This window comes from Coregonus lavaretus (genome assembly GCF_964263955.1).
Source record: "Coregonus lavaretus genome assembly, chromosome: 14".
NCBI classification, from domain to species: Eukaryota; Metazoa; Chordata; class Actinopteri; order Salmoniformes; family Salmonidae; genus Coregonus; species Coregonus lavaretus.
The window spans coordinates 21,345,215-21,417,303 of record NC_140001.1 but is presented as its reverse complement, the minus strand read 5'-3'; the positions used below and the strand labels follow the sequence as shown (position 1 = coordinate 21,417,303).

The 72,089-nt window shown below is 43.4% G+C and overlaps 1 protein-coding gene and 1 pseudogene across 2 annotated transcripts; one reads left to right on the top strand and one right to left on the bottom strand.

The window, feature by feature from the left end:
* Positions 1–21,463: 21,463 nt before the first annotated feature.
* Positions 21,464–64,018, bottom strand: LOC311141227 (rasGAP-activating-like protein 1; the record flags this gene model as incomplete). Its single annotated transcript, XM_084176488.1, has 21 exons — positions 21,464–21,612; positions 21,763–21,833; positions 22,153–22,273; positions 22,489–22,624; positions 22,819–22,956; positions 24,058–24,233; positions 27,430–27,574; positions 28,121–28,258; positions 28,418–28,610; positions 29,229–29,341; positions 29,617–29,681; positions 37,053–37,206; positions 37,525–37,642; positions 39,781–39,872; positions 41,629–41,769; positions 41,893–41,974; positions 54,270–54,399; positions 61,414–61,475; positions 61,961–62,074; positions 63,591–63,647; positions 63,954–64,018. The coding sequence occupies 21 exons, from the start codon at positions 64,016–64,018 to the stop codon at positions 21,464–21,466; spliced, it is 2,460 nt and encodes an 819-aa protein (XP_084032614.1).
* A 1,327-nt stretch (positions 64,019–65,345) lies between these two features.
* LOC311140945 (protein DGCR6-like) lies at positions 65,346–70,300 on the top strand (annotated as a pseudogene). Its single transcript has 5 exons — positions 65,346–65,355; positions 65,435–65,464; positions 65,864–66,024; positions 66,168–66,430; positions 70,220–70,300. The product of its transcript is annotated as a protein DGCR6-like (transcript).
* The last annotated feature ends 1,789 nt before the right edge of the window (positions 70,301–72,089 follow it).

The window sequence follows — 72,089 nt, the reverse complement described above, 5'->3', positions numbered from 1 at the left end:
AGAGGATCTGAGGATTCAGCTGTCTCACAGTAAATGTCTATTCTAATGGTGTGCCAACCAGAGAGGATGCCTTTGGAAGTGAAACCTGATATAGGTTCATACACAAGCATCTTACCAACCAGTTAGATGCTTGTTAAAAATGTATGCTCCTGTAAGTTAAGAACTGAGGCAGTCGAGCACACCTCGCTCCACTCCAAGGTTAGCCTCGTTTGTTTTGTTGACATATTGATGACGCTGACCTCTGTGAATAAGCCTGCCTTATTATTCTCCCTGCAGAGGAGGTCCAGTCATTGGCATGAGCTATCACACTCGCAGCACATGTGTGTGCCTACTTGCATGTGTGTTTGAGTGTGTGCTGTGGCATTAAGAAGTTCTCTGGCCGTCTAGTCCTTGAACAGAGGAGCAGAACATGCTTCTCAGGGAGCGATGTCCACCTCAGAGAATGACTCTCCTCTTCTAGGATATCCATCATACAGTAGAGTAGGCAGAGCTGCCCTCACACATGCACACACACACACAACCTGTGATGTACAAGCCTGGTGTTCCTCTCTGCTCTGCAGTGCTGGGTTGGTTGCATGATGAGCCTCTGCTGTTCCCCGGTGCTGTAGCCAACAGACCCCCACCCCACCACCAACCAACACTGTCTGATGGCTCTGATACTTAGGTCTGATACTGCTGTATGATACTTAGGTCTGATACTGCTGTATGATACTTAGGTCTGATACTGCTGTATGATACTTAGGTCTGATACTGCTGTATGATACTAAGGTCTGATACTGCTGTGTTTCCCCTTTCCTCAGCAGCTAGATGAGCTCATTCTACAGTAGGATCACTCAGAATGTTGTTCTATAAAGTACAGTATGTGAAGCTGATGTTGCACTGGGAATATCCCCTCCCTTTGTTCCCTCCTCCCTTCCATCCCCACAGATTCTATGCCCATAAGCTAAATAGTTCTTGAAGGTTTTAGGGCTAGATTCATTCCATTGATATGTAAAAGCAATGTTTCCATGTTTGTGGAGACTGCTTTCACTGTAAATGCTGTATATGTCGGCTCAATTGGGAATTACCTTTACATTTCAATCGTGCTATAGCACTGAACTTCCGCGATACAGATTGAATCGAGCCCTAAGTCTGATGATGAAATCTTGTGATGTTTCTTTTACCTAAAATGACAGTTATCCTTTAGGTTGCATAATTCTCTCCTTGAGTAGGATCTGAACAATTTTAATGAGTGGAGATGTTGGTATAATCCAGAAGAGATTCGTGTTGAGGTTTTATGGTATGCCACCCACTTCACAGGGTTTGATCCTTTAAATGCTTTTGAATATTTTGGACTGAATCATAGTCTTCCGTAGCACTTTGAAGCAGCAGTTTTCTTTAATTGATCCTTTCATTTTTGGAAGATGTCTTTAAATATATTCGCTACAATATCTGCTGTTCTTTATTTTCATGTTTATAAACTTGTCTTGTATTGCTTCAAATATATATACAGTATATATCTATACATTTGCAGACGTGATCTACCTTTAAATGTACATGTATGCTCAATTTGAGTCATATGGTGTAAGTTTAATTTATTTTTATACTCTTCTATATAAGAATATATACATTCACATCTGCCCACCCACATATCTATACACACAGAAACATATTAACATGAATACATAAAATCTGGCATATATTTATTTGCCAGTATGTCAGGGACTGTTGAAATGTATATGCCAGGTTATGAGCGTCTTATACTGTATTAGCAGTAGTTTTAGCGTTTGCTGCTGTTGTTAATGTAGATTCTGTGTAGTGGAGCCCCTGAGGGATTCAGTAAGTACAGTAAGTCCTCTTTATTATTTGTCATTTACCTTGTATAACCTAATAGAACCAATAGGTGGATACTGTCAGTACCCCCAAACTGGTGAGAGTGAAAAACAAGTCATTTTGTCTTTTCATTTCTTCTTTATCCTTTTGCAAGTTTACACATTTTAAGCTTTTTGTCACCCTCGTAATGGGGAAAAACAGGAAATAAATGCTTTCAGTCTTATCAGGGAATTTTCCATTTTAAGTGAGACTCATTGAGTTGTACAGGGAAAATGGTTTCAGTTAATATTTCAAGATCAGATCATGCTCACATTTCCAGTTTCCAAATGCTTACATATGTAAATGTAATATTAATCAAATATTTAATGGTCTAGGCCTCCTCAGCTTTTCAGGTGTGTACATTCAGTGGTCTGTACATGGGGGAGCTTTATTGTGAGCATACATTTTATTGTCTAGTTTTGGACAGAGGAATAGAGTTTATGCAATTATATATGCGACCAATTTGTACCTTATGCGTAGCAGGAGGGATCAGGTGTTGGGGACATGAGAATGGATGTTCAACATTCTGTAAGGCATGTCCATTTGTGACCAAGGGAGACAGTGATCCAAGGGTATAGCTGAAATGCTCCATAAAGGAGAACACATATATTTTGTATGTATTTTTTAAAAGATTGATTGTCTTCAATTGAGCATTCATAGTGTGCAACATTGTTATATTACAGTAATTAAAGATACATTCCATACAATTTCCATAGCATATATTGATTAGGTGTGGGATCCTTTCTCATGAGGAGTTTACCTCACAATCATATTGATAACCTCCACAGCATATTGCACTTATCTGTGTAAACAGATATGCCTGCAACAATTTGGTGTGTATCTGTGTAGGCGTGAGAGAGAGTGTGTGTGAGTGAGTGTGTGTGTGTGTGCATGCGTGTGCGTGTGTGCGTGTGTGTGTGTGTGTGTGTGTGTGTGAAAATGCTTGGTTTAAGCTCCTAAAATGTTGAAACAGTAGACGTTTGGGGGTTGAACTAAAAAAAGATCATAAATGCATGTTACTCAAGATGTAAACAAGTCGGCTGACAAAGCAAACATTTAGTATGTGAAAAATGTTATGGAATCATTAGAGATGTCATTGAGCTGTGTCCTCTGTGGAGTGGCATGGTGGACTGCTCCATACTCCACTGTTTATCTGTGTTTTGACCTCTGAAGAGGGTTTGATGGAGAGAGATGAGCATGAAATAGCACTTTGGTGCTCCTCTCTCTCTCTTCCTGTTTCACATAAAAGGTAATCAATCATATGTATTAGGTAATTGTCTGCATTTTCAATGCCCATTTTTTACTGACAAAATGTCAGAGCCATGTGGCTATGGTTCAATATTCACATTTCATTTCTCATCAGAAGCAACATATTACATATAAAAATAAAAAAAACACACAAAGAGAAAATGAGATTTAAAGTGTATAATAAAATGAATGACAAAAAATAAAGGCAAGATTAGAGATATTGATAAAACATTAAAGGGCTTCTTAATCTTAATCAGTCTTTATTGGATTGTGATGACTTTGTTGCATGTTTGTGTGTTTCATGTGGAAAATAAATGTGCCCTCAATGGGGTAGTTTGTTTGACCTTCTCGCTCCTCTCGTTCTTTACTGTCTTTCGCTACCACCACGGCCTCCTCTTCCTTTAGCTCTTCCGTTCCCCTCTTCTCCGGGATGCCCTGTGCTCTGAGCATCGTTATGAAGAGATAAACTAGCTTTGCTCGAGCTGTGGAGTAACAGTTTTCACCGGCAGTAAATTTTGCTTTATGGTCATTTTCTGTCACTGGCTGCTGAATGTTGGTGACGTGTGAGAGAGATGGGGGCTGGGTATGCATGCAGGCACTGTGGTGAATACTAAAGCAGATACACCCCAGTCCTCCCACTTCCCCTCCAGACCTGGAGGAAAAGCTTGTGGGGCTGTCATGGGAGGTCTCCCTGGTAATCCTGAGGACAACCTATGGTGTCTGTCACGGGGCGCATCTACCCTTTCCCAGTCCTAGCCGTGACACAGCAGCTCAAATGGTCTGTAACGTCCGGGTCTAACACCACAGACCCCCTCCCTCCAAGCTGAGCCCCTCTCCTCTCATCACTCACCTCCATCACCAATGAGGGTGTTAACCCATTCAGTCCCGGAACCCCAGCAAAAAACGTATTTTCATTTATCTGACTTTCATTTATCTGCATTTACCAGCCCTTACATTTAGCTTCACAATGAAGTGTTTCACCATTTTCTTTTCAGGACAACCAGAGCTACAAGTAGAACACACATTTTTTTGACATAAACAGTTGCATTAGTGCTGAGCGAATAGTGCTATTTCAGGTTGTTCGGTTTTGGTTTGATTATTAAAAAATAATCACGGTTTTCAATCACAGTTTTTTATTTTTTTAAACATGAAATGTATTATGAAATAATGATGTTACAATGATTTTAGAGCTTTTTAATGGAAATTCCAAAGCCAAAAATAGTGAACATTCAATTGCCAAAACATTGAAAATATTCCATTGTCTTTGTCAGGTCCACGTTGGGTAGACATCAATAGAAAAATAGGAAATTACTATGAAATAATACAACATTTCAGTTGTGTATACTACTTTTGATGTTTTTATTTGATGACTTATTTTTTATTACTTAAATTAATAATCTCATCTCTGCTCAGGCAGTAGCAGTCAGCCAGCCAGTACATCTATAGTTACAGTGGGGGAAAAAAGTATTTAGTCAGCCACCAATTGTGCAAGTTCTCCCACTTAAAAAGATGAGAGAGGCCTGTAATTTTCATCATAGGTACACGTCAACTATGACAGACAAAATGAGGAAAAAAAATCCAGTAAATCACATTGTAGGATTTTTAATGAATTTATTTGCAAATTATGGTGGAAAATAAGTATTTGGTCAATAACAAAAGTTTCTCAATACTTTGTTATATACCCTTTGTTGGCAATGACACAGGTCAAACGTTTTCTGTAAGTCTTCACAAGGTTTTCACACACTGTTGCTGGTATTTTGGCCCATTCCTCCATGCAGATCTCCTCTAGAGCAGTGATGTTTTGGGGCTGTCGCTGGGCAACACGGACTTTCAACTCCCTCCAAAGCTTTTCTATGGGGTTGAGATCTGGAGACTGGCTAGGCCACTCCAGGACCTTGAAATGCTTCTTACGAAGCCACTCCTTCGTTGCCCTGGCGGTGTGTTTGGGATCATTGTCATGCTGAAAGACCCAGCCACGTTTCATCTTCAATGCCCTTGCTGATGGAAGGAGGTTTTCACTCAAAATCTCACGATACATGGCCCTATTCATTCTTTCCTTTACACGGATCAGTCGTCCTGGTCCCTTTGCAGAAAAACAGCCCCAAAGCATGATGTTTCCACCCCCATGCTTCACAGTAGGTATGGTGTTCTTTGGATGCAACTCAGCATTCTTTGTCCTCCAAACACGACGAGTTGAGTTTTTACCAAAAAGTTATATTTTGGTTTCATCTGACCATATGACATTCTCCCAATCCTCTTCTGGATCATCCAAATGCACTCTAGCAAACCTCAGACGGGCCTGGACATGTGTTGGCTTAAGCAGGGGGACACGTCTGGCACTGCAGGATTTGAGTCCCTGGCGGCGTAGTGTGTTACTGATGGTAGGCTTTGTTACTTTGGTCCCAGCTCTCTGCAGGTCATTCACTAGGTCCCACCGTGTGGTTCTGGGATTTTTGCTCACCGTTCTTGTGATCATTTTGACCCCACGGGGTGAGATCTTGCGTGGAGCCCCAGATCGAGGGAGATTATCAGTGGTCTTGTATGTCTTCCATTTCCTAATAATTGCTCCCACAGTTGATTTCTTCAAACCAAGCTGCTTACCTATTGCAGAGTCAGTCTTCCCAGCCTGGTGCAGGTCTACAATTTTGTTTCTGGTGTCCTTTGACAGCTCTTTGGTCTTGGCCATAGTGGAGTTTGGAGTGTGACTGTTTGAGGTTGTGGACAGGTGTCTTTTATAATGATAACAAGTTCAAACAGGTGCCATTAATACAGGTAACGAGTGGAGGACAGAGGAGCCTCTTCAAGAAGAAGTTACAGGTGTTAAGCTATGGTTAAACCCAGCACTCAGAGAAACAAAACACGACTAAGGGAGTGGAAGAAACAAAAATTATTTTAATAAAAGTTCAATTTGTCTTAGTCCAAAAAACTACTGAAGAAAAGGAACAGAGTGGGCTAGTCGGCTCCGGAGGAAGGAGAGGCTGAGGCAGGCAGGCAGGCAGGCAGGCTGGAAGGCAGGCAGGCAGGTTGGGAGGTATGTCTGAACTGAAGACAAAACAAACGACAGGTTAAGGAGAGTAAAGAGCCAGGCTGAAGACAAAGACAATTTACTCTACTGGTGAGCCAAGTTACCGCTCTAGTAAGAACAACGATCTGGCGCCGGTGGAGAGCCATGCCCAGGAATTAGTAGTGCAGGTTGATGAGAGAATAGGATGCAGCTGCGCAGGCAGGAATCACTGGAAACAACCCGCAGCTGCACAGGAGAGGCAGATCCTGAGCACGCCCCCCGATCCACTCCAGACACACCCACATAATGGGGACAAACACACATACAGATACAACAGACAAAGAGGGGACAAAACAAGGAGGAAGGGAAACAGAAAAGGGAGAGACAAGCTGCCCACATAACAACAGGTCTGTGAGAGCCAGAAATCTTGCTTGTTTGTAGGTGACCAAATACTTATTTTCCACCATAATTTGCAAATAAATTCATTAAAAATCCTACAATGTGATTTTATGGAGAAAAAAAATCTCAATTTGTCTGTCATAGTTGACGTGTACCTATGATGAAAATTACAGGCCTCTCTCATCTTTTTAAGTGGGAGAACTTGCACAATTGGTGGCTGACTAAATACTTTTTTCCCCCACTGAATGTGCTCCCCATACTGTACTGTCTTTAGTCATCCTATTTAGCTAGCCTGCCTAGGTGCTGCAGAGCTGTCTGATGAGTTTTACTAGTTCTTCAAAGTACATAAGGTATACTTTCACGAACTGTCTCTGTCCCTCTTCTGGTTTTGTTGTGTACATTCCTCTCTCATGCGGCCTATGCAGTCTGTGTGCATCTAACCTAACGTAGCATGGGTAAAAGTGTATCCATCTAGAGCAGGGGTGTCAAACTCATTTTAGCTCAGGGGCCACATGGAGGAAAATCTATTCCCAAGTGGGCCGGACCGGAAAAATCATCGTATATATAACTTTTTTTTAAAAACTTCAGATTGTTTTCTTTGTTTTAATACGATCAACATACAACATAAAGCTGGAGCCTGAGGACAGTGTGTCCAAAATAGTACAAGCACAACATCACTATTAATCATAAAACACGTCAAGTTTATTTGAAAATTCTAAAGAAAAAGAACACACAAACACACAATGCCTCAGTGATTAACAGAACTGTTTCACAGATCACAGAACTATATCAGGGTGTCATTTCTCAGGCAGAAATTTAGATAAAAAATAATGAAATCCTGTTCCCCAAACAAGTGCAAGAACCACAGAGTCAAGAATAGGTTAAATATACAAATAAAATAAAATCAATTAAAAACAATAGCACATCAACATAAAAACATATAAACATAAAGCTGGAGCCTGAGGACAGTGTCCAAAAGCACAACATCACTATTAATCATAAAACACCTCAAGTTATTTGAAAGTTCTGAGGACAAAGAACACACAAACACACAATGCCTCAGTGATTCACAGAAGTATATCACAGAACTATATCAGGGTGTCATTTCTCAGGCAGAAATGTAGATAAAAATAATGAAATCCTGTTCCCCAAACAAGTGCAAGAACCACAGAGTCAAGAATAGGTTAAATATACAAATAAAATAAAATCAATTAAAAACAATAGCACATCAACATAAAAACATATAAACATAAATCTGAAAGCGTTGCTCAAACTCCCGTAACAGTCCCGTTATTTTATCTTTGAACCGCTTCATGTCTGCCACATGTTGGGTCGCGCACACATTTTTCAGACAGGGGAAGTGAGCTGCATCACCACCGGCAAGTTGCGTCTCCCACAATGACAGCTTCAACTTGAAAGAACGTATGCTGTCATAATACTGCGTGACAACTTTTTTGCGCCCTTGCAGCTGTTTGTTCAAGTTATTCAGGTGCTCTGTAACATCCACCATAAATGCAAGGTCCTGCATCCATTCTGCGGAATGAAATTCTAACACTGGTTTGCCCTTTTCTTCCATGAACTGTTCAATTTCTTCTCGTAAATCAAAGAAACGCCTCAGCACAGCACCTCGGCTTAACCATCTTACCTCAGTGTGGTATGGCAGGCCATAGATGTGGTCTTTCTCTCTGAGAAGGCTGTCAAACTGACGGTGATTCAGGCTTCTGGATCGGATGAAATTAACAGTTTGGATGACCACCTTCATGACGTTATCCATCTTTAATGACTTGCAACACAAAGCCTCCTGGTGCAAAATACAGTGAAAAGTCAAAAAATCACGTCCTCCATTTGCAGATTGCACTTTCTCTCTGAACTTTGTCACAACGCCTGCTTTTTTCCCGATCATTGAGGGCGCACCATCTGTAGCCAGGCTGACAGTGCGGGACCAGTCCACTCCGACCCTGTCCAGCGCGCCGACGAGTGCGGTAAAAATATTTATTTATTTTTTTTTTTTTATATCAGCTGCTGTCGTTGTATCTGTCATCGGCACCAACTCCACGAACTCCTCGGTGACGGTCAATGTGTCATCAACTCCGCGGATGAAAATGGCCAGTTGTGCAACATCTGTAATGTCCGTGCTTTCATCAATTGCAACCGAAAACGCAATAAATGACTTTACTTTTTGCTTCAACTGGCTGTCCAAATCCACTGAAAGATCGGAAATCCTGTCTGCAACTGTGTTTCTTGTCAGGCTGATATTTGCAAAAGCCTGCCGCTTTTCAGGGCACACAATCTCCGCTGCCTTCATCATGCATGTTTTTACAAATTCACCCTCACTAAATGGTTTTGAAGCCACTGCGATTTCATTAGCAATGAGGTAGCTAGCTTTCACTGCAGCGTCACTGATGTCTCGGCTGTGAGTAAACACGGACTGCTGTTTCTTCAGACCCGCCAACAGTTCATTCACCTTCTCTCATCTCCGCTGTCCTTGAAAGTTGTCATATTTGTCGGCATGAAGACTCACATAGTGGCGACGAAGGTTATATTCTTTCAGCATAAATAGGATGACCATTTTTCTTGAAACACTCTGCACTCTGCGTCCACTTTTCTCTTTTTTGACAGAGACATATTGGGGCAATGAGGGTGCCAAAGCACATAATGTTAAAAGTAGAAGCCGTAATAAATATCGCGGGCAAAACAAAGTAGCTCATTGGCTGCACGTGCTTGACCTACTTGCTCTGCCCCGGTATAAACAGTTTGCTTGCTTAACACAATTGCTAATCCGCCATCCAGTGGACGCAATTGGAACAGCAGTTTATTTTATTGAAAAATTGCAGCGCATTTTTATACTTTACAAAATTATTATTATTATTATTATTATAATTTATTATTATATATTTTTTTTTTTATCATCTCGCGGGCCGGATTAAACCCGTTTGCGGGCCTGATCCGGCCCACAGGGCCGGACGTTTGACACCCCTGATCTAGAGAGCTGCATACAATGATGAGATGCTCATGTCTATGTCCAAACAATGGGAGTCCTTGTCCCAAAGGCGGGAAGGCCAACGAAGGCAGGCGACAAGCTTAGGTCCAAAATAAGCTCATAGAAACGCATTGGGCTTATTTTGGACAGATTTAGTGAGAGTGAAACCTCTCGCTTCGACTCTTGCTCTCTGATAAGTCTCTGAGCCGGAAAAAAAAAACTTGCGCAAAGGATGATGGTCATTGTAGTTAATTACCACGTTTCTGCATTGAACTAGGTTGAAAATGTGCTTATCAAAAACTACAACTCCCTTCAGCCCAGCGTCCCACATAGTTCTTGACTTGATTTCTCCGATTTCCCTCGTGAATGATTTGATTTCTATCTAGAGAAATTGCGTGTTGGGCTCACAAAAAAACCGAACGAAATGTAATTCAAGTAATTGAACTGACCTCGGTCAATTAGTTGATTAATAACCGAAAAAAATAAGAAATGTCAGTTAATTGCTCAGCACTAAGTTGTATTCATGAGTTTTACTGATATCAATTTAAAAATAAGGTCGCCAAAGCAAAAACCTGATAAAAATGAATTTATATGAATGCTGTAAGTACACAAATCGTTTGCTCACTGGGAAATGAATATCCAACAGTCAGTGACAACTGTGTGGAGTTTGGAGTTTGTGACAGCAACTATACGTGAATTTATTACAGCATTATATACACTATGTCCTGGGATTTCATATGATCTATGTAGAAGAAACCCTTACATATTAAAGACACTTGTGTAGCTTGTGAGCGTCATAGACGTTACATTTTCTACTGCTTGAGCTCCAGTTCCTCTTATAGGGCCCGATTCCGACCCCCTTTTATGTACTTTTCTTTCTATACTATTCTGACCTTGAACTTAACCATGAGAATAGCATGCTATTCACCTGCTATTTGTTTTGGGTGGAGGTTGAATAAATGAAGGTGTGCAGTGGTGCAAAAAGTACCCAATAGTCATACTTGAGTAAAAGGAAAGATACCTTAATAGAAAATGACTCAAGTAAAAGTTAAAGCCACCCAGTAAAATACTACTTCAGTAAAAGTCAAAAAGTATTTTGTTTTAAATATAAGTATCAAAAGTCAATGTAATTGCTAAAATATACTTAAGTATCAAATCATTTCAAATTCCTTATATTAAGCAAGCCAGACTGCACAATTTTCTTGTTTTTTAAATTTAGGGATAGCCAGGGGCACACGCCAACACTCAGACATAATTTACAAATGAAGCATTTATGTTTAGTGAGCCCGCCAGATCAGAGGCAGTAGGGATTACCAGGGATGTCCTCTTGATAAATTCGTGAATTGGACCATTTTCCTTTCCTGCTAAGTATTCAAAATGTAACGAGTACTTATGGGTGTCAGGAAAAATGTATGGTGTAAAAAGTACATTATTTTCTGTAGGAATGTAGTGAAGTAAAAGTAAAAGTTGTCAAAAATATGAATAGTAAAGTACAGATACCCCAAAAAACTACTTAAGTAGTACTTTAAAGTATTTTTACTTAAGTATTTTACACCACTGAAGGTGTGGCAGAGGCGTGTCTGCAGATAAGCCGTATTCTGACCTTGACTTAATTCCCTAATAACTCCACCACCTTTACGCGTGAGGACACCATGAATAAGGTCTAGCGAAAGTGAAAAAAGCATCTACTTAATTTTTTCAGATAGAGATAACACCATTCATGCGCGTAATTTACAGCTTGATAAGCGCTATTGATAAGAGCTTGGTAAATGAGTAATCTGATTGGATAAAGTAATTGTAAATATAAACCACTTGTTTTAGATATACACTGCTCAAAAAAATAAAGGGAACACTTAAACAACACATCCTAGATCTGAATGAATGAAATAATCTTATTAAATACTTTTTTCTTTACATAGTTGAATGTGCTGACAACAAAATCACACAAAAATTATCAATGGAAATCAAATTTATCAACCCATGGAGGTCTGGATTTGGAGTCACCCTCAAAATTAAAGTGGAAAACCACACTACAGGCTGATCCAACTTTGATGTCATGTCCTTAAAACAAGTCAAAATGAGGCTCAGTAGTGTGTGTGGCCTCCACGTGCCTGTATGACCTCCCTACAACGCCTGGGCATGCTCCTGATGAGGTGGCGGATGATCTCTTGAGGGATCTCCTCCCAGACCTGGACTAAAGCATCCGCCAACTCCTGGACAGTCTGTGGTGCAACGTGGCGTTGGTGGATGGAGCGAGACATGATGTCCCAGATGTGCTCAATTGGATTCAGGTCTGGGGAACGGGCAGGCCAGTCCATAGCATCAATGCCTTCCTCTTGCAGGAACTGCTGACACACTCCAGCCACATGAGGTCTAGCATTGTCTTGCATTAGGAGGAACCCAGGGCCAATCGCACCAGCATATGGTCTCACAAGGGGTCTGAGGATCTCATCTCGGTACCTAATGGCAGTCAGGCTACCTCTGGCGAGCACATGGAGGGCTGTGCGGCCCCCCAAAGAAATGCCACCCCACACCATGACTGACCCACCGCCAAACCGGTCATGCTGGAGGATGTTGCAGGCAGCAGAACGTTCTCCACGGCGTCTCCAGACTCTGTCACGTCTGTCACATGTGAACAGTGTGAACCTGCTTTCATCTGTGAAGAGCACAGGGCGCCAGTGGCGAATTTGCCAATCTTGGTGTTCTCTGGCAAATGCCAAACGTCCTGCACGGTGTTGGGCTGTAAGCACAACCCCCACCTGTGGACGTCGGGCCCTCATACCACCCTCATGGAGTCTGTTTCTGACCGTTTGAGCAGACACATGCACATTTGTGGCCTGCTGGAGGTCATTTTGCAGGGCTCTGGCAGTGCTCCTCCTGCTCCTCCTTGCACAAAGGCGGAGGTAGCGGTCCTGCTGCTGGGTTGTTGCCCTCCTACGGTCTCCTCCACGTCTCCTGATGTACTGGCCTGTCTCCTGGTAGCGCCTCCATGCTCTGGACACTACGCTGACAGACACAGCAAACCTTCTTGCCACAGCTCGCATTGATGTGCCATCCTGGATGAGCTGCACTACCTGAGCCACTTGTGTGGGTTGTAGACTCTGTCTCATGCTACCACTAGAGTGAAAGCACCGCCAGCATTCAAAAGTGACCAAAACATCAGCCAGGAAGCATAGGAACTGAGAAGTGGTCTGTGGTCACCACCTGCATAACCACTTCTTTATTGGGGGTGTCTTGCTAATTGCCTATAATTTCCACCTGTTGTCTATTCCATTTGCACAACAGCATGTGAAATTTATAGTCAATCAGTGTTGCTTCCTAAGTGTACAGTTTGATTTCACAGAAGTGTGATTGACTTGGAGTTACATTGTGTTGTTTAAGTGTTCCCTTTATTTTTTTGAGCAGTGTATTTTACCTTATAATCACAGGAGACAAATGTGAAACCAGTCATATGGCAGCATACTGCGGTTTCTACTGACAATTGAGATGTACAAACTATGGCATAAGGGAACGACGAGCGGATAAGAGGCAATCCGTAATTTCGAATAAGACATTAATGAGCGAGCTAGGACGGACTCAATCAATATAACTATTTGTTCAGCACTTTTGAAATGTACAGTGACAGAATTCAGAACATGGGCCGTTCTTACAATATTCTCCCTGTACACCAAGTCAGAACCATAGGATAAATAAAGGGGGCATATAAGCAGACAATAAAAGCTCTTACAATATTCGATGATTACTTTTCTCTAAAACAGGCTTTAGGCTATATGTGCACTACCAAGTCAGAACAGTAGGCTAAGTTATGAGGGGGAAAGGGACCAAATTATTAGGGTGAGGCACATGGGCTACTAACAGCTTACTACACAACATACAATTAGTATTGCTTTCTTAGCTACAGTATACATACAGTGAGGGAAAAAAGTATTTGATCCCCTGCTGATTTTGTACGTTTGCCCACTGACAAATAAATGATCAGTCTATAATTTTAATGGTAGGTTTATTTGAACAGTGAGAGACAGAATAACAACAAAAAAATCCAGAAAAACGCATGTCAAAAATGTTATAAATTGATTTGCATTGTAATGAGGGAAATAAGTATTTGACCCCTCTGACTTAGTACTTGGTGGCAAAACCCTTGTTGGCAATCACAGAGGTCAGACGTTTCTTGTAGTTGGCCACCAGGTTTGCACACATCTCAGGAGGGATTTTGTCCCACTCCTCTTTGCAGATCTTCTCCAAGTCATTAAGGTTTCGAGGCTGACGTTTGGCAACTCGAACCTTCAGCTCCCTCCACAGATTTTCTATGGGATTAAGGTCTGGAGACTGGCTAGGCCACTCCAGGACCTTAATGTGCTTCTTCTTGAGCCACTCCTTTGTTGCCTTGGCCATGTGTTTTGGGTCATTGTCATGCTGGAATACCCATCCACGACCCATTTTCAATGCCCTGGCTGAGGGAAGGAGGTTCTCACCCAAGATTTGACGGTACATGGCCCCGTCCATCGTCCCTTTGATGCGGTGAAGTTGTCCTGTCCCCTTAGCAGAAAAACACCCCCAAAGCATAACGTCTCCACCTCCATTTTTGACTGTGAGGGTGGTGTTCTTGGGGTCATAGGCAGCATTCCTCCTCCTCCAAACATGGCGAGTTGAGTTGATGCCAATGAGCTCGATTTTGGTCTCATCTGACCACAACACTTTCACCCAGTTCCCTCTGAATCATTCAGATGTTCATTGGCAAACTTCAGACGGGCCTGTAAATGTGCTTTCTTGAGCAGGGGGACCTTGCGGGCGCTGCAGGATTTCAGTCCTTCACGGCGTAGTGTGTTACCAATTGTTTTCTTAGTGACTATGGTCCCAGCTGCCTTGAGATCATTGACAAGATCCTCCCGTGTAGTTCTGGGCTTCGTTCTCATGATCATTGCAACTCCACGAGGTGAGATCTTGCATGGAGCCCCAGGCCGAGGGAGATTGACAGTTATTTTGTGTTTCTTCCATTTGCGAATAATCGCACCAACTGTTGTCACCTTCTCACCAAGCTGCTTGGCGATGGTCTTGTAGCCCATTCCAGCCTTGTGTAGGTCTACAATCTTGTCCCTGACATCCTTGGAGAGCTCTTTGGTCTTGGCCATGGTGGAGAGTTTGGAATCTGATTTATTGATTGCTTCTGTGGACAGGTGTCTTTTATACAGGTAACAAACTGAGATTAGGAGCACTCCCTTTAAGAGTGTGCTCCTAATCTCAGCTTGTTACCTGTATAAAAGACACCTGGGAGCCAGACATCTTTCTGATTGAGAGGGGGTCAAATACTTATTTCCCTCATTAAACCCAGACCCTTAAACCCAGACTTGTATAAAAGACACCTGGGAGCCAGAAATCTTTCTGATTGAGAGGGGGTCAAATACTTATTTCCCTCATTGAAATGCAAATCAATTTATAACATTTTTGACATGCGTTTTTCTGGATTTTTGTTGTTGTTTTTCTGTCTCTCACTGTTCAAATAAACCTACCATTAAAATTATAGACTGATCATTTATTTGTCAGTGGGCAAACGTACAAAATCAACAGGGGATCAAATACTTTTTTCCCTCAATGTATCTCCCTGGCATATTACATCATTATGCAGCTGCATACAAGACATTTTTGGACTCACCTTGTTGTTCTGTGCTCACTTGAACTGGAAGGTGGCGTGGCGGTCCTTCTTGTGGGCAAATCTTGTCATAAAACATTGTCATCAAAGTCTGGCATTCTCTGGATTTGTGGTGCTTTCAAGACAACTGGAACTCGGGAAAAACAAGGTTGAATCTTGACATCAGTGATCTTCAGTTCGGAGCTCTTGAAAGAGGCCAGAGTTTCCGACTTGGAATTCGGAGTTGGAGCTCCCAGTCGGAGCTTGTTTTTTTCAGAGTTCCCAGTTGTCTTGAGCTCAATGAAGTCTGAGATTTCCCAGTTCCGAGTTTCCAGTTGTTTTGAACGCGGCAGAAGTCATGCTGGATTGACAGCATGGCCAATGTATTCAAACTTTTCTGGCCCATGGTGTTGTATGTGAATGTTTATCCTTTTAAGCTTGGAGAAGAGACCCTCAAACCCAGACTTGGACCACACACACTCCACTGAATAGCAGGCTAGTGATTGCTTTCCAACTCTTGCAGTTAGCCACTGATTCCTTCCAAAACACTCATTGTTGAATTTGCGATTTACAACTTGTTGTGTAATGTTTATGTCTAATGGCTGATGAGCACCTATACGTTTTATTTATAATTTCTCTTCATATGACAAGGATTGAAAAGGATTTGCCAGTAGATTGTCGACTTGATTCATGATGATGACTGCTTGTCTAGCTTGCTAGCTAAGATTTTGAAAGTATGATGTTGGCATGATCAGTCCAATCAAAGCTACGGTAGCGTGATTTGATGTAATGTTATCTGTGGCCAATGCCTTGAGCCTTCTTGGATGGGCATTTCTAATGTAAATCTATGGCAGCACCCAAGCGGCTTCAAATTTCGAGCTCTCCCCGTAGATTTTGAGGTGAGGTAGTGTCCCCATGAGTGACAGAACACTGAGACAATCACGGCGCAACTAGAGAACATTACCAACCCCTATGCTCCGTATTCTCCGCTGGCTGCCCCATCACCACAGAAGGCACTGAGCTAGGCTGAAACACCTGCATTTTGGAGCTGCCTTACTCAAGAAAGCAAAAAAGAGACCATGTTTGTATGCGGCTTTATTAACTCAATGTTGTTGTTTCTACCTTGTTTGCAAACATATGTGACACATATTAATGCCAAAATAACATGAAAACAGGCAACACATTTATTTGTATATATATACACAGCTCTGGAAAAAATTAAGAGACCACTGCAAATTTTTCTTAAATCAGCATCTCTACATGCATGACAACCATTCCATTCCAGTGTCTGTTGAATTCCAACACAGGCACACCTCATTCTACTGAATTAGGTACTGATTAGGTGATCACCTGAACCAAATCTTATTTAACGAGGAAAAGTATAAAAAACACTGCTGTGGTCATCACTATCCTCTTGCAATAGGACCAGCTGGATGGCAAAAACAGTGCTAATAGTACCTCAAAAGTAATATTAATCAAAAAATAACTATTGACCATGCCAAAAGAGTTGAAAAAGAAAGTTTTGAGTTTAGGAAAAGAAGGGTTCAATTCTGGCTTTACTGGCAGAGGGATACAGTGAGCGTCAGGTTGCTTCCATCCTTAAAATTTCAAAGACGGCGGTTCATAAGAACAAGGTCAAGCAGCGGACATTGGGGACAACAATGCTACAGACCGGCAGAGGGCGAAAACGACTCTACTGACCGGGATGACCGCCAACTCATTCGAATGTCACTCAACAACCATAGGATGACATCAAGTGACCTACAAAAAGAATGGCAAACGGCAGCTGGGGTGAAGTGCACGGCGAGGACAGTTCGAAACAGGCTCCTAGGGGCAGGGCTGAAGTCGTGCAAAGCTAGAAAAAAGCCCTTAATCAATGAGAAGCAAAGAAGAGCCAGGCTGAGGTTTTCAAAAGACCATAAGGATTGGACCATAGAGGACTGGAGTAAGGTCATCTTCTCTGATGAGTCCAATTTTCAGCTTTGCCCAACACCTGGTCGTCTAATGGTTAGACGGAGACCTGGAGAGGCCTACTAGCCACAGTGTCTCTCACCCACTGTGAAATTTGGTGGAGTATCGGTGTTGATCTGGGGGTGCTTCAGCAAGGCTGGAATTGGGCATGAATCAAGCCACGTACAAGGTTGTCCTGGAAGAAAACGTGCTTCCTTTTGCTCTGACATTGTTCCCCAACTCTGAGGATTGGTTTTTCCAGCAGGACAATGCGCCAGGTCAATCAAGGTGTGGATGGAGGACCACCAGATCAAGACCCTGTCATGGCCAGCCCAATCTCCAGACCTGAACCCCATTGAAACCTTCTGGAATGTGATCAAGAAGAAGATGGATGGTCACAAGCCATCAAACAAAGCCGAACTGCTTGAATTTTTGTGCCAGGAGTGGCATAAAGTCACCCAACATCAATGTGAAAGACTGGTGGAGAGCATGCCAAGACGCATGAAAGCTGTGATTGAAAATCAGGGTTATTCCACCAAATATTGATTTCTGAACTCTTCCTAAGTTAAAACATTAGTATTGTGTTGTTTAAAAATGAACATGAACTTATTTTCTTTGCATTATTCAAGGTCTGACAACACTGCATATTTTTTGTTATTTTGAGCAGTTGTCATTTTCTGCAAATAAATGCTCTAAATGACAATCTTTTGGGGGGGAATTTGGGAGAAATGTTGTCAGTAGTTTATAGAATAAAACAAAAATGTTAATTTCACCCAAACACATACCTATACATAGTAAAACCAGAGAAACTTATATTTTTGCAGTGGTCTCTTAATTATTTCCAGATCTGTATATATAACTTTTTTTTTTGCTAAACAGGTGGGGCTCAAAACAGGTGGGGCTCTGCCCCGCCTGCCCTGAATGACGGGTCGCCAATGAGGCTAATTAAATAGTTATGGAGAGGGGAGCGTAGACCAAGCCGTAACAGTTTGAACCAGATTCATGGTGCAATACTTGGCTGTGTCATCACACAGTTCCATGGTTAGTGCAGGCAATAGACTAGGGTATAGTCTACTATAGCCTACTTTTGTACACTATTCTCCCTTTATAATTATATATACAGTAATCTTCCAACATTACCATGGGTTAAAGAACTGAATGTGGAAATTTTCAGAATGAATCATACCACCGTTTTCTTTCTTTTCGAGTGTAAAAGTTTGCCAAACCTGTTTTTCTTATGATTTATAAGTACTTTCCTTACCCTAAATAAGATCAGAGTATTTGTAAATCTTCCAATTGGTGTTGAAACGGAGACAAATAAGCATATACAGTATTCTATTGAGTCTGTTGACAAAATTCAAACTAAGAGGCACACCATATTTAAAGGGATGGCTTAAGATAAATGTACTGAAAACCCTATTGAATTAAAACTAATCTGTTGGCCAGCAAGTGGGAGGGTTTTCAGCAGTTGAATTACATTTACTCAGCGTGAACAAGGAAACCACGCCTGCAAAGCCCATTAAGCATCTTCAAAAGGTAAGTCTGAATACCAACTACTGAGAAGTGTGTAGGAAAGGCACCAGTAAGAAAGGCATAATTTCCTAAGTCAGAATCGGGCCCATAGAATATTGGCTAAAAAGTATTGTGGAGCTCTGCACCTTATAAACAGTACTGGCACCCAACATGAGTACCAGCACCTATTTCAGTCTAAGTCAAGCACTGAGTATCTCCAGACCATCCAACGCCTCTTACAAAAACACGACTGATTGTAAGTTCAAAAGATTTTTCAGTGTGTGCATGAACACAGATTCAAACTAAGTAGTAGCGGTAACATTACATTTTACTCAATATTTTCAACAGTTCACAGTAATACAGCTGATGTTACCACCCATCTGTAACCATCCACTTTGTACATGCAGTCATTTTGTGTCAGCAATATAAAATGTAAGCTCATTTTCTAAATTGCAGCCCTCTTTCAGCAAATAACAAGTCAACGAGCAACAATCAATATTTGTCCAGATTTGAACTTGAGAGACTGCTTAATGAAATTCAGTGGAATTCAACAGTGGTCTATAATAACCTTCCAAATATAGCCAGCCAAGGTAAATACAATTTGGAATGTAGATAATACAATTTACAAAACAGATTACAATAATAGGTAAATCTATTCGGATAACAGTAACATAATTTGATAACAGTGTAATTGTAACATTCCAATAAGTTTCACTTTTCTTTCTTGAATTGACAAGACTGATCAAAAAAAAAATCTTCCTTGTTACAAATTAAAGAAAGTACTACTAAAATAAAGACAGCACACAATTTGTCATGGCATCAAATGCAGTTTGGCATTTGAAACATCTTCCACACCTCCACAGAAAGCATTTTCAATGGTGCACGCCATTCCACGCAACTCAACTCACACACTTGGAGTTTGACAACTCATCAATGTGCAAGAACACACATCTCTACTCCTCTGAGCTTAGCTCAAAACCAGCAAACTGAATTTGGTCAATATTGTAGGGAATACATACATGTATACAAAATATAAGGTACAGTATATAAAATATAATGTAGAGTACATTAATGATGAAATGGCTAAGACAGGATACGCTCAAACATCATAAGCTCTCTACAGAGGGTGATGGGATCCCAACTAGAGTAGAACAGAAATGATCTACATATGTTCAATTCCATTAAGTACAAAGGAATGACAGTTACTGTATGACACTTCACTCAAAATCAGCTGTCTTAAAATGACTTCAAATACAATGACCTGAGGAGAAGAGCAAACATGTCACTTGATCCACTGTATAATATTGTCAGTAGTACTGCTTCAAAGACATGTTTTTAACAATTAACCAATCAACTGTGGACCATGTAAAATATGTTTTTCATATCAAAGCCACAAATTTGAGTTTGAGTTACTTCCCATAAATCCACGGAGCAACAGCACCAAACACAAGCTTCACTATGGCAACAGTGAAAACAATATACTAATAGCAAACAAGTGACTGTTCAGGCAATTATGGCGTGTGTGTTATTGTATTAAAAACATTTACTTAGGCATCTCACAGGGCATTACCCTCAGTAATATGAACACCAGCACAATCTTACTGCTACATTGTGGTTGTTCTCAATTGAAATATATAAATGAGAGAGTACAAAACATCAATAAAACAAAATAGCATACATTCAGGTAGATTAAAACTAGAGTAGATTGCATAATCGTCCTCCAAGGTATGGGTCGTTCCACGAAAACAGTGCCTTTTGCATCCCTTTGATATTTTAAGTAGTAATTGTGCACCAATATTTAATTTTAACAGCCTGTTATATTAAATGAAGTATCATTTAATATAGACCACATGGATAATTAAATAAATCCGATTTTTTTATATGAATAAAGACTTGCTAAAGTGCCAAAATTCAGTGTTTTGACATGTCCCTCCGTGCACCCTCTGTGACTTCTAGGAAGTTTTTAACCCACTTAACCCCAACATTTCTTGAAGTTTTCACCATCATTGTAAAGCCCTTGTTATTGTTGCTCTGACAAAGTAATTTCTGAAGATTATTATTTATTAGTGTTACCCATAGATAGACAGGCTAGAAATGTAACAATAAATCAATAAAAATGGGAAGCTTGCATTCAATTGCCACTCCCTGTTCCATTCCCCTTGTCAAATGGGGATTTATGGCTGATTTAAGACGAAATCGTCAACCCTGTTACTTTATTTGACACTTACTATAGTACTTTTTTTTTTTTTTACATCTGCTCTTTATGACAGAATGTTAAAATGAGGTGAAATCAAAAGTATTTTTTTACCAAGTTGCACTTCTCAAAAGGCACCGAATTGCTGAAACGACCCGTATAATGATATTGAATATAAACACATTTTCTTCACATTTCACAGATGCTGGATGCAGGGCATGCATTACATTCCTTGATAGCCATACAATAATGCAGTACCACCGAAGGACACACTCCATGTATGCCCCTGCTTCAACTCAGTTCCACATAACAGTTTGTGTCCTGCTCAATCGATAAGAACCCAAGCTTTGGGAGAGTAACAGAAGTTTATGTGGCAGTCCATCTGCATGCAAGACCTGTGGCAATCAGTTATTTCACTAGATAATCCCTCTGCCACAGCTGAAAACCTGTGTGTGTGATATCAAACGTCCCAGGAAAAGAATGTTGCAGAGTGGGCATCCTCTTCATTCTGGCTTATGAAGAAGTGATCTGGATGAGAAGAGAGTTCCTCTAGACATCACATGTAACAGACAACATGACAGGGAGCAGGGAGAGGCTGGCTTCCTTCTGTGGTCGCTTAGCTTTCCTACTCCATTGAGTCTGATGCAGGACGCTGCTCTCCCCTTCAGACCCGGGCTCAGGCCCCAGGGAAGGCCCAGTCTAAGGGGTCAGGATGAGGCTGCCGGCCTCCTCTCTTTCCTGCCGCTGGAAGGCATCATGGGCCTGCTCCAGATCCAGAACCACTCCCAGTAGCCGAGCCGCTGCAGCCTGCCTGTGCTTCAGGAGCTCCACACTACAGTCTGCTCCATCTGGGGGAGAGAGAGAGAGAGATATTTGAAGCAATGTGAATGCTTTAAATGACAGTACAAGGGTCTAGGGAAGCAACCTCTCTGACAGCTAAGGTGTTACAACTGTTCAAACTGCATATTAAAAAAGGCACTGCTTTGACAGTCTCTCACCAGGGAGCTGCCCAGAGTTCAGTCTATTCTCTTCTGTGGTCATCTCAGCCTCCACCTCCACATACTGCTTCCTGTTAGCACACAGCCCAGGCCACAGCACAGCACAGCACAGCACAGCACAGCACACTTACATTAACACACTGATCAGCATGTTTATCAATGTTTAGACAGTGTGTAACAGAGTTTGAAAACATTGTGTGAGAGAGGCTGAACATAACAATCCACACTGATGTGTTCCTGAGTTACAGGCTATATTCTAATGAATAAAAGTAGTCCTAGTGTTGCAATGTAGACCCCTTGTGACAAGTAAATGAACTGCACCCTGTCTGTCTGTCTGAGAAGGTTTATCATAGCCTTCAAATGTCTCATGTCAAAGTGTATGCCACTGACCTGAGCTTTTCTCTTCCCTGAAGAAGCTGTTTGTAGATGGTCTGAGTCTCTGCGTCTGGATCCAGTGGGTCACTCCAGTCACCCAGAGTCACTGCAGAGTGAGTGCGACTGCAACCTAAAGCTGAACAAGAGAGAGGGGCCATACAGTGTATTCACTTTTCTACTCTGTCTGTGAGATTCTCAGTCTATGTGAGCAAACAAATATGGGCTGGTGTAAGAGTAGTGCACATAAATGTGAGATAAAAATATAATTATGAAGTGTTAAGGAAGCACTAACATGTTATGTGTGTGTGGTACTTTAACAAAGCTTCCTACATAAGTCAATATTTTAATTACTAGTGCGGTCGGCCTTTAGACAGCAGGTCCACTTGCCACTGCGGTATGCCCCCGGGTGGAAGGAGGGCAGCATGCGCCTGTTGTAGATACTGGCCTTCCTGATGGCTGACAGCCACTGGTTCAACTCATTCACATTCTGCAGACACAGACAGACATACACAACACTCAGGTCAGTCCCAGCGTACACACAAACCACAGAGAACAGGTATTTCCATGACTATACTCAAACATCACAGTGATGAAAAGAAAGCACCACAAAGTCAACCCAGTCAAGGTCAGTACTGGTGTGGTCAGTAATAGTGTGGTCAGTGACTGGAGGTCTGTCAGTACCTTGCACTGGATATAGATTGTGTGCATCTGTCCATCGTTGTCCTGAGTGACGACCTGCATCACATGCTGCTGTTGGAAGGCATTCTCATCCACTCTCTCCACAGCACACACACACTGGATGGGAATGGAGGAGCGCACCTGCAGGATACACACATAACACAGTATCAGTATACACACATCTCCATGTGGCACTCCTGTATTACTCTTTGGAGGTAATTTTCTGATGCAGGCAAATACACATCAAATTAATCATTCAGCTATCAGCTATATTCCTCAGGCGAGTTTAGGCCCGGCTTCAAGTGCCACCCTTACGGGTACAGTAGATACAGTATGTCTGCTTTCATCCTTCCCCTACTTTTTATTAAGTATTATGCAATTCAAGACCATTTTTCAAAGAAAAAGGACTGAAAAGAAAAGAGTTGTGGAGAGATGGAGAAGAAAGTGTGAGAGAGCAGGGCAGGAGAAAAATGTCAGAAAGGCTGCTTTAATGTGTAAATCAGCCACTTCCATGGGGAGCCTGCCTCACTCAGGCTAGAGCACAGTGGGAGGGGCGAGGGGATATTGTCCACAGTTGGATTTGCAACGATAGTATGAATATCCACAGCCTTCAATTAACCTAGCCTTTATTCCAGCCACACAAAGGAAGAAGCCTGTTCAAAGAGAACCCTCTTTTACTGGCCTATTCCCTACATCTCTCTCTCTCTCTTTCGCTCTCTTTCTTTCTCTGCCCCCCCCCCCCTCCCTATCTCTATCCCTCTCTTTCTCACTCTCCCCCCTCTCTCTTGTTCTCTTTTTCGCTCACTTGCTCTCTGTCCCTCTCTCTTCCTTCCCCTTCTACCCCATTTCAATCTCTCCCTCTCCCTCATCCCCACTCCTGTCCTGGACTGACTAGGCAAATGAGAGAAGCTCATTATCAAAAGACTGGGCATTACATGATAATAGCCACCCACTAATGATGTTGTCATACAGAGAGAAACACAAATAAATGAAGGCAGAGGGATGATTAAAATGTTGTTGTTTTTTATGAGGCAGGATGACGATCAAACACCCTTTGAAGGGTACAGGAGCCAATTCATCACCAGAGGAAATTGTGTTACCTTGTTATAATGAGTTACTTTCAGAGGACTTTGATCCTTAATGTTTTCTTGTCCGTCTTTATCTGACGTAACAGAGTGGAGGAATTGCCATTAGAGCTGGTCATGGGTAGGTTTCTGTAGAGAGTGTATGTGGGGATCAGACCTGCCAGGGGTCCGGGGTCTTGGCGTAGGACAGCGTCTCACTGCTCAGCCAGAAGTATCGCTTCTTGAAGGTAAAGCGGGACAGGAGCTGGGGGCCTTCGGCCTTGTGCCTCTGGAGATATCCCTCCTTCACTGTCACTGAGGGCAGGAACACAGCCCTCTGGGGCACCTCAGACACTGCAGACAGACAGAGAGAGCGAGAGAGAAAAGAGAGGGAGAAAAAAAAGGGAAGAGGTACAGTGACGGAGGGGAAGGGGAAGGGGGTGTGAGAAAGGAAGAGAGAAATAAGATGGGTGATAAAGGGGAGCACAGAAACAGAAGTTCTACTTTTTAGCAATATGGACACAAGGTGGAGCTGTAGCAGTATAGTTATGGTTAATGTATACATACTGATGAATTACATTACAGCACATTATGCATTATCTCATTGTACATCTTTGTTTGTGTCATCTTGCCTCCCTAGTCACCCTTGTGTTCAGCACACCCTAGTGTTAAATTCATCAAAAATAGTGACTGAAATATTTGGACTTGGACTGAAATTGGTGCTGGTACTCATGTTGGGTGCCGGTACTGTTTATATTTAGGTGCAGGCGCGCCACAATACTTTTGAGCTAATATTCTATAAGAGAAACAGGAGCTCAAGCAGTAGAACATTTGAGGTGCTGGTACTCAGCTCTGGTGAGCTCCTGCCCAAGTCAGTCAAACACCTATTTTTCAGTGGCAATTGATTAGACTATAACTGACTAAATATACACAGAATAAACTATAACTAAACTTTTCTTTCTTTTTTTCAGTTGACTAAAACGACAGGAGACAAAATCATCTCGGTGACTAAAATCTGACAACTAGTAAGTGGACTGGACAATAGTTTTTGGAGAGATTTAGAGCTTTTCAGTGATAAGCACAATTAATATTAGCAGCACAAACGCGCAGCGTAGTCGCAGTTTTGTTCAGCAATGGGAAGGACGCGCCACACCCGGCACACATCAGCTGCGTGGGAACAAGCGATGTGTGGGAAGACAGGCAGACAGGCTCTGCTCCTGCACGGATTATACACATCGCGCAGGCGACTCTCTTGCTTCCCCATAGCTAACCAGTCACCACCATCCTTCTAGTTAGCTACCCTTTGCCTGGTTGGGAAACACAAGCTTCTTTACGAAATTACAACGCATAACCGCATTAAGTTTAATAGTAAAACAACAGTCTAGCTATGTTTTTATCTCGCTTGAGTAAGCTCAACCCTCCCATTTCATAGCCAGGTTCTGTAGCCAACGTAGCCAAGTCTCACTCTTTTCCTCAGAGAAAACGGCTTGATTCTAGCCCTTACCTTTCAAAAGATATGACGCTATGATTATTTTTTTTCTGTCGTGCATTGGCGGGCAGTATTTTACATTCATAAAGCATATCTCAGGCCGTTCTAAAACTAGGCTACTTGCGGACCTGACCGTTAACCCTTTGTTTAGGCTACACCTTGTTCAGTCATGCTACCTCATTAGCTAGCTATAGCCAACCTGACACACGTTCAGCAGGACTCAACGTTTTGGAACGTTCAGATAGAAATAAGCTATGTAGAACAAACATGCCTCTCTGATATGTTGAATAAGGAATAACATTGGTTCTGTTCATGGCATTTCTATCTGCAACGTTCAAGAACGTTTTGGAACTGAACGTGGCCCTGGTAACCCAGTGGTCCATTGGTCTAAGGCACTGCATCAGGCTCTGTCGTAGCCGGCCGCGACCAGGAGACCCATGGGGCGGCGCACAATTTGCCCAGCGTCGTCCAGGGTAGGGGAGGGAATGGCCGGCAGGGATGTAGCTCAGTTGGTAGGGCATGGTGTTTGCAACGCCAGGGTTGTGGGTTTGATTCCCATGGGGGGCCAGTATATATTAAAAAAACTATAATAATGTATGCATTCACTGTAAGTCGCTCTGGATAAGAGCGTCTGCTAAATGACTAAAATGTAAATGTAACATTACTAGTAGCCTATATGCAAACATTTGGCGGCACAGAAAGGAAAGGGATAGCAAACAATTAATAGACTAAATTCCTCTTGCCACTACACTATATCTGACTGGATAAATAACTTTCTTTTGATTTAATGTGGACCCAGTGACTCAGACTTGAGCACTTGGACCAGGACTCAAGCACTGGGACACAGACTTCAGCCATAGGGACTCGTGTCTCAACCATTGGTGACTCGGACTTGGACTGAGACTCGAGACTTGATTCGGACTTGAGGTTTAGTGACTCTACTACATCACTGGGCAAAACAGTCATTAGCTCCCGTTCAAAGTCATTAGCCCCCTTTTTACTTTTGGACACCAATGTGGCTGCGGCGTCTGTGGAACCTTGATAACAATGGCAATGACGTGACCGAGTGACGGAGGTCCAACCCATACTACTTTGCCAATACTTTGCGGAACCATCTGGTGATTGTGTGTGTCAGTTTGCGCTTGCGTGTGTCAGTTTGTTTTGTATGTAATGTGCAATATCTATTTACTCTGACTTATTTCATACAGTATTTCTGCTGTTGGGAAGAGAATAGGATGTTATGCATAACAATATGTTGGCAGGACAAGGCTATGTATGTTTGTGCACCTATAGGTTAATGTGGCAATACAAATGTGATGTGACTAAAATTAAAGGGCATTTTGTTGACTAAAATGGCCCACTATTTTAGTCATTTTAACAATAACTAGACTAAATCATTATTCAAATGACAAAAATGTGACTTAATGATATTTTAGTCAAAATGACTAAGACTAGACTAAATCTATAAAAGAGTGCCAAATTTAACACTGGCACACCCTCAGACAGATGGAACAATACAAATGCACTCCTGCATAACACATTCACATCAAGTGCTGAGATGACATGGAGATTGGAACATGATATTTCAGAGGGGTAAGATGGATCACAACAACAGACTCGCTGACACGTGATGATGAGAAAAGGGCATAGGTGTGCTATGTATACAGTGGGTGTGTAGGGGTGGCGAGGGCTCCACAGTTCCACGCACAGCCCACCGCGCTCCATTTTAGTCCCAGTATCAGCTCCCAGCTGCCTATGAATATTTCACCAGTGGGTCTTTTGTATCTATTGATACCAGTAATAACTGGCCTTGCCACACTGGCACCTGGTGGGTTAGCCTGCCCGGATAGGTGCCCAGCCAAACTTTGCTGTTCTGTTCCCCCCCCCCACCCAGTGGCTCTACCTTATCTCTGATCTCTACGGTTACCTGCTTGCTCTTCAGCAGGCTACTGATGCATTACTACTAGGGCCTAGATTTTCCCCTGGTCTGGTGACATGGTGAGGAAAAACTCCAGGCCTTATGCATTACTGAATAAACAGTGTCCTGCTGGTGCTTCTTACCGCTATCGTGGTCGATGTCGATGAGCTTGTCCAGGAAGTCTTTAACAGAGGCCACGCTATACAGGATGATGGGATGCAGGGGCTCCATCCACAGCTCCTTGCCGTGGCCCAGCTGCAAACCCAGGTTCCCCACACTCTGCACTGCCTGGCGCACAGAGAAACACAGCCATGTTCACCCACCACTCTCTCCTGTAACCATAACTTACCATCTGTCAAATGGACAGGGAGTATCGTTATCAATTCTGATATTAAATGAGCAGCACAGTATAATCAGGATGTGCTTGTGCTTTCTGTAACAGACTACTACACCCCTCTCTCTCTCTGAGTAACATCAAACATCCCAGTGAGCAGGCTTGCTGTGAGGCCCTCTTTGTCCTGCCCACACCTGGCATGGGGCGCAGAGGAAACCCCTCTCTGAAGCTCTGCTTTGAACCCCAGCCTGGCCGCACACAGAGGTAAAAATAGAACATTCTCTGTAGAGGACCCATAGCAACAGGACTTCAGCACCATGGACAGCAACTATATTCTCCACTGCTGTTTCACTGTGCAGGACTGTGTGGCACTGTTGTAGGATAAAAACGGTCTGTTTGGGGGGGGGGGTTCTGTGCATGTGTGTGTGCACGTGCGTTTGTGTGCACGTGTGTGTGTGTGTGTGTGTCCGTGAGAGTGTGTACGTGCAAGGGCACAGTACCTTGGCCAGTAGTAACAGTGTTCTGCTGGTGCGTGTATCTGCATGCTGGTCCCTCAGGTGAAAGAGCTTGGGTGTGAGGATAGCAGGGGCAAAGAAACGCAGGAAGAAAAACCCACTGATGGCCAGATACTTCACATCCTGTGGGGAGAGGGCCAGGAGGGAAGGAGTGCAACAGAGATTAATAAAAGAAAATAAATGCACTGACAACATCCCCATGTCTATTCTCTATCCAGCATTGAAATCTAGGTGACCTTTGTAGCTGAATTTGACCCCTTGACCTCTGGGTGTGAAACAGACCTTGTTCTCTGGCTCAGGGAACTGCTCCTCCACCCCCTTGTGCAGCTGTTTGAAGGCCACCCTCATGACAGGAGGACACTGGGTAACTGACCCAACGATGGACTCCACGATGTTGGACAGATAGCCCTGCAGCATCTCCACACTGCTCTCCCTCACCTCAGCCTCAGACACCGCACCTTTAAATGAGATACGCCTCCAGAGCAAAAGAGAGGAGTCAGTGTTACATTGAAATGAAATGTATACTGACAATTCAATGGAGCTCTGAAACACAAGGGCCTGCGGGACCCATACTGTGACCTTTGCTTTGTACAGACAGCATTGTCACTAATTATGAAGTCTGTGCACTGGCCAAATCAATACATCAACATCTATACATTTCATGTCTCAATAGATGCATCAGTGTTATGCCGTCTGTGGAAACTTGAGCACAAATGTGGACAGATAGCATAGTGGTACAGTAAATAGCAGGTTAAGTCTAAGGAGATGTAGGATCAGTCTGTGTAAATGATCAGATCTGGTCTGGGCAGATATAGGGATGATAGGTACTGGAGATGGGTGGGTGTCAGAGATAGGCATCTCAGGGGGGTTCTCTCTGGTTGCCAGGCAACAAACTTCCCCCATTTTTACATTCCTTTTCTTGTCTTGATGTTGTCGTCTCTAGTCACACTGTGGAGTAGGTGGGTATTATGCTGTGATGCAAGTCTCATATACTGTAGATGTTATGTGTTGTTATCCAGGAAACTAGTATATCTCTGAGGCTGTAAACAATCATTTTCACACCTGTATTTCGACACCAGTATTTTCTGTTTACCTGCTTCTGTTCAGATCAATTTTACACGGGTCCAGCTCAATGTACTTCTTCTCCTCAAAGATGCGGTTAATGATGGGCTTCAGGACCTCATGAAGGTACAGCATCCCCACAGCCTGCCAGTGCACAATACCTCACATTTAGAAAACATCCATTCAAAGCTTTTTTACTATTTATCCAGCCAGTTTACACAGCTAATGCTAGTTATTCAGAACAATAGTGGTTCTTAGATTTAAGTCATTCCCATGTCTATAGGACTAGGCTATCGTGCTTTACCGTGGGACCGGTAAGAGCATAGTGAGACTGTCAAGAGAGAATCAAGCTAACACGTTGGATTGACAGAGGGATCATGCCCAGACAACATGATGAGAATTTCCTGGATTCTACTCACCTTCATGAACTGCTCCATGGCTTTAGAAGCTAGAGAGTTGGACCGGAACAGGGTGTTTGGATCCACTGTCAGAGAGATACATTAAAGAGAAGAGGAATGTAGGATATACATTTCTAAACCACTCTGTATGGGGCTAAGAGGAGTAATAAACCACATTTTGATCTTGGTTAACTAGGGCTACTTCAATACTAGCGCTACTCTATTTTCATAGAGGACTTCATTGACCCCATTTGCTACCCAAGTTACCTTTATCCTTGGAGGGAGGAACATTGACGTAGGCATAGTGATATGACCTATTGCCGGGTAAAGTGTTTTATACTGAACACAAATATAAACGCAACATGTAAAGTGTTGGTCCCATGTTCCATGAGCTGAAATAAAAGATCCCAGGATAATCCATCCACCTGACAGGTGTGGCATATCAAGAAGCTGATTAAACAGCATGATCATTACACAGGTGCAGCTTGTGCTGGGGACAATAAAAGGCCACTCTAAAATGTGCAGTTTTGTCACACAATATTGGGCTCCAGTGTGGTGCAGCGATCTAAGGCACTGCATCTCAGTGCTTGAGGCGTCACTACAGACCCCCAGGTTCGATTCCAGGCTGTATCACAACCGGCCGTGATTGGGAGTCCCATAGGGCGGTGCACAATTGGCCCAGCGTCGTCCAGGTTTGGCCGGTGTAGGCCGTCATTGTAAATAAGAATTTGTTCTTAACTGACTTGCCTAGTTAAATAAAAAGAAATACAATGCCACAGATATTTGAAGTTTTGAGGAAGCGTGCAATTGGCATGTTGACTGCAGGAATGTCCACCAGAGTTGTTGCAAGATAATTTAATGTTCATTTCTCTACCATAAGTCACCTCCATTGTCGTTTTAGAGAATTTGGCAGTACGTCCAACCGACCTCACAACAGCAGACCACGTGTAACCACGCCAGCCCAGGATCTCCACATCCGGCTTCTTTACCTGCGGGATCGTCTGAGACCAGCCACCCGGACAGCTGATGAAACTGTAGGTTTGCACAACCGAATAATTTCTGCTCAAACTGTCAGAAACCATCCCAGGGAAGCTTATCTGCGTGCTCGTTGTCCTCACCAGGGTCTTGACCTAACTGCAGTTCAGCGTCGTAATTAACCGACTTCAGTGGGCAAATGCTCACCTTCGATGGCCACTGGCACGCAGGAAAAGTGTGCTCTTCACGGATGAATCCGGATTTCAACTGTACCGGGCAGATGACTGACAGCGTATATGGCGTCGTGTGGGCGAGTGGTTTGGCGATGTCAACGTTGTGAACAGAGAGCACCATGGTGGCGGTGGGGTTATGGTATGGGCAGGCATAAGCTACGAACACAATTGCATTTTATTGATGGCAATTTGAATGGACAGAGATACCGTGACGAAATCCTGAGGCCCATTATCGTGCCATTCATCCGCCACCATCACCTCATGTTTCAGCATGATAATGCATGGCCCCATGTCGCAAGGATCTGTACACAATTCCTGGAAGCTGAAAATGTCCCAGTTCTTCTATGGCCTGCATACTCAACAGACATATCACCCATTGAGCATGTTTGGGATGCTATGGTGTACGACAGCGTGTTCCGGTTCCCGCCAATATCCAGCTACTTCACACAGCCATTGCAGAGGAGTAGGACAACATTCCACAAGCCACAATCAACAGCCTGATCAACTCTATGCGAAGGAGATGTGTCGCGCTGCATGAGGCAAATGGTGGTCACACTAGATACTGAATGGTTTTCTGATCCACGCCCAACCTTTTTTTAAAGGTATCTGTGACCAACAGATGATTATCTGTATTCCAAGTCATGTGATTGACTGATTTCCTTATATGAAATTGGTGCATGTTGCGTATATATTTTTGTTCAGTGTAGTTGTAGGCCTGAAGATCATTTGTGAGAAGAGATGGGGAAGGAGCTACCTGCTCTGTTATCACATTAAAAAGGATGTTTAAAGTTTGTTCCACCACACCACTTCTACAGTATAAATGCATGTCTAGATTTTTTTCTCACTTTTTTTCCCCCTCACACATATTTCTACAACCCAACATCTATTTTGATCTTGATCGTGTGGAGTTGCTATGGAAACTTTGCTTGTTATCGCAAGCCACACTAACAGAAAGTGAAAAAAAAGAGCACAACAAAACTCCTTATGACTTAGCCTGGAGAAAGGAACATACAGTGCATTCGGAAAGCATTCAGACCCATTGACTTTTTCCACATTTTGTTACATTAGACCATTATTCTAAAATTGATTAAATTACTTGTTTTCCTCATCAATCTACACACAATAGCCCATAATTACATAGCGAAAACAGGTTTATAGAAATGTTTAAAAAAAATAAAAAATTAAAAGACTAATATCACATTTACATAAGTATTCAGATCCTTTACTCAAGACATTGTTGAAACACCTTCGGCAGCGAATACAGCCTTGAGTCTTCTTGGGTATGACGCTACAAGCTTGGCACACCTGTATTTGGGGAGTTTCTCCCATTCTTCTCTGCAGATCCTCTCAAGGTCTGTCAGGTTGGATGGGGAGCGTCGCTGCACAGCTATTTTCAGGTCTCTCCAGAGATGTTCGATCTGGTTCAAGTCCGGGCTCTGGCTGGGCCACTCAAAGACATTCAGAGACTTGTCCTGAAGCCACTCCTGCATTGTCTTGGCTGTGTGCTTAGGGTTGTTGTCCTGTTGGAAGGTGAACCTTCACCCCAGTCTGAGGTCATGTGCTCTGGAGCAGGTTTTCATCAAGGATCTCTCTGTACTTTGCTCCTTTCATCTTCCTTCAATCCTGACTAGTCTCCCAGTCCCTGCCGCTGAAAAACATCCCCACAGCATGATGCTGCCACCACCATGCTTCACCGTAGGGATGGTGCCAGGTTTCCTCCAAACATGACGCTTGGCATTCAGGCCAAAGAGTTAAATCTTTGTTTCATCAGACCAGAGAATTTTGTTTCTCATGGTCTGAGTCCTTTAGGTGCATTTTGGAAAACTTCAAGCGAGCTGTCATGTGCCTTTTACTGAGGAGTGGCTTCCGTCTTGATACTCTACCATAAAGGCCTGATTGGTGGAGTGCTGCAGAGATGGTTGTCCTTCTGGAAGGTTCTCCCATCTCCACAGAGGAACTCTGGAGCTCTTTCAGAGTGACTATCAGGTTCTTGGTCACCACCCTGACCAATGCCCTTCTACCCGGATTGCTCAGTTTGGCTGGGCGGCCAGCTCTAGGAAGAGTCTTGGTGGTTGCAAACTTATTCCATTTAAGAATTATGGAGGCCACTGTGTTCTTGGGCACCTTCAATGCTGCAGACATTATTTGGTACCCTTCCCCGGATCTGTGCCTCGACACAATCCTGTCTCGGAGCTCTACGGACAATTCCTACGACCTCATGGCTTGGTTTTTGCTCTGACGTGCACTGTCAACTTTGGGACCAATAAATGTCAGATCAATTGAATTTCCCACACGTGGACTCCAATCAAGTTGTAGAAACATTTCAAGGAAGATCAATGGAAACAGGATGCACCTGAGCTCAATTTTGAGTCTCATTGCAAAGGGTACTTAAGGTATTTCGGTTTTTTATTTTTAATACATTTGCAAAAATTTTATAAATATATGTTTTTGCTTTGTCATTATGGGGTATTGTGTGTAGATTGATGAGGAACATTTTTAATTTAATCCATTTTAGAATAAGGCTGTAACGTAACAAAATGTGAAAAAAGTAAAGGGGTGTCAATACTTTTCGATTGCACTGTAATTAATGAACACCCCGAATTTGTCAAATGACTGTAAGGTTGAATAATTTCTGGAGGTCTGATTAATATAGTGCTGCACCGCCCGCCCACACAGACCGACCGTGGCTGCTGCTGCGATTAGAGAGAGAGCGTCAAATCAGAGTTAAATACCAGCAACAGCCTGTGTGGGATACACAGGAACAAGAGCAGGTGATCAGCGGGGCTTTTTAAAATCTGCCTAGCACACATACACTCAAAGCTCCTTCCTATACTGTACACTACCTTAACCTACACACTGTCTGGTTGTTCACAGCTGCACAGGGATTTGTTTCACTACATCCAAGAGACTCAGTTGTCATATACAGTTGAAGTCGGAAGTTTACATACACTTAGGTTGGAGTCATTAAAACTCGTTTTTCAACCACTCCACAAATTTCTTGTTAACAAACTATAGTTTTGGCAAGTCGGTTAAGACATCTACTTTGTGCATGACACAAGTAATTTTTCCAACAATTGTTTACAGACAGATTATTTCACTTATAATTCACTGTATCACAATTCCAGTGGGTCAGAAGTTTACATACACTAAGTTGACTGTGCCTTTAAACAGCTTGGAAAATTCCAGAAAATGATGTCATGGCTTTAGAAGCTTCTGATAGGCTAATTGACATAATTTGAGTCAATTGGAGGTGTACCTGTGGATGTATTTCAAGGCCTACCTTCAAACTCAGTGCCTCTTTGCTTGACATCATGGGAAAATCAAAACAATCAGCCAAGACCTCAGAAGAAAAATTGTAGACCTCCACAAGTCTGGTTCATCCTTGGGAGCAATTTCCAAATGCCTGAAGGTACCACGTTCATCTGTACAAACAATAGTATGCAAGTATAAACACCATGGGACCACGCAGCCGTCATACCGCTCAGGAAGGAGACGCGTTGTGTCTCCTAGAAATGAACGTACTTTGGTGGGAAAAGTGCAAATCAATCCCAGAACAACAGCAAAGGACCTTGTGAAGATGCTGGAGGAAACACGTACAAAAGTATCTACAGTGGGAGAACAAGTATTTGATACACTGCCGATTTTGCAGGTTTTCCTACTTACAAAGCATGTAGAGATCTGTAATTTTTATCATAGGTACACTTCAACTGTGAGAGACGGAATCTAAAACAAAAATCCAGAAAATCACATTGTATGATTTTTAAGTAATTAATTTGCATTTTATTGCATGACATAAGTATTTGATCACCTACCAACCAGTAAGAATTCCGGCTAGCACAGACCTGTTAGTTTTTCTTTAAGAAGCCCTCCTGTTCTCCACTCATTACCTGTATTAACTGCACCTGTTTGAACTCGTTACCTGTATAAAAGACACCTGTCCACACACTCAATCAAACAGACTCCAACCTCTCCACAATGGCCAAGACCAGAGAGCTGTGTAAGGACATCAGGGATACAATTGTAGACCTGCACAAGGCTGGGATGGGCTACAGGACAATAGGCAAGCAGCTTGGTGAGAAGGCAACAACTGTTGGCGCAATTATTAGAAAATGGAAGAAGTTCAAGATGACGGTCAATCACCCTCGGTCTGGGGCTCCATGCAAGATCTCACCTCGTGGGGCATCAATGATCATGAGGAAGGTGAGGGATCAGCCCAGAACTACACGGCAGGACCTGGTCAATGACCTGAAGAGAGCTGGGACCACAGTCTCAAAGAAAACCATTAGTAACACACTACGCCGTCATGGATTAAAATCCTGCAGCGCACGCAAGGTCTCCCTGCTCAAGCCAGCGCATGTCCAGGCCTGTCTGAAGTTTGCCAATGACCATCTGGATGATCCAGAGGAGGAATGGGAGAAGGTCATGTGGTCTGATGAGACAAAAATAGAGCTTTTTGGTCTAAACTCCACTCGCCGTGTTTGGAGGAGGAAGAAGGATGGGTACAACCCCAAGAACACCATCCCAACCGTGAAGCATGGAGGTGGAAACATCATTCTTTGGGGATGCTTTTCTGCAAAGGGGACAGGACGACTGCACTGTATTGAGGGGAGGATGGATGGGGCCATGTATCGTGAGATCTTGGCCAACAACCTCCTTCCCTCAGTAAGAGCATTGAAGATGGGTCGTGGCTGGGTCTTCCAGCATGACAACGACCCGAAACACACAGCCAGGGCAACTAAGGAGTGGCTCCGTAAGAAGCATCTCAAGGTCCTGGAGTGGCCTAGCCAGTCTCCAGACCTGAACCCAATAGAAAATCTTTGGAGGGAGCTGAAAGTCCGTATTGCCCAGCGACAGCCCCGAAACCTGAAGGATCTGGAGAAGGTCTGTATGGAGGTGTGGCCCAAAATCCCTGCTGCAGTGTGTGCAAACCTGGTCAAGACCTACAGGAAACGTATGATCTCTGTAATTGCAAACAAAGGTTTCTGTACCAAATATTAAGTTCTGCTTTTCTGATGTATCAAATACTTATGTCATACAATAAAATGCAAATTAATTACTTAAAAATCATACAATTTAGATTCCATCTCTCACAGTTGAATAGTACCTATGATAAAAATTACAGACCTCTACATGCTTTGTAAGTAGGAAAACCTGCAAAATCGTCAGTGTATCAAATACTTGTTCTCCCCACTGTATATCCACAGTAAAAACGAGTCCTATATCAACATAACCTGAAAGGCCGCTCAGCAAGGAAGAAGCCACTGCTCCAAAACCGCCATAAAAAAGCCAGACTACGGTTTGCAACTGCACATGGGGACAAAGATCATACTTTTTGGAGAAATGTCCTCTGGTATGATGAAACAAAAATAGAACTGTTTGGCCATAATGACCATCGTTATGTTTGGAGGAAAAAGGGGGTTGCTTGCAAGCCAAAGAACACCATCCCAATCATGAAGCACGGGGTGGCAGCATCATGCTGTTGGGGTGCTTTGCTGCAGGAGGGTCTGGTGCACTTCACAAAATAGATGGCATCATGAGGAAGGAAAATTATGTGGATATATTGAAGCAACATCTCAAGACATCAGTCAGGAAGTTAAAGCTTGGTCGCAAATGGGTCTTCCAAATGGACAATGACCCCAAGCATACTTCCAAAGTTGTGGCAAAATGGCTTAAGGACAACAAAGTCAAGGTATTGGAGTGGCCATCACAAAGCCCTGACCTCAATCCTATAGAAAATGTGTGGGCAGAACTGAAAAAGCGTGTGCGAGCAAGGAGGCCTACAAACCTGACTCAGTTACACCAGCTGTATCAGGAGGAATGGGCCAAAATTCACCCAACTTATTGTGGGAAGCTTGTGGAAGGCTACCTGAAACATTTGACCTAAGTTAAACAATTTAAAGGCAATGCTACCAAATAATAATTGAGTGTATGTAAACTTCTGACCCACTGGGAATGTGATGAAATAAATAAAAAGCTGAAATAAATCATTCTCTCTACAATTATTCTGACATTTCTCATTCTTAAAATAAAGTGGTGATCCTAACTGACCTAAGACAGGGAATTTTTACTAGGATTAAATGTCAGGAATTGTGAAAAACTGAATTTAAATGTACTTGGCTAAGGTGTATCTAAACTTCAGACTTCAACTGTAACCATGATTTTTGACAAGAGCATCTAGAAAAGCATTACGCTCAAAAATATGACTTTCCTGTCCTTTGTTAAATTCCCCAGCCAGCCAGTGTCTCTTACAGGTGTGGTTGACCTCGCGGGTGTTGAGGTAGTCCAGGAAGGGCACCACCAGGCCCTTCCCCAGGTAGATCTTGACCAGGGTCATGGCCACGTCCTGCCGGCTCTCCACCGTGGTCACCTCCTCCAGCATGTTCAGGGGGCTGCCGTCCTCCACCTGGGGTGGGTCAGAGGGTGGAGATAGTCAAGGCCTATTAGCCAGGTGTTCATTTATGAGAGGAAGCTGGCTATGTGTCTGTCAGCCATGGGGCACAGTAGGCTCTATATACTGTATAAACCCTGTGGTGGAAGGATGTGGCATATTCTAAGAAATCTAAAGAAGGAAATATATTTTCATAGAAAGGAATCACGCACCATGGCATCTTCATATGGCATGAAAAATGTAATACATTAGTGGTTGAACAAATCAGAAAAATATCCTGTAGAATGAGTTAATAACAATGGGTTGTGTATGTGACAGCAGTGTGATGTTGACCTCAGCAGGAGAGATGACTGACTGCACCAGCAGGTCAATGAGAGGCTGGTAGTACATGGAGGGCAGGATATGGTCCTCCACCAGACGTACCTTCAGACGCAGCGCACCCAGCTTACCTCTATGGACAGAGAGAGAGAGAGATGTCTCAGAGACACTACAGTCACGACACTCTTAAACAATACTCACAAGAAGTTCGCTTAGCACAAGCATGTTATAGCACAGGCAGTGCTGAGCATTACCAAGGGAATGTGCCCACACTGGGGATATATTATGTTTGGTGGCTTGCCATGCGAGGTATGATGTGCAACAAACACCCTGTAATGGTTATTTTTTATAGTTTCCTGTCCCCTGCCATGTTGGGAGTGACAGGCCTCCCTTCTGATAGTATATTTTCATTCCCTCCCGAACAAACGCCCCACCTAAAGCTGTGACTCACTCCCTAATGACTCTCTGTCTATGTGTGTGTGTGCGTGTGTACGCACGTTGAAAAGGGAAAAATACCAAAAAAACTGAAATAAAATAACCATCTCGGACAAGACACCAGACAAACAACTGACGTCAATTGTGGCCTCTGGCATTAGGGGGGGACCAATACAGTGCATTGCATTCGGAAAGTATTCAGACCCCTTGACTTTTCCCACATTTTGTTACGTTACAGCCTTATTCTAAAATTGAATAAATAAATAAAAATCTCATCTATCTACACACAATACCCCATAATGACAAAGCAAAAACAGGCTTTTTGAATTTTTTTGCCCCTTTATTAAAAGTAAAACACTGAAATACCTTATTTACATAAATATTCAGACCCTTTGCTATGAGACTCGAAATTGAGCTCAGGTGCATCCTGTTTCCATTGATCATCCTTGAGATGTTTCCAAAACTTGATTGGAGTCCACCTGTGGTAAATTCAATTGATTGGACATGATTTGGAAAGGCACACACCTGTCTATATAAGGTCCCACAGTTGACAGTGCATGTCAGAGCAAAAACCAAGCCATGAGGTCGAAGGAATTGTCCGTAGAGCTCCGAGTCAGGATTGTGTCGAGGCACAGATCTGGGGAAGGGTACCACATTTTTTTTGCAGCATTGAAGGTCCCCAGGAACATAGTGGCCTCCATCATTCTTAAATGGAAGAAGTTTGGAACCACCAAGACTCTTCCTAGAGCTGGCCGCCAGGCCAAACTGAGCAATCAGGAGAGAAGGGCCTTAGTCAACGACGTGACCAAGAACCCGATGGTCACTCTGACAGAGCTCCAGAGTTCCTCTGTGAAGATGGTAGAACCTTCCAGAAGGACAACCATCTCTGCAGCACTCCACCAATCAGGCCTTTATGGTGGAGTGGCCAGACGGAAGCCACTCCTCAGTAAAAGGCACATGACAGCCCACTTGGAGTTTGCCAAAAGGCACCTAAAGGACTCAGACCATAAGAAACAAGATTCTCTGGTCTGATGAAACCAAGACTCAACTATTTGGCTTGAATGCCAAGCTCACGTCTGGAGGAAACCTTGCACCATCCTGTTGGAAAGATGAACGGAGCAAAGTACAGAGAGATCCTTGATGAAAACCTGCTCCAGAGCGCTCAGGATCTCAGACTGGGGTGAAGGTTCACCTTCCAACAGGACAACGACCCTAAGCACACAGCCAAGACAACGCAGGAGTGGCTTCGGGACAAGTCTCTGAATGTCCTTGAGTGGCCAAGCCAGAGCCCGGACTTGAACCCGATCTAACATCTCTGGAGAGACCTGAAAATAGTTGTGCAGCGACACTCCCCATCCAACCTGACAGAGCTTGAGAGGATCTGCAGAGAAGAATGTGAGGATCTCCACAAATACAGGTGTGCCAAGCTTGTAGCATCATACCCAAGAAGACTCGAGGCTGTAATCGGTGCCAAAGGTGCTTCAACAAAGTACTGAGTAAAGGGTCTGAATACTTATGTAAATGTGATATTTCCGTTTTATTTTATTTTATAAATGTTCTAACATTTCTAAAAACCTATTTTGCTTTGTCGTTATGGGGTATTGTGTGTAGATTGATGAGGGGGGAAAAAAACAATTTAATTAATTTTAGAATAAGGCTGTAACGTACAACATTTTGAAAAACTCAAGGGGTCTGAATTCTTTCAGAATGCACTGTATGTCCTCAAGTCATATATATTTTAAAAAACACCCCCCCTCCCTCTCTCTCTTACACACACACACAAACACAAACCGATACACATCCACAAAACCACACTAACACCCACACACTCCTTACCCAGCATCATCCTCATTGTTTCCCAGGGGCAGCAGACGAAACCAACCCTGTACCAGAGGTGTCTTGTGCAGGCAAGCAAAAGGGATTTCCACCTGAGCATGAAAACAAATAACCAATACATCATACACTAAACTGAAACTGCAGTGGGGAAAAAAAGTATTTAGTCAGCCACCAATTGTGCAAGTTCTCCCACTTAAAAAGATGAGAGAGGCCTGTAATTTTCATCATAGGTACACGTCAACTATGACAGACAAATTGAGATTTTCTTTCTCCAGAAAATCACATTGTAGGATTTTTAATGAATTTATTTGCAAATTATGGTGGAAAATAAGTATTTGGTCACCTACAAACAAGCAAGATTTCTGGCTCTCACAGACCTGTAACTTCTTCTTTAAGAGGCTCCTCTGTCCTCCACTCGTTAACTGTATTAATGGCACCTGTTTGAACTTGTTATCATTATAAAAGACACCTTTCCACAACCTCAAACAGTCACACTCCAAACTCCACTATGGCCAAGACCAAAGAGCTGTCAAAGGACACCAGAAACAACATTGTAGACCTGCACCAGGCTGGGAAGACTGAATCTGCAATAGGTAAGCAGCTTGGTTTGAAGAAATCAACTGTGGGAGCAATTATTAGGAAATGGAAGACATACAAGACCACTGATAATCTCCCTCGATCTGGGGCTCCACGCAAGATCTCACCCTGTGGGGTCAAAATGATCACAAGAACGGTGAGCAAAAATCCCAGAACCACACGGGGGGACCTAGTGAATGACCTGCAGAGAGCTGGGACCAAAGTAACAAAGCCTACCATCAGTAACACACTACGCCGCCAGGGACTCAAATCCTGCAGTGACAGACGTGTCCCCCTGCTTAGGCCAGTACTTGTCAAGGCCCGTCTGAAGTTTGCTAGAGTGCATTTGGATGATCCAGAAGAGGATTGGGAGAATGTTATATGGTCAGATGAAACCAAAATATAACTTTTTGGTAAAAACTCATCTCGTCGTGTTTGGAGGACAAAGAATGCTGAGTTGCATCCAAAGAACACCATACCTACTGTGAAGCATGGGGGTGGAAACATCATGCTTTGGGGCTGTTTTTCTGCAAAGGGACCAGGACGACTGATCCGTGTAAAGGAAAGAATGAATAGGGCCATGTATCGTGAGATTTTGAGTGAAAACCTCCTTCCATCAGCAAGGGCATTGAAGATGAAACGTGGCTGGGTCTTTCAGCATGACAATGATCCCAAACACACCGCCAGGAGTGCCTTCGTAAGAAGTATTTCAAGGTCCTGGAGTGGCCTAGCCAGTCTCCAGATCTCAACCCCATAGAAAATCTTTGGAGAGAGTTGAAAGTCTGTGTTGCCCAGCGACAGCCCCAAAACATCACTGCTCTAGAGGAGATCTGCATGGAGGAATGGGCCAAAATACCAGCAACAGTGTGTGAAAACCTTGTGAAGACTTACAGAAAACGTTTGACCTGTGTCATTGCCAACAAAGGGTATATAACAAAGTATTGAGAAACTTTTGTTATTGACCAAATACTTATTTTCCACCATAATTTGCAAATAAATTCATTAAAAATCCTACAATGTGATTTACTGGATTTTTTTCCCTCATTTTGTCTGTCATAGTTGACGTGTACCTATGATGAAAATTACAGGCCTCTCTCATCTTTTTAAGTGGGAGAACTTGCACAATTGGTGGCTGACTAAATACTTTTTTTCCCCACTGTATTTGTATTTGTAAAAGTATGAATCATTGTATATAGTAGAAATAAGTATAACATGTCCTCATAGATTAACATAAGTAAGAGGGATTGGACTTTAGAAACATAACCTCTTCACCTTTCCCAGGAAGTCATTTTTGCCCACCATGTCCCAGTCCCAGACCTCCACTGTGACAGTACCTCCCTCAGACAGCTCCTCTGTCTCAAGCTCCAACTCCAGGGTCTCACCCCAGTGTGGGTAACGAGTCTTCTTAATGATCTGACAGACAAACACAGAAGAAAAACATTTCATATAGTATTTCACATAATCAGTCTTTGTCTCCACTAAAGTTGGCGATTAATTCAGTCATGTACATGTTATCCAGCTCATCTCCCTCCTCACCGAAGTCTCTGCACTGTGGTTATTGAAGAGGATTCTGGCAAAGGGGTCAGAGGTTCCAGAAATGTCTCTTGGTGCCAAGTCTCTAAGAGGTCAACAAACAGAAACACATTAGTGCATGAGCAACCCTGACCCTTTACATAGTGCTGGAATGATTCAATGAGTGGGGTGATATGTGCATATATCATTACCCTACATTTTACATTAGTCTGCCAAATCTAAAGATGAAAGAACTTTGAGGGCCTGTGTAGTTTACTGTGATAGTGAGATGGTAAGCGTAGTGAGATAGTGAGATAGTAAGTGTAGTGAGACAGTGAGATAGTAAGGATAGTGAGATAGTTTGTGTAATGAGATAATGAGATAGTAAGTGTAGTGAGATAATGAGATAGTAAGTATAGCGAGATAGTAAGTGTGGTGAGATAGTAAGTATAGTGAGATTATGAGATAGTAAGTGTAGTAAGATAGTAAGTATAGCGAGATAGTAAGTATAGTGAGATAGTACAGTGAGGGAAAAAAGTATTTGATCCCCTGCTGATTTTGTATGTTTGCCCACTGACAAAGAAATGATCAGTCTATAATTTTAATGGTAGGTTTATTTGAACAGTGAGAGACAGAATAACAACAAAAAAATCCAGAAAAACGCATTTGTCAAAAATGTTATAAATTGATTTGCATTTTAATGAGGGAAATAAGTATTTGACCCCCTCTCAATCATTAAGATTTCTGGCTCCCAGGTGTCTTTTATATAGGTAACGAGCTGAGATTAGGAGCACACTCTTAAAGGGAGTGCTCCTAATCTCAGTTTGTTACCTGTATAAAAGTCACCTGTCCACAGAAGCAATCAATCAATCAGATTCCAAACTCTCCACCATGGCCAAGATCAAAGAGCCCAGAACTACAAGGGCGGATCTTGTCAATGATCTCAAGGCAGCTGGGACCATAGTCACCAAGAAAACAATTGGTAACACACTACGCCATGAAGGACTGAAATCCTGCAGCGCCCGCAAGGTCCCCCTGCTCAAGAAAGCACATATACAGGGCCGTCTGAAGTTTGCCAATGAACATCTGAATGATTCAGAGGAGAACTGGGTGAAAGTGTTGTGGTCAGATGAGACCAAAATCGAGGTCTTTGGCATCAACTCAACTCGCCGTGTTTGGAGGAGGAGGAATGCTGCCTATGACCCCAAGAACACCATCCCCACATGGAGGTGGAAACATTATGCTTTGGGGGTGTTTTTCTGCTAAGGGGACAGGACAACTTCACCGCATCAAAGGGACGATGGACGGGGCCATGTACCGTCAAATCTTGGGTGAGAACCTCCTTCCCTCAGCCAGGGCATTGAAAATGGGTCGTGGATGGGTATTCCATCATGACAATGACCCAAAACACACGGCCAAGGCAACAAAGGAGTGGCTCAAGAAGAAGCACATTAAGGTCCTGGAGTGGCCTAGCCAGTCTCCAGACCTTAATCCCATAGAAAATCTGTGGAGGGAGCTGAAGGTTCGAGTTTGTCAAACGTCAGCCTCGAAACCTTAATGACTTGGAGAAGATCTGCAAAGAGGAGTGGAACAAAATCCCTCCTGAGATGTGTGCAAACCTGGAGGCCAACTACAAGAAACGTCTGACCTCTGTGATTGCCAACAAGGGTTTTGCCACCAAGTACTAAGTCATGTTTTGCAGAGGGGTCAAATACATATTTCCCTCATTAAAATGCAAATCAATTTATAACATTTTTGACAAATGCGTTTTTCTGGATTTTTTTGTTGTTATTCTGTCTCCCACTGTTCAAATAAACCTACCATTAAAATTATAGACTGATCATGTCTTTGTCAGTGGGAAACATACAAAATCAGCAGGGGATCAAATACTTTTTTCCCTCACTGTATGTATAGTTAGATAGTAAGTGTGGTGAGATAGTAAGTGTGGTGAGATAGTAAGTGTGGTGAGATAGTAAATGTAGTGAGATCAGTGTAGTGAGATAGTAAGTATAGCGAGATATTAAGTGTAGAGACAGAAAGTTAGTAAGGATAGTGAGATAGTTAGTGAGATAAGTGTAGAGAGAGTGAGATAGTAAGGATAGTGAGATAGTAAGGGTTGTGAGACATTAAGTGTAGTGAGATAGTATGTGCGGTGAGATCGTAAGTGTAGTGAGATAATGCGATAGTAAATTTAGTGAGATAGTAAGTGTAGTGAGACAGTGAGATTAGTGAGAGAGTGTAGTGAGATAGTGACTAGTGAGATAATGAGATAGTAAGTGTAGTGAAACATTAAATGTAGTGAGGAAGTAAGTGTAGTGAGATAGTGAGTGTAGTAAGTGTAGTGAGATAGTGAGGGTAGTGAGAAAGTAATTGTAGTGAGACAGTGAGCTAGTAAGTGTAGTGAGATAGTAAGTGTAGTGAGACAGTGAGATTAGTGAGAGAGTGTAGTGAGATAGTGACTAGTGAGATAATGAGATAGTAAGTGTAGTGAAACATTAAATGTAGTGAGGAAGTAAGTGTAGTGAGATAGTGAGTGTAGTAAGTGTAGTGAGATAGTGAGGGTAGGGGAGAAAGTAATTGTAGTGAGACAGTGAGCTAGTAAGTGTAGTGAGATAGTAAGTGTAGTGAGAGAGTGAGTGTAGTGAGATAGTAAGGGTAGTGAGAGTAAGTGTAGTGAGTTAGTGAGTGTTGTGAGAGAGTACGTGTAGTGAGATAGTACGTGTAGTGAGAGTGCAATCCTGAGTGTAGTGAGACAGTGAGTGTAGTGAGATAGTGAGTTTAGTGAGAGTGTAGTGAGATAGTGACTGTAGTGAGATAATGAGATAGTACGTGTAGTGGGATGGTAAGTATAGTGAGACAGTGAGACAGTAAGTGTAGTGAGATAGTAAGTGTAGTGAGATGTTAAATGTTGTGGGACTGAGATAGTGAGTGTAGTGAGATAGTAATTGTAGTGACAGTAAGTATAGTGAGATAGTAAGTGTAGTGAGATAGTGAATGTAGTGGGATAGTGAGATGGCAAGTGTAGTGAGACAGTGAGATAGTAAGTGTAGTGAGAAAGTGAGTGTAGTGAGATAGTGAGTGTAGTGGGATAGTGAGATGGTAAGTGTAGTGAGATAGTGAGACAGTATGTGTAGTGAGATAGTAAGTGTAGTGAGGTGATACATGTAGTGAGACTGAGCTAGTGAGTGTAGTGAGTGTGAGATATTGAGTGTAGTAAGATAGTAATTGTAGTGACAGTAAGTGTAGTGAGATAGTGAGACAGTGAGATAGTAAATGTAGTGAGAAAGTGAGATAGTAAGCGTAGTGAGAAAATGAGTGTAGTGAGAGTGAGATAGTGAGTGTAGTGAGATAGTGAGTGTAGTGGGATAGTGAGATGGTAAGTGTAGTGAGACAGTGAGATAGTGAGTGTAGTGAGATAGTGAGATAGTAAGTGTAGTGAGACAGTGAGATAGTAAGTGTAGTGGAATAGTGAGTGTAGTGAGAAAGTAAGTGTAGTGAGATAGTGAGACAGTAAGTGAAGTAAGTGTAGTGATTTAGTGAGTGTAGTGAGATAGTAAGTGTAGTGAGATGGTTAGTGTAGTGGGATAGTAAGTGTAGTGAGACAGTGAGTGTAGTGGGATAGTGAGATGGTAAGTGTAGTGAGACAGTGAGATAGTGAGTGTAGTGCGATAGTAAGTGTAGTGAGACAGTGAGATAGTAAGTGTAGTGGGATATTGAGTGTAGTGAGAAAGTAAGTGTTGTGAGATAGTGAGATGGTAAGTGTAGTGAGACAGTGAGATAGTGAGTGTAGTGAGATAGTAAGTGTAGTGAGACAGTGAGATAGTAAGCATAGTGAGAAAATGAGTGTAGTGAGAGTGAGATAGTGAGTGTAGTGAGATAGTGAGTGTAGTGGGATAGTGAGATGGTAAGTGTAGTGAGACAGTGAGATAGTGAGTGTAGTGAGATAGTAAGTGTAGTGAGACAGTGAGATAGTAAGTGTAGTGGGATATTGAGTGTAGTGAGAAAGTAAGTGTTGTGAGATAGTAAGTTTAGTGAGATGGTAAGTGTAGTCAGAGTGTAAGTGTAGAGAGAGTGAGATAGTGAGTGTAGTGAGATAGTAAGTGTAGTAAGATGGTAAATGTAGTGAGACAGTGAAATAGTAAGTGTAGTGAGATAGTAAGTGTAGTGGGATATTGAGTGTAGTGAGAAAGTAAGTGTAGTGAGATAGTAAGTTTAGTGAGATGGTAAGTGTAGTCAGAGTGTAAGTGTAGAGAGAGTGAGATAGTGAGTGTAGTGAGATAGTAAGTGTAGTAAGATGGTAAATGTAGTGAAACAGTGAGATACTGAGTGTAGTGAGATTATGTAGTGAGATAGTGAGTGTAGTGAAATAGTAAGTGTAGTGAGATGAGACAGCTAGTGAGTGTAGTGAGATAGTAAGTGTAGTGAGATGGTTAGTCTAGTGACACAATGAGAAAGTATGTTTAGTGAGAGAGGGTACTGAGATAGTAATTGTAGTGACATAGTAAGTGTAATGAAATAGTGAGAGTAGTGAGATGGTAAGTTTAGTGAGAAAGTAAGTGTAGTGAGATAGTGAGTGTTATGAGATAGTGATCGTAGTGACATAGCAAGTGTAGTGAGATGAGATAGTAAGTATAGTGAGATAGTGAGACAGTAAATTTTGTGACATAGTAAGTGTAGTGAAATAGTAAGTGTAGTGAGATTAGTGAGAGAGTGAGATAGTGACTGTAGTGAGATAATGAGATAGTAAGTGTAATGAGATAGTGAGTGTAGTGTGTGTGATAGTGAGTGTAGTAAGATAGTAATTGTAGTGAATAACAGTAAGTGTAGTGAGATAGTGAAACAGTAAGTTAAGTAAGTGTAGTGGCTAGTGAGTGTAGTGAGATAGTAAGTGTAGTGAGACAGTAAGTGTAGTGAGATAGAAAGTGTAGTGAGGTGATACATGTAGTGTGACTGAGATAGTGAATGTAGTGAGTGTAGTGAGCGTGAGATAATGAGTGTAGTGAGATAGTAATTGTAGTGACAGTAAGTGTAGTGAGATAGTGATTTAGTGAGTGTAGTGAGATAGTAAGTGTAGTGAGATGGTTAGTGTAGTGGGATAGTAAGTGTAGTGAGACAGTGAGATAGTAAGCGTAGTGAGAAAATGAGTGTAGTAAGAGTGAGATAGTGAGTGTAGTGAGATAGTGAGTGTAGTGGGATAGTGAGTGTTATGAGATAGTGATCGTAGTGACATAGAAAGTGTAGTGAGATGAGATAGTAAGTATAGTGAGATAGTACGTGTAGTGAGATAGTGAGTGTAGCAAGATAGTAAGTGTAGTGAGATAGTGAGTGTAGTGAGATGGTAACTGTAGTGAGACAGTGAGAAAGTAAGTCTGGTGAGAGAGTGTAGTGAGAGACTGTAGTGAGATAGTGAGTGTAGTGAGATAGTAATTGTAGTGACATAGGAAGTGTAGTGAAATAGTGAGTGTAGTGAAATAGTGAGTGTAGCAAGATATTAAGTGTAGTGAGATAGTGAGTGTAGTGAGATGGTAACTGTAGTGAGACAGTGAGAAAGTAAGTCTGGTGAGAGAGTGTAGTGAGAGAGTGCGAGTATGACTTGGACTGAACTGCATTCATGAGCAGAGGGCATGCTGCTGAGTGACAGTGATGGAGTGTGAGCAGCACAGAGACAGTGACGTCACAGCAGAGGTCCGCTAAGGCCAGACTCTGTCACAGAGACCCAGTTAGTGACTGACGACCTCTCATAAAGAAGATCTGTTTATACACCTAGTTCTCATGATCAAACCTGTCTCTCCCTGCTTCCAGTGCTAAGACTGCACTAAGACCGCTTTCACACTCCGCTCAGAGAGCACAAACAACCATGCCTTCAGAAAGTATTCACACTTTCCCCTTGACTTTTTCAACATTTTGTTGTGTTACAGCCTGAATGTAAAATGGTTTAAATTGAGATTTTGGTGTCACTGGCCTACAGACAATACCCGATAATGTCAAAGTGGAATTATGTTTTGAATATGCCTTTGAACATGAAGTTATTAATTACACTTTGGATGGTGTATCATAACACCCAGTCACTACAAAGACACAGGCATCCCTCCTAACTCAGTTGCCGGAGAGGAAGGAAACTGCTCAGGGATTTTACCATGAAGCAAATGCTGATTTTAAACCAGTTAGAGTTTAATTGCTGTGATAGGAGAAAACTGGCATTGTAGTTCCTCCACAATACTAACCTAAATGACAGAGTGAAAAGAAGGAAGCTTGTACAGAATAAGAAAGAAATGAAGAAGAAATGAACTTTATGTCCTGTATACAAAGCGTTATGTTTGGGGCAAATCCAACACAACACATCACTGAGTACCATTTCATATTTTCAAACATGTTGGTGGCTGCATGGGTATGCTTGTCATCGGCAAGGACTAGCGAGATTTTTAGGATAATAAGAAACGGAATAGAGCTAAGGACAAGCATAATCCTAGAGGAAAACCTGGTTCACAGCTGTAATCGCTGCCAAAGGTGCTTCTACAAAGTATTGACTCAGGGGTGTGAATACTTATGTATTTCATTTTTGATAAATGTATTTCATTTTTGATTTCACTTTGTCATTATGGGGTACTGTGTGTAGATGGTGATTAGTTATTTTTTTTTACATCAATTTTTAATTCAGGCTATAACTGTCACGACTTCCTCCGAAGCTGCCTCCCCTCCTTGTTTGGGCAGGCTTCTGCGTTCGTCGTCACCGGCCTTCTAGCCACTGCCGCTCCATATCTCATCATTCCATTTGTCTTGTCGTGTCAATTACACACACCTGGTTCATCCCCTCATTAGTATGTGTTTAAGTGTTCCCTCTGCCCCCTTGTCCTTGTGGGTGATTGTTTATTGTGAGTATTAGTATCTCGGTTGAGCTCAGTATTTTGTATTGCCGGGGTATTTTTCCCTGTGTGCATGTTTGTTCCAGTGCGCCTGTTTTGCGCACTGGACTGGTTACGCTGGATTACGGAATAAACTCTGTATACTGTGATTTACCCTCCTGCGCCTGACTCCTTCAAATCACGCATCACAGAATCACCCACCACAAATGGAGTCAGCGGGAGAGGAGCGCATGCCTGGAGTCGTGGCACGGGTCCAGGAGCATTCAACAATGCTAGCCAGCTTGGGAGAAGCGATGGATCGGGTTCTCCAGGTCGTCCAACGCCTGGAGATGAGAGGACCCGATCTGTCGAGACCAGCTGGGCAACCAGATCCAGCCACCCACACCCCAGCACCCAGAGGTATCCATATATCCCGACCACGGGAGATCGACGGGACAGCTGCTCTCTGCCAGGGATTCCTCCTCCAACTGGCGCTCTACTTCTCCAGCATCAGCCCAGCCCCATCGGAGCGGGAGAAGGTGTCCGCCCTCGTCTCCTGCCTCTCGGGGAAAGCCTTGGAGTGGGCCAACGCGGTCTGGAACGAAGGAGGACCCGCGTTGGACAACTACGGGGAGTTCGCTCGCCTCTTTCGGGCTGTCTTCGATCACCCGCCCGAAGGTCGAGAGGCGGGCGAGCGGCTGGTCCACCTGAGGCAGGGGACGAGGACTGCGCAGGACTTCGCCTTGGAGTTTCGGATTCTAGCAGCTGGGTCCAGGTGGAACGAGCGGGCCCTTATCGACCACTTCCGGTGCCATCTGTGGAAGGACGTCCGAAGGGAGCTAGTCTGCCGGGACACCATGTTTTCCTTCACACAACTGGTGGACATGGCCATCCATTTGGACAACCTGCTGGCGGCCAGAGGACGTCCTGAGGGGGTCTGCAGGCAGGGCACTCTCGCATCACCCCAGGTATCGAACACCCACACTTGTTCAGAGCTCTCTGCTGCGCACTGTACCATACCCATCCACTTTCCTGATCACATTGTAGTTCCCCAGTGTAAGGCGCTAGTCGATTCAGGCGCAGCTGGGAACTTTATGGACAGGGCATTCTCCATTAGGGTCCGGGTTTGTTAGGGAAGTTACCGCACCAATCACCATGGTTACCCACAAGACTCATTGCTAGCAAGTCACGTTTTTTATTATTGAGTCTCCTGCTTTCCCTGTGGTACTAGGTATCCCTTGGTCATCACTCCACAACCCCACATTCTCATGGCCGCAGAGGGTTCTCACGGGGTGGTCGCAAGAGTGTCAGGGTAGGTGTCTCTGTGTTTCCATTGGTGCAACCACAGTGGAAAGTCCAGACAGTACCTCCACCGTGCGCCTTCCCCCCGAATACCTCGATTTGGCGCACACGTTTTCCAAAGCGCAGGCGACCAAGTTACCACCTCATCGGGCGGGGGATTGCGCGATAAACCTCTGGGTAGACGCTGTGCCTCCCAGGAGTCATGTGTATCCCGTCACAGGCTGAAATGGAGGCTATGGAAACATACGTCACCGAGTCCCTGCGCCAGGGGTTTATACGTCCCTCCACTTCACCCGCCTCCTCAAGTTTCTTTTTTGTGAAGAAGAAAGACGGCGGTCTGCACCCTTGCATTGATTATCGATCACTGAACAAGGAGACGATACGATTTAGCGATCCTCTCCCCCTCATTCCTTCAGTGATTGAGTCAATGCATGGGGAGCGCTTCTTCACCAAATTAGATCTCCGGAGTGCGTACAACCTGGTGCATGTCCAAGAGGGGGATGAGTGGAAGACAGCATTCAGCACAACCACGGGGCATTATGAATACCAGGTGATGCCCTATGGTTTGATGAATGCTCCATCTGTCTTCCAGTCCTTTGTGAACGAGGTGTTTCGGGACATGCTTGGTCGCGGTGTTGTGGTCTACATCGATGACATTCTGGTGTATTCCACTAAGCGCGCCGAGCATGTGTCCCTGGTTTGCAAAGTGCTGGCCCGACTGTTGGAAAATGACCTTTATGCCAAGCAGTCCGTCTCCTTCCTCGGATACCGCATTACCACCTCAGGTGTGGAGACGGAGGGAGATCGCATTTCAGCCGTGCGTAATCGGCCGACTCCAACCAGGGTTAAGGAGATGCAGCGCTATTTTGGCTTCTCCAACTACTATCAGAGGTTTATCCGGGGCTTTGGCAAGGTCGCAGCTCCCATTACATCTCTGTTGAAGGGTGGGCCGTCCCGGCTCCGCTGGTCTGCTGAGGCTGACAGGGCCTTCAGTAACCTGAGGGGTCTGTTCACCTCAGCCCCGGTACTGGCCCACCCCGATCCATCACTACTGTTCGTAGTGGAGGTGGATGCGCCCGACGTAGGGATAGGCGCTGTCCTATCTCAACACTCGGGCACGCCACCAATGCTCCGCCCCTGTGCCTTCTTCTCTAAGAACCTCAGCCCGGCGGAGCAGAACTATGATGTTGGTGATCGGGAGCTGTTGGCTGTTGTCCGAGCACTGACCGTGTGGAGGCATTAGCTCGAAGGGGCGAAACACCCTTTCCTCGTCTGGATGGACCACCGTAACCTGGAGTACATCTGGGCAGTGAGGAGGCTGAATCCTCGCCAGGCCAGGTGGGCCCTATTCTTCACCCGGTTTGATTTCACCCTATCATACATCCCAGGTACGAAGAATGTGAAAGCAGACCGCATTGTCACGGCTGTATGACACAGAGGAGAGGCCCAGAGACAACACCCCCATACTCCCGGCCTCCTGCATTGTGGCGCCGGTAGTATGGGCGATTGATGCGGATATAGAGCAGGCGTTACGCACAGAGCCATCTCCACCTCAGTGTCCAGCTGGGCTGCAGTACGTGCCTGCTCTTATCCGTGACCGTCTGATCTACTGGGCACACACGTCACCCTCCTCTGGTCACCCAGGTATCGGTTGTACAGTGCGCTGCCTGACTGGAAAGTACTGGTGGCCTACCTTGTCTAAGGACGTGAGGGTGTATGTCTCCTCCTGCTCGGTGTGCCCCCAGAGTAAGGCACCTAGACACCTCCCAGCGGGTAAGTTACAACCTTTACCAGTTCCACAATGACCATGGTCTCACCTGAGTGTTGATTTCCTTACCGATTTTCCCCTCTCCCAAGGTAACACCACCATCCTTGTAATTGTGGACCGCTTTTCCAAGGCCTGCCGCCTCCTTCCTCTGCCTGGTCTCCCCACGGCCCTGCAAAATGCAGAGGCCCTGTTTACACACGTCTTCCGGCACTACGGGATACTAGAGGATATAGTGTCTGACCGGGGTCCCCAGTTCACATCCAAGGTCTGGAAGGCGTTCATGGAACGTCTGGGGGTCTCGGTCAGCCTGACCTCTGGTTTCCACCCCGAGTCTAAAGGGCAGGTGGAACGGGTCAATCAGGATGTGGGTAGGTTCCTGCGGTCCTACTGCCAGGACCGGCCGGGGGAGTGGTCGGTGTTCTTGCCATGGGCCGAATATGCCCAGAACTCTCTCCGTCACTCCTCCACTAACCTAACGCCATTCCATGTGTTTTAGGTTACCAACCGGTTCTGGCACCGTGGCACCAGAGCCAGACCGAGGCTCCTGCGGTGGATGACTGGTTTCGCTGTGCAGAGGAGATGTGGGACGCTGCCCATGTCCACCTCCAACGCACCGTGCGTCGCCAGAAGGCCAACGCTGACCGCCACCGCAGTGAGGCCCAGGTCTTCGTACCAGGTGATCGGGCCTGGCTCTCGACCCAGAATCTGCCCCTCCGCCTGCCCTGCCGGAAGCTGAGCCCACGGTTTGTGGGGCCGTTCAAAGTCCTGAGGAGAATCAACGAGGTTACCTATAGGTTATTACTCCCCCATGATTACCATATTAACCCCTCGTTTCATGTGTCTCTCCTCAGGCCGGTGGTGGCTGGTCCGCTCCAGGAGTCTGAGGTGCGAGAGGTCCCTCCGCCTCCTCTGGACATCGAGGGGGCCCCGGCGTACTCCGTCCGTTCCATCATGGATTCGAGGCGTCGGGTGGGGGGCCTTCAGTACCTCATGGAGTAGGAGGGGTACGGTCCGGAGGAACGGTGCTGGGTCCCGGTGAGGGATATCCTTGATCCCTCCCTGTTGCGGGATTTCCACCGTCGCCATCCGGCTCGCCTTGCTCCGCGTCCTCCTGGCATTCCCCGAGGCCGGTGTCGGCGCGCTGATAAAGCTGCGCGTCAAGGGGCGGGGTACTGTCATGACTTCCTCCGAAGCTGCCTCCCCTCCTTGTTCGGGCAGGCTTCGGCATTCGTCGTCACCGGCCTTCTAGCCACTGCCGCTCCATATCTCATCATTCCAGTTGGCTTGTCTTGTCAATTTCACACACCTGGTTCATATTCCCCTCATTAGTACGTGTTTAAGTGTTCCCTCTGCCCCCTTGTCCTTGTGGGTGATTGTTTATTGTGAGGATTAGTAGCTTGGTTGAGTTCAGTATTTTGTATTGCCAGGGTATTTTTCCCCGTGTGCATGTTTGTTCCAGTGTGCCTGTTTTGCGCACTGGACTGGTTACGCTGGATTACGGAATAAACTCTGTATACTGTGATTTACCCTCCTGCGCCTGACTCCTTCAAATCACGCATCACAATAACACAACAAATGTGGAATAAGTCAAGGGGTATGAATACTTTCTGAAGGCATCTGTCTCATTGGGAACCCATTGCCGTCTAGGTTTCCCAAACTCCGTCCTGGGGCCCCCCCTGGGTGCACATTTTGGTTTTTGCCGTAGCACTACATAGCTGATTCAAATAACCAACTCATCATCAAGCTTTGATTATTTGAACCAGCTGTGTAGTGCTCTGCTTCCAAGAGAGAAAACAAAGTTGTTTCATCCCCTAATCTCAATTCTCTGGAACACAATGCTTATTGTTCTTGGTTCTCACCCTCTGTGCAGAGGTTAGCTGGAAGACTTCAGTGTACAAATGTTAGGATTTCTTAGTAGAAAACAAATAAACTGAAACCCCTAATTTTAAACGTATGGCAGTGCTGAGAGCAGGCCAGATCTAGTTGGAAGCCCTCCTTCAGAGGGTCTGGAGCATGTTTCCACTGATTGCCTAAAGCCTGCAGAAACAGCCAAGTTGGATGGCTGCCATGCTCACAGTGCTCAGTCTCCATCTTGTTACTGAAGCCCTCTCAGGGACCTCTCTGCCTCTCATTTCTTAATGGCTTTCTCTGTGGCACATTCCTCTTTCTAAATGAGCATATCCTCCTCAAAATCTGCTTCTGTAACTCTGTGGCTTTGGTGTCTGCTGGCACTTCAACAGGCAGGTAAACACAATCTCCTATAGGACTTGTATTTACTTTAAGAATAAAGGCGACAGCAATAACATTGATTGCTGAGCATTGCAGATATTGTGAATTCAACCACAACGCATTTGTCACTGTATGATGATCTGTCAAAGAGGATTAGCATTATGCCAATCTTTTGAGATTGAAGAAGCAGTTATACATTTCAACAAGAGACCATAACAGCTTACAGTAGCATCAGTTAAGCAATAAAGTATGTGTCTTACCTGGCCTCTATGAAATGGCATCGCAGTCCTATCCTCTTGGCATCTCTGAGAAGCTCCAGACCAAAGTGGATCTCCCCCTGCACCTCCTCATCTGGGTCCACCCGGGTCAGATTCAGCCAGTTATCCATCCCTGGAAACAAGGGACATTACAACACATACAGTACCTTCAGAAAGTGTTCACACCCCTTTACTTTTTCCACATTCTGTTGTGTTAAATTGCGAATGTTTTTGTCACTTGCCTACACACAATACCCCATAATGTCAATGTGGAATTATGTTTTTCGAAATTTTTACAAAAGCTGAAATGTCTTGAGTCAATAAGTACTCAACCCCTTTGTTATGGCAAGTTCAGGAGTAGAAATGTGCTTAACAAGTCACATAATACAGTGAGGAAAAAAAGTATTTAGTCAGCCACCAATTGTGCAAGTTCTCCCACTTAAAAAGATGAGAGAGGCCTGTAATTTTCATCATAGGTACACGTCAACTATGACAGACAAAATGAGAAAAAAGATCCAGAAAATCACATTGTAGGATTTTTAATGAATTTATTTGCAAATTATGGTGGAAAATAAGTATTTGGTCAATAACAAAAGTTTCTCAATACTTTGTTATATACCCTTTGTTGGCAATGACACAGGTCAAACGTTTTCTGTAAGTCTTCACAAGGTTTTCACACACTGTTGCTGGTATTTTGGCCCATTCCTCCATGCAGATCTCCTCTAGAGCAGTGATGTTTTGGGGCTGTCGCTGGGCAACACAGACTTTCAACTCCCTCCAAAGATTTTCTATGGGGTTGAGATCTGGAGACTGGCTAGGCCACTCCAGGACCTTGAAATGCTTCTTACGAAGCCACTCCTTCGTTGTCCGGGCGGTGTGTTTGGGATCATTGTCATGCTGAAAGACCCAGCCACGTTTCATCTTCAATGCCCTTGCTGATGGAAGGAGGTTTTCACTCAAAATCTCACGATACATGGCCCCATTCATTCTTTCCTTTACACGGATCAGTCGTCCTGGTCCCTTTGCAGAAAAACAGCCCCAAAGCATGATGTTTCCACCCCCATGCTTCACAGTAGGTATGGTGTTCTTTGGATGCAACTCAGCATTCTTTGTCCTCCAAACACGACGAGTTGAGTTTTTACCAAAAAGTTCTATTTTGGTTTCATCTGACCATATGACATTCTCCCAATCCTCTTCTGGATCATCCAAATGCACTCTAGCAAACTTCAGACGGGCCTGGACATGTACTGGCTTAAGCAGGGGGACACGTCTGGCACTGCAGGATTTGAGTCCCTGGCGGCGTAGTGTGTTACTGATGGTAGGCTTTGTTATTTTGGTCCCAGCTCTCTGCAGGTCATTCACTAGGTCTCCCCGTGTGGTTCTGGGATTTTTGCTCACCGTTCTTGTGATCATTTTGACCCCACGGCGTGAGATCTTGCGTGGAGCCCCAGATCGAGGGAAATTATCAGTGGTCTTGTATGTCTTCCATTTCCTAATAATTGCTCCCACAGTTGATTTCTTCAAACCAAGCTGCTTACCTATTGCAGATTCAGTCTTCCCAGCCTGGTCCAGGTCTACAATTTTGTTTCTGGTGTCCTATGACAGCTCTTTGGTCTTGGCCATAGTGGAGTTTGGAGTGTGACTGTTTGAGGTTGTGGACAGGTGTCTTTTATACTGATAACATGTTCAAACAGGTGCCATTAATACAGGTAACGAGTGGAGGACAGAGGAGCCTCTTAAAGAAGAAGTTACAGGTCTGTGAGAGCCAGAAATCTTGCTTGTTTGTAGGTGACCAAATACTTATTTTCCACCATAATTTGCAAATAAATTCATTAAAAATCCTACAATGTGATTTTCTGGAGAAAAAAAATCTCAATTTGTCTGTCATAGTTGACGTGTCCCTATGATGAAAATTACAGGCCTCTCTCATCTTTTTAAGTGGGAGAACTTGCACAATTGGTGGCTGACTAACTACTTTTTTTCCCCACTGTATGTTGCATGGACATATTAACATTAACATGATTTCTGAATAACTACCTAATCTCTGTACCCCACACATACAATTATCTGTAAGGTCCCCCAGTCGAGCAGTGAATTTCAAACACATATTCAACCACAAAGACCAGGGAGGTTTTCCAATGTCTCGCAAGGAGGGGCACCTATTGGTAGATGGGTAAAGATTTAAAAAGCAGACATCGAATATCCCTTTGAGCATGGTGTTATTACACTTTGGATGGTGTATCAATACACCCAGCCACTACAAAGATACAGGCGTCCTTCCTAACTCAGTTGTCGGAGAGGAAGGAAACCGCTCAGGGATTTCACCATGAAGCCAATGGTGACTTTATAACAGTTACAGAGTTTAATGGCTGTGATAGGAGAAAACTGAGGATGGATGAACGAACAACATTACAGTTATTCCACAATACTAACCTAATTGACAGTGTGAAAAGAAGGAAGCCTGTACAGAAAAAAAATATTCCAAAACATGCATCCAGTTTGCAATAAAGCACTAAAGTAAAATTGCTAAAAATGTGGCAAAGAAATTAATGTTTGGGGCAAATCCAACACAACACATCACCGAGTATCACTTTTCATATTTTCAAGCATGGTGGTGGCTGTATCATGTTATGGGTATGCTCGTCATCGGCAAGGACTAGGGAGTTTTCTTTAAATAAAAACAAACGGAATAGAGCTATGCACAGGCAAAATCTTTGAGGAAAACCTGGTTCAGTCTGCTTTCCAACGGATACTAGGAGACAAATTCACCTTTGAGCAGGACAATAACCTAAAACACAAGGCCAAATATACACTGGAGTTGCTTACCAAGGCGACATTGTTACAGTTTTGACTTAAATTGGCTTGAAAAGTTATGGCAAGACTTGAAAATGGCTTTCTAGCAATGATCAACAAACAACTTGACAGAGCTTGAAGAATGTTTAAAGAATAATGTGCAAATATTGTACAATCCAGGTGTGCAAAGCTCTTAGAGACTTACCCAGAAAGACTCACAACTGTAGTCGCTGCCAAAGGTGATTCTAACATCTATTGACTCAGGGGGTTAAATACATATCTAATCAAGATATAATTAGTGTTCTATTTTCCGTAATGTTTTTTACAAAATGTTCTAATTTTTCTTCCACATTGACATTAGAGTGTTTTGTGTAGATCTTTGGGGGAAAAAAACACAATTAAATGCATTTTAATCCTACTTTATAACACCAAAATGTGGAAAAAGTCAAGGGGTGTGAATACTTTCTGAAGGCACTGTATGCGGCATTTAATAAAGCCTATCAATGAAATCATAGAAAACAGACAGCCCAGTACTACACCAATAATGTGTCTCTAATGGGCAGTGCCATGCATGGCTCTGTTATAGTGAAAAAATGTTAAATCCTTAAACACATTCCCATTGATAAGTCAGACCCTGGATAAATGTCTGGTACATATACTACATGACCAAAGGTATGTGGACACCTGCTCGTCAAACATCTAATTCCAAAATCATGGGCATTAATATGGAGTTGGTCCCCCCTTTTCTGCTGTAACAGCCTCCACTCTTCTGGGAAGGCTTTCCACTAGATGTTGGAACATTGCTGCAGGGACTTGCTTCCATTCAGCCACAAGAGCATTAGTGAGGTCAGGGCTCTGTGCAGGCCAGTCAAGTTCTTCCACACCGATCTCGACAAACCATTTCTGTATGGACCTCACTTTGTGCATGGGGGCATTGTCATGCTGAAACCGGAAAGGGCCTTCCCCAAACTGTTGCCACAAAGTTGGAAGCGCAGAATCGTCTAGAATGTCATTGTATGCTATAGCGTTAAGATTTCCATTCACTGGAACTAAGGGGCCTAGCCCGAACCATGACAAACAGCCCCAGACCATTATTCCTCCTCCACCAAACTTTAGAGTTGGCACTATGCATTGGGCAGGTAGCGTTCTCCTGGCATCCACCAAACCCAGATTCATCCGTCGGACAGCTAGATGGTGAAGCGTGATTCATTACTCCAGAGAACGCTTTTCCACTGCTCCAGAGTCCAATGGCGGTGAGCTTTACATCACTCCAGCCAATGCTTGGCATTACACATGGTGATCTTAGGCTTGTGTGCAGCTTTTCGGCCATGGAAACCCATTTCATGAAGCTCCCGGCGAACAGTTATTGTGCTGACATTGTTCCAGAGGCAGTTTGGAACTCGGTAGTGAGTGTTGCACCCGAGAACAGAAGATTTTTACGCGCTAAGTGCTTCAACACTCGGTGGTCCCGTTCTGTGAGCTTCTGTGGGCTACCACTTCGTGGCTGTGCTGTTGTTGCTCCTAGACGTTTCCACTTCACAATAACAGCACTTACAGTTGACCGGGACAGCTCTAGCAGGGCAGAAAGTTGACGAACTGACTTGTTGGAAAGGTGGCATCCTATGACGGTGTGTCACGAACGTTGAGTGAAGGATCGGACTAAGGTGCAGCATGGTATGCGTACATATTAATTTATTCAAGAAACACCGACAACAGAACGTGAAGTTCTACAGGCTACACAGCAACAAGCCAAACCAGAAACAAGATCCCACAAACAAAGGTAGGAACATGGCTGCCTAAGTATGATCCCCAATCAGAGACAACGATCGACAGCTGCCTCTGATTGGGAACCACACCCGGCCAACATAGAAATAGACAACCTAGACAGTACCCCCAAATCACACCCTGACCTAACCAACTAGAGAATAAATGGATCTCCAAGGTCAGGGCGTGACAGTACACCCCCCCCCAAAGGTGCGGACTCCGGCCGCAAAACCCCGACTCATTAGGGGAGGGTCCGGGTGGGCATCTATCCTCAGTGGCGGCTCCGGCTACGACGTAGACAGTAACCTCTTCTCCCTGCCTCCCCGTTGCACGTCCAGTCCGGTCTGGCCCCCGGCGCAATGCTTCCCCTCTCAGTCCTCCCACGATGCACCAAGCCCTGTCTGGACCCTGGTGTGGGAGGCCCCGACCCTGGAGAGGGGTTGACGTCTGGTTCCGGCCCAGCAGTCCTCCCGCGATGCACCAAGCCCTGTCTGGACCCTGGTGTGGGAGGCCCCGACCCTGGAGAGCAGGCACGGGCCATACCGGACTGGGGACACGCACCACTGGTTTGGTGCGAGGAGCAAGCACGGGCCGTACCGGGCTGGGGACACGCACCACTGGTCTGGTGCGAGGAGCAGGCACAACCCGTCCTGGCTGGACGCTCACTTTAGCCCGGCAAGTGCGGGGCGCTGGCACAGGACGCACTGGGCTATGAAGGCGCACTGGCGACACAGTGCGTATCTCCACATAACATGGTTCCTGAACGGTCACACGCTCCTTAAAGAGAGTGCGGGTAGTTGGCTCTGGTCTGAAACCTGGCTCCGCCAACCACCCTGTGTGCCCCCCCCAAAAAAATTGGGGGGGATGCCTCTCGGGCTTCCTTCGTGGTCGTGAACTACGAAGTCGCCGTTGATCCTCCCTCGCTGCCTCCGTCTGCTCCCATGGAAGACGATCCATTCCTGCCTTGATCTCCTCCCATGTCCAGGATCCCTTTCCGTCCAAGATATCCTCCCATGTCCAAGATGTCTGCTCCTCCTGGCCACGGTGCTTGGTCCGTTGGAGGTGGGATCTTATGTCACGAATGTTGAGTGAAGGATCGGACCAAGGTGCAGCATGGTATGCGTACATATTAATTTATTCAAGAAACACAGACAACAGAATGTGAAGTTCTACAGGCTACACAGCAACAAGCCAAACCAGAAACAAGATCCCACAAACAAAGGTAGGAACATGGCTGCCTAAGTATGATCTCCAATCAGAGACAGCTGCCTCTGATTGGGAACCACATAGAAATAGACAACCTAGACAGTACCCCCAAATCATACCCTGACCTAACCAACTAGAGAATAAACGGATCTCCAAGGTCAGGGCGTGACACAGTGCAACGTTGAAAGTCACTGAGCTCTTCAGTAAGGCCATTCTACTGCCAATGTTTGTCTATGGAGAGTGCATGGCTGTGTGCTCGATTTTATACACCTGTCAGCAAAGTGTGTGGCTGAAATAGCAGAATCCACTAATTTGAAGGGGTGTCCAAATACTTTTGTATATGCAGTGTATATCAAAAGACAAGAGGATTGTTTGTGTGTGATAATATGGGGACTGGTGCTGACATTTCTGGTTGAGATACAAGGTGGCGAGGGCAGTGACTTCAGTTTCACAGCCAAAAGAGGAGAGAATTCCTAAGATCCTGTGAAGGAGTTGTTGACTCATGTTGCAGTGAATCAGGACTGAACGCAGAATGTTCCCTGGAGAGAGACACTGGTATAAGACACTAACTAATAGAGAAAGTGTCACATTTGCGTTCATATAGTGATAAAACACATTCAAAGTAACAATATAATTCTGGGTTTTTATACCAAGTTGCCATGGATAAGGAAAAGCACCACAAAGACATTATTGCTATAAATTCTAACTCATTCCCACATTAAAAGTCACTGTAGGAGAGCCAGGTGTGCTGTGGTGAAGGAAGACACAGGCTGGCTGTCAGAAAAGCTTTTGGTTGCTTCTCACAGACTACAGTGGTGTTTTAGACAAAAGGACAGCTGCACTGTACAATGAATGATCCTGGAGTTGATGCAAACCCTGATTCAAGGAGCAATCCTGCAAACAAATGTAACCATGTACAGGCCATTCTCTCTCTCTCTGTACGCTGTCCAATGAGAAGGAAGCTGTTTGGCTCATAGGGACAAATCAGTAGAGAATAGTATGTGAGCAAACTAACAAGCATAGCAGTCAGAAAAATGAATCTCTAAATTAACCTATGGATTTGTGAGAATATACTAGCAACCTTTCCCAGCAACAGGATGTAAAACAGACCCAGCTCTTCAATCACAGTGACCTACATGGCAGAGCCTTACTCAGAGTCATGGGAATAACCCCTCTCTGGTGACCCTTTGCTCTTTTGGTTTGCCCTCTCTAGCATGGCATAGACAGAGAAGCAGACCCACAGATATCAACCGCAGCACTGCAATTCTATAAATCAATAAGCATTTAGAAGTGTTTCTGTGCTGGTAGTTTTTCCCGTCACCTCAGTGCCACCCACTCATTTAAAGTCACAAACAGTATTGTGACATATAGTGATCAGGTTTACCTTTAACCTTGGCCCCGATGGCGTCTTTGCTCAGCGATATCTTTCCAATAACGTCATCATGGCTAGGCCAAAAAAAAGGGAGAACATATGCCATAATTAACAAAAACATATCATTTAAAATAAAAGTCTTCACAAGAGGTATTTCTCAAAAAAGGACTTAACATCCTATAAAATGACCTCATAAAACAGTAAGAATATATGCATAGACTGAGAAGGTTGTTGATCAGGAGACTGAGGTAGTATTTCATTTCTCAATCTGTGGTACCATCTGTGTGTTGATGTTCGTTTATTCAAGGCATGCAGGTTTTTCCAAAACCCACATCCATGGTTCTTCACCCAGTCAGTCTGGGTACAAAACTCTAAATTTACAGCCTCTGGTAAACAAGCCAACACAATCATGAACATCTCTTCAATTACAAAACTATGATAACTTTACAGGTTATTTAGATATAACCTGTTTATACACCATTATCAACTAGTTTGTTGACACAGAAACACTACAATAATTATCTGAATTCTCTCTGACAGATGTTAAAGACAATCTTACCCAATGGTGTCCTCATCCATGACATAGAAGGAGAGAGAGTGGAACCCCGTTGGGAGGTGCAGTGTGTATTCTTCTCCCCAGAAAGGGTTGAGGTTCTTCCACACTGTGGCTGTCCTGCAAGGTAAGGGTGCAAATAATAGTGACCATAACCACAGAAAGTACTGCATGACCCTTATTTCTTATTCATAACCATAATCCCTTTCATTGTGAAGGTCAGTAACAATGAAAGATGACAATTTACAATTAAGGTTGTGTGGGGAATATTGTAATGTGTTGAAAGTAATGAAACAGTGACAGAATAACAATGCAATAACTTCAAAAGGCAGTGTGTAGAATAACAAAATACAAGTCTATATGCAATCATTCTTATTCAATCTTTTCATTATGAAACATTAACTACTGCAAATGCTCTAACCATAAACTGGAGATTGCAAACCTGCTGTCTAGACATGGAATTGAGGAATGACATCTACATCATGTCCTCTATGCCAATGGGTAGCAGGAAGGTCTATTTTCATCAGCAACGTGCATCCATTTATTATAATGAAACTCTGTTTTTCCAGACACCATTACCCCACAGCAGGGTCAAAGCACCAAGGCATCCAGAAAGCACACAATCAATGAGTCAGTGAGCTGATAATGAGATAGCCAGAGACTGATGCAGATCTCTGCAGTCAGTCAACCGTCCAACTCCTCTCATTATGGGAGAGGAATCAACTAAATTAAAAGACAAAATGAATGCATTTTATAAACCGCTGAAACATTACATTTTACATTTTAGTCATTTAGCAGACGCTCTTCTCCAGAGCGACTTACAGTTAGTGAGTGCATACATTTTGATACAGTTTGTCAGGAAAGAGGTGTCGGGAGTGTCGGGAGTCTTGATTAGCCAGGAGTCTCGATTAACTCGTTAGTCGTTCCACATGAGGACAAAGCGACAGGTAATGACCCAGCAGAGGGGGGTACATCATCCCCAAAAGACAACAAATGAAACATATGGGACATTTATATACAGAGTACACTTGTGTGAACACACACACAGCCAAACCCAGGGCAATGCGCTGCATAAACACATACCATCAGCCTTCCATGTCCCTGCCTGGAGCCGGGAATGGGAGCTCCCTGCAATAATTTATGCCTCCTCTCCATGGTTACCTACTGGTGTCTTAAAGGCCAGCCCTGGATCAGGTTCAATTGCGCTTGGGGGGCTCAAGCTAAGAACACCACAGTCCTTATCAGTGATCACACACCTAGCCTACTATACCACACCCCTGCCCTGCTAGCCTATATAAAACATAGCGGGGCACCCAAAGTCCAGCAACCCACTCCTTCATTATACATCCTGTTCTTATCCTGTTCTGAATTCAACGTGTGTGAGAGCAATCAGAGGTTTGGCATAGTCTATAGTAAGGACAACATGATTCAACACGGTTTCCTTTGAACTGATAAATATGTTTTGCCATGGCATTAACAGTAGTGCCCTATCAGTTTTAATGTTTTTGGCAGCAGCATGCCACTTGCTGTCACATACAATTCTGAAGTAAACGTTTAGCTCATATATCAATCGCATTTATGGTCATAAAACAGTCAAACAAAACAAGAATGCATAGGACTAATATGATGGACTCACCTGGCCACAACTTCATTGTCAACTTTTACAATGCAGTATGGGTCACTTGTCCCAGAGCTTGACAGATAAAAAAATAAATATGTTTAACATGGAATGAAGGTAGCAGAGGAAACAGATATGTTCTTCCCTTATCAGTTGCTAAATACATTATTGATATAAATATCTTAAACGCCTGTCAAGTCTAGGCTACTTGTAGTCACATTTTACCACACTAATATCTCAATTAGTGCTGTAAAACAAAGGTATTCTTAACTTCAAACAAGTGCACATCCTAGTATTAGTGTACTTCACACGAGAAACCTATAAATAAGCAAATAGGAGTAATTGCTGCCTGTTGCATAAGTACAATTAAGACATACTTACACGTCTTTGGCTGGTAGGCTCCTGCCCTCTACAATACGGAAATATAGGGATGTATTTTTGGCCATTTTTGACAAAAGAGAATGGTTTTGCCACTTATTTTAATTTGCACATCCGCGATCCTTTCAACGTTGCTCCCTATAGTGCACGCCTCCTCACAACTGGGTACTCTTCAATTCCTGCACCTTTTGCGCGTGACGGCGTATCATGCCCATGTTATAATCACTGATGTATCGTTTGCAATGTACAGTAGGCTTATTAGATACATAATTAACAGCCACGTTGCAAACTTATAAGAGTAAGGTCACTATAAACAAACAATGTTGTAAAATGTTTGGGCGGAAACAACCCAAAGAAAAACTACATTTGTAAAGTATCGTACCAATTACTAAATATACATTTACCGACTGTCATTTACTTTCCTAATTTGTGCCCTTTGAAGAAAATAATAATCCCATGCGTTCTTTTTGCAGTTCCAGATGAAATTAGCATTTGTAATCTATAGCCTACTCCTATTTTACAAAAAAAAATTGCAGTAGCTACTTTTTTTTTAAACTATACATCTTTATGCGTCATTGACGTCTCATCAACCTACACACGACTTGCCGAAATTACACACGACACGGTCAACCACAGCTGGAAACCCTCAAGTATCAGCGATGCTCATCTGCTCGCCTGTAGAATCTTCACTCGATTGACAGTGTGCAGCGCGCGTCATCTGGCGGATGAATTTAGCTCCTGCTATTTCTCGCGCCCCCCACACGCTTTTGTTTCTGTAAAATAATAGTTAAATATTTACATTTAACTTATCTTTGCTAATAAAATGTGAATTACAAGCAGGTATCTTATAGACAACAAACCCTTCCATGGGTAGATCTAATAGGAATCCTTGGGACATTCCAACCCTAAACCATAACCGCTACCCTTATCCTAACCTTAACCATTTTAAATGTCAACTTCAGTGGGGTGATGTCAGAGTTGAGATGTCCCAAGCACAGGAGGTTGGTGTCTCCTTCATTGGGGAGGACTGGCTTGTGGTAATAGCTGGAGAAGAATTTGTGGAATGGTATCAAACATATGGTGTCCATGTGTTTGATGCCATTCCATTTGCTCTGTTCCAGCCATTATTATGAGCCGTCCTCCCCTCAGCAGTCTCCTGTGGTCCCAAGGATTCCTTTTAGACTTTTCAGTCCTTCCACAGGCAGAGCATCCGAGCATCAGTCGCTTGCCTGCAACGCCTGTTTGCTAGCCTCCAGCTTCAGCAGAAATGCAGCAGAAATGCACACTACTTTGTATAGACTACATTTTGATGAACTTCTAAAGATAACTATGTACCTATGTGGTTCCTCAAAGCTTTTACAGTAAAAGGTTTGCTAAATGCCAATAACCTATGCTATGGCTGAGAGTGAAGCTAGCTAGTTAGCAAGCATGATGGATTGCTAGCTCGGAGCTAGCTGAGAAAACTCAACTCCCCCATACATCAGAACTACAAACCCTTGTCAAAGATTTGCCCAGTAACCATCCCAACCCAGCATCATGGGAGAATCTCAATTGCATTTCCTTTATTTCTAGCTTCCTCTTTCCTCACTGCCTCTTCAATTCAAAACCCATTGGATGAGAAGGTCAGATGTCCCGCCCCATAGACCTTATGTTTTGAGAAGGTGAGGAGAGAGGACACGAGGAATCAAGAAAATTAAATTGAGATTCTCCCCATGTCTTATGTGCATTCATGGTTCCTAGCTATTTACAGTTGTTAGATGTCAGAAGCATGTCAGAATTTTTAGGTAGTCCCTTGCTGTTTCGGTCTGTTTGGTTCCTAGTGAATACACCCCAGGGGTTACAGAAACTGGACTTGACCTCTGTTTCCAGGTCCAGGAACTAATCTCTGTTAACTGTTTTACCCCCATGTCCAGCTCCTTCCAGCAGTGCCTGTCCTACACCACACTGAGTGACCTGGCTCTGGGACTCATAGATGGAACAGTGTATAATATAGTACAGGGACTCCTGGATATCCAGCACCTGACTGGGAGGAATCTGTATAACCAGAGACAAAAGCTGCACCGTGAGCATCTAGGTCTCTCTCTCTCTCTCTCTTTAGGTTTCACATGTTCTCTGTCTGATCAAAAAACATTTGAGTGTATGTTAGTGTGGCATTATACAAGGGATCTGAGGTCTTTCACCATTACAATGTCTCAATATTATCTTCCTCATGCCCAGTACTCAAGCAGGATTTGGTTCGTAAGCATAAAGAAGCCCTACAGGTTTGCAAGTCACACAACCTTGCAGTTAGGAAAACAAATAAACAAGGAGAAACAGAAGTATGAAATTGACAAAGCATCATGCCATTATTAAAATTCAGTTTGTGCACTGACTGCAAACACGTTATTGATGTGCTTTTCAATGATCCCAAACATCCCTCCTTCTATATCACAGAGTTGATTTCTATAGTCCCAGGGTTCTACATAACCACCAATCCCCAGTTGAATCAACACTTTGTACATGTACATTCTAGTGCATATGTTAGATACATGAACATAATGGTGCAATGTCATTGTGTGCCTCTGTGACAGATGTCCTGCGAAGACAAGAAGAAGACAGTGTAACAGATGTGATCGTACTTCGTAACTGTCTTGCTTGTTTTTAAAGAAAGGACTGTCCAGCCAGTGATCCCAGTTGATTGGTGTTTGTTCGGACGATAGACACAAGGAAGCACATTAGATGTGCAGGGCAACAGTATGTTGATGGCTGTAGATTCGTGATTCGTATGTTAGCATGGAAATAACTGAATTAGCAGGGGCTAATGCGAAATTACATCTCAAGCATGCTAGCTAACTCGCTCTTACAGCAACAACAGACAAAAGCACATCCCAGGATGCCCCCAATATCTAACAGGTACTGTACACTTATATACACATACAGTGGGGAGAACAAGTATTTGATACACTGCCGATTTTGCAGGTTTTCCTACTTACAAAGCATGTAGAGGTCTGTAATTTTTATCACAGGTACACTTCAACTGTGAGAGACGGAATGTAAAACAAAAATCCAGAAAATCACATTGTATGATTTTTAAGAAAATAATTTGCATTTTATTGCATGACGTAAGTATTTGATACATCAGAAAAGCAGAACTTAATATTTGGTACAGAAACCTTTGTTTGCAATTACAGAGATCATATGTTTCCTGTAGGTCTTGACCAGGTTTGCACACACTGGAGCAGGGATTTTGGCCCACTCCTCCATACAGATCTTCTCCAGATCCTTCAGGTTTCGGGGCTGTCGCTGGGCAATACAGACTTTCAGCTCCCTCCAAAGATTTTCTATTGGGTTCAGGTCTGGAGACTGGCTAGGCCACTCCAGGACCTTGAGATGCTTCTTACGGAGCCACTCCTTAGTTGCCCTGGCTGTGTGTTTCGGGTCGTTGTCATGCTGGAAGACCCAGCCACGACCCATCTTCAATGCTCTTACTGAGGGAAGGAGGTTGTTGGCCAAGATCTCGCGATACATGGCCCCATCCATCTTCCCCTCAATACGGTGCAGTCGTCCTGTCCCCTTTGCAGAAAACCATCCCCAAAGAATGATGTTTCCACCTCCATGCTTCACGGTTGGGATGGTGTTCTTGGGGTTGTACTCATCCTTCTTCTTCCTCCAAACACGGCGAGTTGAGTTTAGACCAAAAAGCTCTATTTTTGTCTCATCAGACCACATGACCTTCTCCCATTCCTCCTCTGTATCATCCAGATGGTCATTGGCAAACTTCAGACGGGCCTGGACATGCGCTGGCTTGAGCAGGGGGACCTTGCGTGCGCTGCAGGATTTGAATCCATGACGGCGTAGTGTGTAACTAATGGTTTTCTTTGAGACTGTGGTCCCAGCTCTTTTCAGGTCATTGACCAGGTCCTGCCGTGTAGTTCTGGGCTGATCCCTCACCTTCCACATGATCATTGATGCCCCACGAGGTGAGATCTTGCATGGAGCCCCAGACCGAGGGTGATTGACCGTCATCTTGAACTTCTTCTATTTTCTAATAATTGCGCCAACAGTTGTTGCCTTCTCACCAAGCTGCTTGCCTATTGTCCTGTAGCCCATCCCAGCCTTGTGCAGGTCTACAATTTTATCCCTGATGTCCTTACACAGCTCTCTGGTCTTGGCCATTGTGGAGAGGTTGGAGTCTGTTTGATTGAATGTGTGGACAGGTGTCTTTTATACAGGTAACGAGTTCAACATGTGCACTTAATACAGGTAATGAGTAGAGAACAGGAGGGCTTCTTAAAGAAAAACTAACAGGTCTGTGAGAGCCGGAATTCTTACTGGTTGGTAGGTGATCAAATACTTATGTCATGCAATAAAATGTAAATTAATTACTTAAAAATCATACAATGTGATTTTCTGGATTTTTGTTTTAGATTCCATCTCTCACAGTTGAAGTGTACCTATGATAAAAATTACAGACCTCTACATGCTTTGTAAGTAGGAAAACCTGCAAAATCGGCAGTGTATCAAATACTTGTTCTCCCCACTGTATATACACTGAACAAAAATATAAACGCAAAATGTAAAATGTTGGTCCCATGTTTCATGAGCTGAAATAAAAGATCCCAGAAATGTTCCATTAGCACAAAAAGCTTATTTCTCTACAATGTTGTGCACAAATTTGTTTACATCCCTGTTAGTGAACATTTATCCTTTGACAAGACAATCCATCCACCTAACAGGTGTGGCATATCAAAAAGCTGATTAAACAGCAAGACCATTACACAGGTGCACCTTGTGCTGGGGACAATAAAAGGCAGCTCTAAAATGTGCCGTGTTGTCACACAACACAAGGCCACAGATGTCTCAAGTTTTGAGGGAGCGTGCAATTGGCATGCTGACTGCAGGAATGTCCACCAGAGCTGTTGCTAGAGAATTTAATGTTCATTTTTCTACCATAAGCCGCCTCCAACGTCGTTTTAAAGAATTTGGCAGTACGTCCAACCGGCTTCACAACCGCAGACCACGTGTACTGCGTCATGTGGGCGAGCGGTTTGCTGATGTCAACGTTGTGAAAGGAGAGCCCCATGGTAGCGGTGGGTTTATGGCATTGGCAGGCATAAACTGCATTTTATCGATGGCAATTTGAATGCACAAAGATACCGTGATGAGACCCTGAGGCCCATTGTGGTGCCAATAATCCACCGCCATCACCTCATGTTTCAGCATGACATTGCACAGCCCCATGTCGCAAGGATCTATACACAATTCCTGGAAGCTGAAAATGTCCCAGTTCTTCCATGGCATGCATACTCACAAGACATGTCACCCATTGAGCATGTTTGGGATGCTCTGGATCGACGTGTACGACAGCGTGTTCAAGTTCTCGCCAATATCCAGCAACTTTGCACAGCCATTGAAGAGGAGTGGGACAACATTTCACAGGCCATAATCAACAGCCTGATCAACTCTATGCGAAGGAGATGTGTCGCGCTGCATGAGGCAAATGGCGGTCACACCAGATACTGACTGGTTTTCTGGTCCACGCCCCTACCTTTTTTTAAAAGGTATTTGTTCCCAGTCATAAGAAATCCATATATTAGGGCCTTATTAATTTATTTCAATTGACTGATTTCCTTATATGAACTGTAACTCAGTAAAATCTTTGAAATTGTTGCATTTTGTGTTTAAATATTTAAACAAATATTTAAAAGTATTTGATCCCCTGCTGATTTTGTACATTTGCCCACTGACAAAGAAATTATCAGTCTATAATTTTAATGGTAGGTTTATTTGAACAGTGAGAGACAGAATAAGAACAACAAAATCCAGAAAAACACATGTCAACAATGTTATAAATTGATTAACCTGATGTCTATTCAAAGAAATGTCTATTCAAATAAATATGATAGATATAGTTTGTCATCATTCTAATGTTGAAGTAATCCTGATTATTTAGTGAAATATGTGCCTTGAATTCTAGAGAGAATTATTTGTTCTGCAGTTTAAAGTGTTGGAAGCTAAGTACACCGCCAGTGGGGTCAAGGGGTGAAACACAGATTGCAGTGCAAGACAATGTCCAGTAGATGGTGGTAGAGGCTTTCTCTCCACAATTGTAATAGCCCTGCTACACTGTATGTGCAGCCAAAGCAGCCCATTATTGTAGGTTTTAAGCTGTTTCAATGGAAGCACGACAATGGCAGCGTGTCACTAGTGCCTGGCAAAAGTTACACATCAAGTGTATAACTAGGTATGTAATGGCTCTGCGGTTTCATGTTCCCTTCTTGTCATTGGAGGAGTTGATGATGCAGATGAACCAGCTGGAAATTATACTTAAACTTCAACAGAAAGAGTCCCAGTCAGGAGGCTTGTCCTGAGAGACAGACAGACTGACAGACAGGATCTGATTGTGTTAAAGCACTGGATACAAAAAAGCATATCCAAGAGTGGATAGATACAAGAGCATCCTGTCCTCTTGTTAGTGAGCGCTTGAGCAGGGCTCAGGATTCACATTCACTTCCAACATGTTCAGGTTCATGTCCTCAGGGGCTGTGTGTGTTCTCTTCAATGCACGTGAAAACCAAGAAGTTGTATTTCTTTGTGATTCTATGTAGAAATCACTGATTCTGGATGACAATGGGGCTGTGATGAGAGTGCAGGAATTTGAAGAATCACTGAAGGCTGTAGATACTTTTCCATTTGGCCACTCAGTCACACAGATGCAAAATTGAAATAAGTAATCTTATTCATCCAACTTATCATGTTTGTGATTATAATTTTTTTACAAAAATGTTATTCATGTTTATCAACATTACATGTTTACCATGATTTTGGCCACTGTAAAATGTGTTCATGAATTAAAAAGTATTTATTCTGATTATTGTGACTCATTGTTTCATTATTAGTCTAGTTGAGTGACAATAGACAAAACATTGGTTAAAAGGTATTAAAACGTATCTAGTACTATACAAACTTAGATGATTTGAATATCATTTGTATGCTGATACTGTAGCATCCAGTTATTGTTATTATGGTAGATGAAAACCAACACTTTTGATTTAGGCCTATGTTACAGTCCAGTCAAAAATGTGATTTTCCTGTGTTTTATATATATTTCCACACTATAATAATACTGTGAAATTGTAAAAATGATAATACTCTTTTAGCATAAGAGCTGTTTGAAAATACCGCCTGAAATTTCAGCCTGTTTTGGTGGGATGGAGTTTTGGCCTGCTTGGTGACAGCAGGCTTCCCCTCCCCACTCAGACCACTCCCAGACAGTCCTAGCAAACTTCTTGCTTGAGAAATTGCTATTTGCTAAGAAGCTATTTTTGTTTCTTTTTGACCATTTTGATTGAAAACAATCACAGTGAGGTACTTAATTGTTACCCAGAAATGATTTGAAATTAAGATTTTTAAAAACGGCTGCATTGGACCTTTAAACGCTGGCCTTCCGCATGATCTTGTCTGATGGCTGATCCCATCATCATCAGATGAACAATAAACTCGTACTGTGCCTTTAAGAATCGAGAGCTCAGCTCTTTATCCTCTCGTTCTACACTTTCCTTCCTGTCTGTCGTTGCGGGTTTCAAAGGATATCAACCGGGCCTGAGATATTCAGCATTCAAGGTAAACAAATACATTTATTTGTTACCATATTATAACGTTTTTTAAATCAAATATATTAGACTATATATACAGAATAGCAGTAATGGTTGAGTTTCTCCCCTGGCTTTTGCCATAATCTATCTATTCCAACACCTTGTTCGTGCCATAATAAAAAAAAAAGATATAAAACGCAGACAAGTACAATTTCATAGAATAATCAGCAATTGCTATCGCTTTATTGAAATAGCTTATAGTTTGTCATTAATAACATTTGCATGAGTTTCCATTTTGTTATAAATTATTAATGTGGTTGGCTTTTGTGAAAACGACGCACATAAAGCGATTCATTCTCGCCATGAATCCAATTATTACACGAATCACAGTTATTATCGAGGACGGATGTATGGGTCGCTTCACTCTGTGTTGGTGTTTATTTTAGTAGGGAATAAAAGCTTTACGTAATTTATTTCTAGCATTGAGGGCGGCAGAACTCGCCATATGCCTGCTGCGCACAGTAATCGGAAACGGTACATCAGAAAGAGTTGGATACCGGGCTGG